The following is a 72089-nucleotide window of genomic DNA, read 5'->3' as shown; positions in this document are numbered from 1 at the left end:
TCTAACCTGACTACAGTTTAATATAACATAGTAACTATCTAACCTGACTACAGGTGAATATAATATAGTAACTATCCAACCTGACCACAGGTGAATATAATATAGTAACTATCTAACCTGACTACAGGTGAATATTATATAGTAACTATCTAACCTGACTACAGGTGAATATAATATAGTAACTATTTAACATTGACTACAGGTGAATATAATAGAGTAACTATCTAACCTGACTACAGTTGAATATAATATAGTAACTATCTAACCTGACTACAGGTGAATATAATACAGTAACTATCTAACCTGACTACAGGTGAATATAATATAGTAACTATCTTACCTGACTACAGGTGAATATAATCGACTATCTAACCTGACTACAGGTGAATATAATAGACTATCTAACCTGACTACAGGTCAATATAATATAGTAACTTTCTAACCTGACTACAGGTGAATATAATAGACTATCTAACCTGACTACAGGTGAATATAATATAGTAACTATCTAACCTGACTACAGGTGAATATTATATAGTAACTATCTAACCTGACTACAGGTGAATATAATAGACTATCTAACCTGACTAAAGGTGAATATAATAGACTATCTAACCTGACTACAGGTGAATATAATATAGTAACTATCTAACCTGACTACAGGTGAATATAATACAGTAACTATCTAACCTGACTACAGGTGAATATAATATAGTAACTATCTAACCTGACTACAGGTGAATATAATACAGTAAATATCTAACCTGACTACAGGTGAATATAATATAGGAACTATCTAACCTGACTACAGGTGAATATAATCGACTATCTAACCTGACTACAGGTGAATATAATACAGTAACTATCTACCCTGACTACAGGTGAATATAATATAGTAACTATCTTACCTGACAACAGGTGAATATAATCGACTATCTAACCTGACTACAGGTGAATATAATATAGTAACTATCTAACCTGACTACAGGTGAATATAATAGACTATCTAACCTGACTACAGGTGAATATAATAGACTATCTAACCTGACTACAGGTGAATATAATAGACTATCTAACCTGACTACAGGTCAATATAATATAGTAACTATCTAACCTGACTACAGGTGAATATAATAGACTATCTAACCTGACTACAGGTGAATATAATATAGTAACTATTTAACATTGACTACAGGTGAATATAATACAGTAACTATCTAACCTGACTACAGGTGAATATAATATAGTAACTATCTAACCTGACTACAGGTGAATATAATAGACTATCTAACCTGACTACAGGTGAATATAATAGACTATCTAACCTGACTACAGGTGAATATAATACAGTAACTATCTAACCTGACTACAGGTGAATATAATATAGTAACTATCTAACCTGAATATAATACAGTAACTATCTAACCTGACTACAGGTGAATATAATATAGTAACTATCTAACCTGACTACAGGTGAATATAATAGACTATCTAACCTGACTACAGGTGAATATAATACAGTAACTATCTAACCTGACTACAGGTGAATATAATATAGTAACTATCTAACCTAACTACAGGTGAATATAATATAGTAACTATCTAACCTGACTACAGGTGAATATAATAGACTATCTAACCTGACTACAGGTGAATATAATACAGTAAATATCTAACCTGACTACAGGTGAATATAATATAGGAACTATCTAACCTGACTACAGGTGAATATAATCGACTATCTAACCTGACTACAGGTGAATATAATACAGTAACTATCTACCCTGACTACAGGTGAATATAATATAGTAACTATCTTACCTGACAACAGGTGAATATAATCGACTATCTAACCTGACTACAGGTGAATATAATATAGTAACTATCTAACCTGACTACAGGTGAATATAATAGACTATCTAACCTGACTACAGGTGAATATAATATAGTAACTATCTAACCTGACTACAGGTGAATATAATAGACTATCTAACCTGACTACACGTGAATATAATACAGTAACTATCTAACCTGACTACAGGTGAATATAATATAGTAACTATCTAACCTGACTACAGGTGAATATAATACAGTAACTATCTAACCTGACTACAGGTGAATATAATATAGTAACTATCTAACCTGACTACAGGTGAATATAATACAGTAACTATCTAACCTGACTACAGGTGAATATAATACAGTAACTATCTAACCTGACTACAGGTGAATATAATATAGTAACTATCTAACCTGACTACAGGTGAATATAATAGACTATCTAACCTGACTACAGGTGAATATAATATAATAACTATCTAACCTGACTACTGGTGAATATAATAGACTATCTAACCTGACTACAGGTGAATATAATATAGTAACTATCTAACCTGACAACAGGTGAATATAATACAGTAACTATCTAACCTGACTACAGGTGAATATAATATAGTAACTATTTAACATTGACTACAGGTGAATATAATACAGTAACTATTTAACCTGACTACAGGTGAATATAATATAGTAACTATCTAACCTGACTACAGGTGAATATAATAGACTATCTAACCTGACTACAGGTGAATATAATAGACTATCTAACCTGACTACAGGTGAATATAATACAGTAACTATCTAACCTGACTACAGGTGAATATAATATAGTAACTATCTAACCTAACTACAGGTGAATATAATATAGTAACTATCTAACCTGACTACAGGTGAATATAATAGACTATCTAACCTGACTACAGGTGAATATAATACAGTAAATATCTAACCTGACTACAGGTGAATATAATATAGGAACTATCTAACCTGACTACAGGTGAATATAATCGACTATCTAACCTGACTACAGGTGAATATAATACAGTAACTATCTACCCTGACTACAGGTGAATATAATATAGTAACTATCTTACCTGACAACAGGTGAATATAATCGACTATCTAACCTGACTACAGGTGAATATAATATAGTAACTATCTAACCTGACTACAGGTGAATATAATAGACTATCTAACCTGACTACAGGTGAATATAATATAGTAACTATCTAACCTGACTACAGGTGAATATAATAGACTATCTAACCTGACTACAGGTGAATATAATACAGTAACTATCTAACCTGACTACAGGTGAATATAATATAGTAACTATCTAACCTGACTACAGGTGAATATAATACAGTAACTATCTAACCTGACTACAGGTGAATATAATATAGTAACTATCTAACCTGACTACAGGTGAATATAATACAGTAACTATCTAACCTGACTACAGGTGAATATAATACAGTAACTATCTAACCTGACTACAGGTGAATATAATCGACTATCTAACCTGACTACAGGTGAATATAATATAGTAACTATCTAACCTGACTACAGGTGAATATAATACAGTAACTATCTAACCTGACTACAGGTGAATATAATACAGTAACTATCTAACCTGACTACAGGTGAATATAATATAGTAACTATCTAACCTGACTACAGGTGAATATAATAGACTATCTAACCTGACTACAGGTGAATATAATATAATAACTATCTAACCTGACTACTGGTGAATATAATAGACTATCTAACCTGACTACAGGTGAATATAATATAGTAACTATCTAACCTGACAACAGGTGAATATAATACAGTAACTATCTAACCTGACTACAGGTGAATATAATATAGTAACTATCTAACCTGACTACAGGTGAATATAATAGACTATCTAACCTGACTACAGGTGAATATAATACAGTAAATATCTAACCTGACTACAGGTGAATATAACATAGTAACTATCTAACCTGACTACAGTTTAATATAATATAGTAACTATCTAACCTGACTACAGGTGAATATAATATAGTAACTATCTAACCTAACTACAGGTGAATATAATATAGTAACTATCTAACCTGACTACAGGTGAATATAATAGACTATCTAACCTGACTACAGGTGAATATAATATAGTAACTATCTAACCTGACTACAGGTGAATATAATATAGTAACTATCTAACCTAACTACAGGTGAATATAATATAGTAGCTATCTAACCTGACTACAGGTGAATATAATATAGTAACTATCTAACCTAACTACAGGTGAATATAATATAGTAGCTATCTAACCTGACTACAGGTGAATATAACATAGTAACTATCTAACCTGACTACAGGTGAATATAACATAGTAACTATCTAACCTGACTACAGGTGAATATAATACAGTAACTATCTAACCTGACTACAGGTGAATATAATATAGTAACTATCTAACCTGACTACAGGTGAATATAATCGATTATTGAACCTGACTACAGGTGAATATAATATAGTAACTATCTAACCTGACTACAGGTGAATATAATATAGTAACTATCTAACCTGACTACAGGTGAATATAATATAGTAACTATCTAACCTGACAACAGGTGAATATTATATAGTAACTATCTAACCTGACTACAGATGAATATAATATAGTAACTATCTAACCTAACTACAGGTGAATATAATAGACTATCTAACCTGACTACAGGTGAATATAATATATTAACTATCTAACCTGACTACAGGTGAATATAATATAGTAACTATCTAACCTGACTACAGGTGAATATAATATAGTAACTATCTAACCTGACTACAGGTGAATATAATATAGTAACTATCTAACCTAACTACAGGTGAATATAATATAGTAACTATCTAACCTAACTACAGGTGAATATAATATAGTAACTATCTAACCTGACTACAGGTGAATATAATATAGTAACTATCTAACCTGACTACAGGTGAGTATAATAGACTATCTAACCTGACTACAGGTGAATATAATACAGTAAATATCTAACCTGACTACAGGTGAATATAATATAGGAACTATCTAACCTGACTACAGGTGAATATAATCGACTATCTAACCTGACTACAGGTGAATATAATACAGTAACTATCTACCCTGACTACAGGTGAATATAATATAGTAACTATCTAACCTGACTACAGGTGAATATAATATAGTAACTATCTAACCTGACTACAGGTGAATATAATAGACTATCTAACCTGACTACAGGTGAATATAATAGACTATCTAACCTGACTACAGGTGAATATAATAGACTATCTAACCTGACTACAGGTCAATATAATATAGTAACTATCTAACCTGACTACAGGTGAATATAATAGACTATCTAACCTGACTACAGGTGAATATAATATAGTAACTATTTAACATTGACTACAGGTGAATATAATACAGTAACTATCTAACCTGACTACAGGTGAATATAATATAGTAACTATCTAACCTGACTACAGGTGAATATAATAGACTATCTAACCTGACTACAGGTGAATATAATAGACTATCTAACCTGACTACAGGTGAATATAATACAGTAACTATCTAACCTGACTACAGGTGAATATAATATAGTAACTATCTAACCTGACTACAGGTGAATATAATACAGTAACTATCTAACCTGACTACAGGTGAATATAATATAGTAACTATCTTACCTGACTACAGGTGAATATAATAGACTATCTAACCTGACTACAGGTGAATATAATACAGTAACTATCTAACCTGACTACAGGTGAATATAATATAGTAACTATCTAACCTGACAACAGGTGAATATTATATAGTAACTATCTAACCTGACTACAGATGAATATAATATAGTAACTATCTAACCTAACTACAGGTGAATATAATAGACTATCTAACCTGACTACAGGTGAATATAATATATTAACTATCTAACCTGACTACAGGTGAATATAATATAGTAACTATCTAACCTGACTACAGGTGAATATAATATAGTAACTATCTAACCTGACTACAGGTGAATATAATATAGTAACTATCTAACCTAACTACAGGTGAATATAATATAGTAACTATCTAACCTAACTACAGGTGAATATAATATAGTAACTATCTAACCTGACTACAGGTGAATATAATATAATAACTATCTAACCTGACTACTGGTGAATATAATAGACTATCTAACCTGACTACAGGTGAATATAATATAGTAACTATCTAACCTGACTACAGGTGAATATAATATAGTAACTATCTAACCTGACTACAGGTGAATATAATCGACTATCTAACCTGACTACAGGTGAATATAATAGACTATCTAACCTGACTACAGGTCAATATAATATAGTAACTATCTAACCTGACTACAGGTGAATATAATAGACTATCTAACCTGACTACAGGTGAATATAATATAGTAACTATCTAACCTGACTACAGGTGAATATAATCGACTATCTAACCTGACTACAGGTGAATATAATACAGTAAATATCTAACCTGACTACAGGTGAATATAATATAGGAACTATCTAACCTGACTACAGGTGAATATAATCGACTATCTAACCTGACTACAGGTGAATATAATACAGTAACTATCTACCCTGACTACAGGTGAATATAATATAGTAACTATCTTACCTGACAACAGGTGAATATAATCGACTATCTAACCTGACTACAGGTGAATATAATATAGTAACTATCTAACCTGACTACAGGTGAATATAATCGACTATCTAACCTGACTACAGGTGAATATAATAGACTATCTAACCTGACTACAGGTCAATATAATATAGTAACTATCTAACCTGACTACAGGTGAATATAATAGACTATCTAACCTGACTACAGGTGAATATAATATAGTAACTATCTAACCTGACTACAGGTGAATATAATCGACTATCTAACCTGACTACAGGTGAATATAATACAGTAACTATCTACCCTGACTACAGGTGAATATAATATAGTAACTATCTTACCTGACAACAGGTGAATATAATCGACTATCTAACCTGACTACAGGTGAATATAATATAGTAACTATCTAACCTGACTACAGGTGAATATAATCGACTATCTAACCTGACTACAGGTGAATATAATAGACTATCTAACCTGACTACAGGTCAATATAATATAGTAACTATCTAACCTGACTACAATCGACTATCTAACCTGACTACAGGTGAATATAATAGACTCTAACCTGACTACAGGTCAATATAATATAGTAACTATCTAACCTGACTACAGGTGAATATAATAGACTATCTAACCTGACTACAGGTGAATATAATATAGTAACTATCTAACCTGACTACAGGTGAATATAATAGACTATCTAACCTGACTACAGGTGAATATAATAGACTATCTAACCTGACTACAGGTGAATATAATAGACTATCTAACCTGACTACAGGTGAATATAATAGACTATCTAACCTGACTACAGGTGAATATAATATAATAGACTATCTAACCTGACTACAGGTGAATATAATATAGTAACTATCTAACCTGACTACAGGTGAATATAATACAGTAACTATCTAACCTGACTACAGGTGAATATAATATAGTAACTATCTAACCTGACTACAGGTGAATATAATAGACTATCTAACCTGACTACAGGTGAATATAATACAGTAACTATCTAACCTGACTACAGGTGAATATAATATAGTAACTATCTAACCTAACTACAGGTGAATATAATATAGTAACTATCTAACCTGACTACAGGTGAATATAATAGACTATCTAACCTGACTACAGGTGAATATAATACAGTAAATATCTAACCTGACTACAGGTGAATATAATATAGGAACTATCTAACCTGACTACAGGTGAATATAATCGACTATCTAACCTGACTACAGGTGAATATAATACAGTAACTATCTACCCTGACTACAGGTGAATATAATATAGTAACTATCTTACCTGACAACAGGTGAATATAATCGACTATCTAACCTGACTACAGGTGAATATAATATAGTAACTATCTAACCTGACTACAGGTGAATATAATAGACTATCTAACCTGACTACAGGTGAATATAATATAGTAACTATTTAACATTGACTACAGGTGAATATAATACAGTAACTATCTAACCTGACTACAGGTGAATATAATATAGTAACTATCTAACCTGACTACAGGTGAATATAATAGACTATCTAACCTGACTACAGGTGAATATAATACAGTAACTATCTAACCTGACTACAGGTGAATATAATATAGTAACTATCTAACCTAACTACAGGTGAATATAATATAGTAACTATCTAACCTGACTACAGGTGAATATAATAGACTATCTAACCTGACTACAGGTGAATATAATACAGTAAATATCTAACCTGACTACAGGTGAATATAATATAGGAACTATCTAACCTGACTACAGGTGAATATAATCGACTATCTCACCTGACTACAGGTGAATATAATACAGTAACTATCTACCCTGACTACAGGTGAATATAATATAGTAACTATCTTACCTGACAACAGGTGAATATAATCGACTATCTAACCTGACTACAGGTGAATATAATATAGTAACTATCTAACCTGACTACAGGTGAATATAATATAGTAACTATCTAACCTAACTACAGGTGAATATAATATAGTAACTATCTAACCTAACTACAGGTGAATATAATATAGTAACTATCTAACCTGACTACAGGTGAATATAATACAGTAAATATCTAACCTGACTACAGGTGAATATAATATAGGAACTATCTAACCTGACTACAGGTGAATATAATCGACTATCTAACCTGACTACAGGTGAATATAATACAGTAACTATCTACCCTGACTACAGGTGAATATAATATAGTAACTATCTTACCTGACAACAGGTGAATATAATCGACTATCTAACCTGACTACAGGTGAATATAATATAGTAACTATCTAACCTGACTACAGGTGAATATAATAGACTATCTAACCTGACTACAGGTGAATATAATATAGTAACTATCTAACCTGACTACAGGTGAATATAATATAGTAACTATCTAACCTAACTACAGGTGAATATAATATAGTAACTATCTAACCTGACTACAGGTGAATATAATATAGTAACTATCTAACCTGACTACAGGTGAATATAATATAGTAACTATCTAACCTGACTACAGGTGAATATAATAGACTATCTAACCTGACTACAGGTGAATGTAATATAATAACTATCTAACCTGACTACAGGTGAATATAATAGACTATCTAACCTGACTACAGGTGAATATATTACAGTAACTATCTAACCTGACTACAGGTGAATATAATATAGTAACTATCTAACCTGACTACAGGTGAATATAATAGACTATCTAACCTGCCTACAGGTGAATATAATACAGTAACTATCTAACCTGACTACAGGTGAATATAATACAGTAACTATCTAACCTGACTACAGGTGAATATAATATAGTAACTATCTAACCTGACTACAGGTGAATATAATAGACTATCTAACCTGACTACAGGTGAATATAATACAGTAACTATCTAACCTGACTACAGGTGAATATAATATAGTAACTATCTAACCTGACTACAGGTGAATATAATAGACTATCTAACCTGACTACAGGTGAATATAATATAATAACTATCTAACCTGACTACTGGTGAATATAATAGACTATCTAACCTGACTACAGGTGAATATAATACAGTAACTATCTAACCTGACTACAGGTGAATATAATATAGTAACTATCTAACCTGACTACAGGTGAATATATTACAGTAACTATCTAACCTGACTACAGGTGAATATAATATAGTAACTATCTAACCTGACTACAGGTGAATATAATAGACTATCTAACCTGACTACAGGTGAATATAATACAGTAACTATCTAACCTGACTACAGGTGAATATAATATAGTAACTATCTAACCTGACTACAGGTGAATATATTACAGTAACTATCTAACCTGACTACAGGTGAATATAATATAGTAACTATCTAACCTGACTACAGGTGAATATAATAGACTATCTAACCTGACTACAGGTGAATATAATACAGTAACTATCTAACCTGACTACAATATAGTAACTATCTAACCTGACTACAGGTGAATATAATATAATAACTATCTAACCTGACTACTGGTGAATATAATAGACTATCTAACCTGACTACAGGTGAATATAATACAGTAACTATCTAACCTGACTACAGGTGAATATAATATAGTAACTATCTAACCTGACTACAGGTGAATATATTACAGTAACTATCTAACCTGACTACAGGTGAATATAATATAGTAACTATCTAACCTGACTACAGGTGAATATAATAGTACTATCTAACCTGACTACAGGTGAATATATTACAGTAACTATCTAACCTGACTACAGGTGAATATAATATAGTAACTATCTAACCTGACTACAGGTGAATATAATAGACTATCTAACCTGACTACAGGTGAATATAATACAGTAACTATCTAACCTGACTACAGGTGAATATAATATAGTAACTATCTAACCTGACTACAGGTGAATATATTACAGTAACTATCTAACCTGACTACAGGTGAATATAATATAGTAACTATCTAACCTGACTACAGGTGAATATAATAGACTATCTAACCTGACTACAGGTGAATATAATACAGTAACTATCTAACCTGACTACAGGTGAATATAATATAGTAACTATCTAACCTGACTACAGGTGAATATAATACAGTAACTATCTAACCTGACTACAGGTGAATATAATATAGTAACTATCTAACCTGACTACAGGTGAATATAATAGACTATCTAACCTGACTACAGGTGAATATAATACAGTAACTATCTAACCTGACTACAGGTGAATATAATATAGTAACTATCTAACCTGACTACAGGTGAATATAATAGACTATCTAACCTGACTACAGGTGAATATAATATAATAACTATCTAACCTGACTACTGGTGAATATAATAGACTATCTAACCTGACTACAGGTGAATATAATACAGTAACTATCTAACCTGACTACAGGTGAATATAATATAGTAACTATCTAACCTGACTACAGGTGAATATATTACAGTAACTATCTAACCTGACTACAGGTGAATATAATATAGTAACTATCTAACCTGACTACAGGTGAATATAATAGACTATCTAACCTGACTACAGGTGAATATAATACAGTAACTATCTAACCTGACTACAGGTGAATATAATATAGTAACTATCTAACCTGACTACAGGTGAATATATTACAGTAACTATCTAACCTGACTACAGGTGAATATAATATAGTAACTATCTAACCTGACTACAGGTGAATATAATAGACTATCTAACCTGACTACAGGTGAATATAATATAATAACTATCTAACCTGACTACTGGTGAATATAATAGACTATCTAACCTGACTACAGGTGAATATAATACAGTAACTATCTAACCTGACTACAGGTGAATATAATACAGTAACTATCTAACCTGACTACAGGTGAATATAATATAGTAACTATCTAACCTGACTACAGGTGAATATATTACAGTAACTATCTAACCTGACTACAGGTGAATATAATATAGTAACTATCTAACCTGACTACAGGTGAATATAATAGACTATCTAACCTGACTACAGGTGAATATAATACAGTAACTATCTAACCTGACTACAGGTGAATATAATATAGTAACTATCTAACCTGACTACAGGTGAATATAATATAGTAACTATCTAACCTGACTACAGGTGAATATAATAGACTATCTAACCTGACTACAGGTGAATATAATACAGTAACTATCTAACCTGACTACAGGTGAATATAATATAGTAACTATCTAACCTGACTACAGGTGAATATAATAGACTATCTAACCTGACTACAGGTGAATATAATATAATAACTATCTAACCTGACTACAGGTGAATATAATATAGTAACTATCTAACCTGACTACAGGTGAATATAATATAGTAGCTATCTAACCTGACTACAGGTGAATATAATATAGTAACTATCTAACCTGACTACAGGTGAATATAATATAGTAACTATTTAACATTGACTACAGGTGAATATAATAGAGTAACTATCTAACCTGACTACAGGTGAATATAATATAGTAACTATCTAACCTGACTACAGGTGAATATAATACAGTAACTATCTAACCTGACTACAGGTGAATATAATATAGTAACTATCTAACCTGACTACAGGTGAATATAATAGACTATCTAACCTGACTACAGGTCAATATAATATAGTAACTTTCTAACCTGACTACAGGTCAATATAATATAGTAACTATCTAACCTGACTACAGGTGAATATAATAGACTATCTAACCTGACTACAGGTGAATATAATATAGTAACTATCTAACCTGACTACAGGTGAATATTATATAGTAACTATCTAACTTGACTACAGGTGAATATAATAGACTATCTAACCTGACTAAAGGTGAATATAATAGACTATCTAACCTGACTACAGGTGAATATAATATAGTAACTATCTAACCTGACTACAGGTGAATATAATACAGTAACTATCTAACCTGACTACAGGTGAATATAATATAGTAACTATCTAACCTGACTACAGGTGAATATAATACAGTAAATATCTAACCTGACTACAGGTGAATATAATATAGGAACTATCTAACCTGACTACAGGTGAATATAATCGACTATCTAACCTGACTACAGGTGAATATAATACAGTAACTATCTAACCTGACTACAGGTGAATATAATATAGTAACTATCTTACCTGACTACAGGTGAATATAATCGACTATCTAACCTGACTACAGGTGAATATAATAGACTATCTAACCTGACTACAGGTGAATATAATATAGTAACTATCTAACCTGACTACAGGTCAATATAATATAGTAACTATCTAACCTGACTACAGGTGAATATAATAGACTATCTAACCTGACTACAGGTGAATATAATATAGTAACTATTTAACATTGACTACAGGTGAATATAATACAGTAACTATCTAACCTGACTACAGGTGAATATAATATAGTAACTATTTAACATTGACTACAGGTGAATATAATACAGTAACTATCTAACCTGACTACAGGTGAATATAATATAGTAACTATCTAACCTGACTACAGGTGAATATAATAGACTATCTAACCTGACTACAGGTGAATATAATTTTGTAACTATTTAACATTGACTACAGGTGAATATAATACAGTAACTATCTAACCTGACTACAGGTGAATATAATATATCTAACCTGACTACAGGTGAATATAATATAGTAACTATCTAACCTGACTACAGGTGAATATAATATAGTAACTATCTAACCTGACTACAGGTGAATATAATATAGTAACTATTTAACCTGACTACAGGTGAATATAATACAGTAACTATCTAACCTGACTACAGGTGAATATAATATAGTAACTATCTAACCTGACTACAGGTGAATATAATAGACTATCTAACCTGACTACAGGTGAATATAATATAGTAACTATCTAACCTGACTACAGGTGAATATAATAGACTATCTAACCTGACTACAGGTGAATGTAATATAATAACTATCTAACCTGACTACAGGTGAATATAATAGACTATCTAACCTGACTACAGGTGAATATATTACAGTAACTATCTAACCTGACTACAGGTGAATATAATATAGTAACTATCTAACCTGACTACAGGTGAATATAATAGACTATCTAACCTGACTACAGGTGAATATAATACAGTAACTATCTAACCTGACTACAGGTGAATATAATATAGTAACTATCTAACCTGACTACAGGTGAATATAATACAGTAACTATCTAACCTGACTACAGGTGAATATAATATAGTAACTATCTAACCTGACTACAGGTGAATATAATAGACTATCTAACCTGACTACAGGTGAATATAATACAGTAACTATCTAACCTGACTACAGGTGAATATAATATAGTAACTATCTAACCTGACTACAGGTGAATATAATATAGTAACTATCTAACCTGACTACAGGTGAATATAATATAGTAACTATCTAACCTGACTACAGGTGAATATAATAGACTATCTAACCTGACTACAGGTGAATATAATATAGTAACTATCTAACCTGACTACAGGTGAATATAATATAGTAACTATCTAACCTGACTACAGGTGAATATAATATAGTAACTATCTAACCTAACTACAGGTGAATATAATATAGTAACTATCTAACCTGACTACAGGTGAATATAATAGACTATCTAACCTGACTACAGGTGAATATAATATAATAACTATCTAACCTGACTACTGATGAATATAATAGACTATCTAACCTGACTACAGGTGAATATAATATAGTAACTATCTAACCTGACTACAGGTGAATATAATAGACTATCTAACCTGACTACAGGTGAATATAATACAGTAACTATCTACCCTGACTACAGGTGAATATAATATAGTAACTATCTTACCTGACAACAGGTGAATATAATCGACTATCTAACCTGACTACAGGTGAATATAATATAGTAACTATCTAACCTGACTACAGGTGAATATAATATAGTAACTATCTAACCTGACTACAGGTGAATATAATAGACTATCTAACCTGACTACAGGTGAATATAATAGACTATCTAACCTGACTACAGGTCAATATAATATAGTAACTATCTAACCTGACTACAGGTGAATAAAATATATTAACTATTTAACATTGACTACAGGTGAATATAATACAGTAACTATCTAACCTGACTACAGGTGAATATAATATAGTAACTATCTAACCTGACTACAGGTGAATATAATATAGTAACTATCTAACCTGACTACAGGTGAATATAATATAGTAACTATCTAACCTGACTACAGGTGAATATAATTTTGTAACTATTTAACATTGACTACAGGTGAATATAATACAGTAACTATCTAACCTGACTACAGGTGAATATAATATAGTAACTATCTAACCTGACTACAGGTGAATATAATATAGTAACTATCTAACCTGACTACAGGTGAATATAATATAGTAACTATTTAACCTGACTACAGGTGAATATAATACAGTAACTATCTAACCTGACTACAGGTGAATATAATATAGTAACTATCTAACCTGACTACAGGTGAATATAATATAGTAACTATCTAACCTGACTACAGGTGAATATAATAGACTATCTAACCTGACTACAGGTGAATGTAATATAATAACTATCTAACCTGACTACAGGTGAATATAATAGACTATCTAACCTGACTACAGGTGAATATAATACAGTAACTATCTAACCTGACTACAGGTGAATATAATATAGTAACTATCTAACCTGACTACAGGTGAATATAATATAGTAACTATCTAACCTGACTACAGGTGAATATAATAGACTATCTAACCTGACTACAGGTGAATATAATACAGTAACTATCTAACCTGACTACAGGTGAATATAATATAGTAACTATCTAACCTGACTACAGGTGAATATAATATAGTAACTATCTAACCTGACTACAGGTGAATATAATATAGTAACTATCTAACCTGACTACAGGTGAATATAATATAGTAACTATCTAACCTGACTACAGGTGAATATAATATAGTAACTATCTAACCTGACTACAGGTGAATATAATACAGTAACTATCTAACCTGACTACAGGTGAATATAATATAGTAACTATCTAACCTGACTACAGGTGAATATAATAGACTATCTAACCTGACTACAGGTGAATATAATACAGTAACTATCTAACCTGACTACAGGTGAATATAATATAGTAACTATCTAACCTGACTACAGGTGAATATAATCGATTATCGAACCTGACTACAGGTGAATATAATACAGTAACTATCTAACCTGACTACAGGTGAATATAATATAGTAACTATCTAACCTGACTACAGGTGAATATAATAGACTATCTAACCTGACTACAGGTGAATATAATACAGTAACTATCTAACCTGACTACAGGTGAATATAATATAGTAACTATCTAACCTGACTACAGGTGAATATAATCGATTATCGAACCTGACTACAGGTGAATATAATATAGTAACTATCTAACCTGACTACAGGTGAATATAATATAGTAACTATCTAACCTGACAACAGGTGAATATTATATAGTAACTATCTAACCTGACTACAGATGAATATAATAGACTATCTAACCTGACTACAGGTGAATATAATATATTAACTATCTAACCTGACTACAGGTGAATATAATATAGTAACTATCTAACCTGACTACAGGTGAATATAATATAGTAACTATCTAACCTGACTACAGGTGAATATAATATAGTAACTATCTAACCTAACTACAGGTGAATATAATATAGTAACTATCTAACCTGACTACAGGTGAATATAATAGACTATCTAACCTGACTACAGGTGAATATAATATAATAACTATCTAACCTGACTACAGGTGAATATAATATAGTAACTATCTAACCTGACTACAGGTGAATATAATATAGTAACTATCTAACCTGACTACAGGTGAATATAATATAGTAACTATCTAACCTGACTACAGGTGAATATAATTTTGTAACTATTTAACATTGACTACAGGTGAATATAATACAGTAACTATCTAACCTGACTACAGGTGAATATAATATAGTAACTATCTAACCTGACTACAGGTGAATATAATATAGTAACTATCTAACCTGACTACAGGTGAAAATAATATAGTAACTATCTAACCTGACTACAGGTGAATATAATAGACTATCTAACCTGACTACAGGTGAATATATTACAGTAACTATCTAACCTGACTACAGGTGAATATAATATAGTAACTATCTAACCTGACTACAGGTGAATATAATAGACTATCTAACCTGACTACAGGTGAATATAATATAGTAACTATCTAACCTGACTACAGGTGAATATAATACAGTAACTATCTAACCTGACTACAGGTGAATATAATATAGTAACTATCTAACCTGACTACAGGTGAATATAATAGACTATCTAACCTGACTACAGGTGAATATAATACAGTAAATATCTAACCTGACTACAGGTGAATATAATATAGGAACTATCTAACCTGACTACAGGTGAATATAATCGACTATCTAACCTGACTACAGGTGAATATAATACAGTAACTATCTACCCTGACTACAGGTGAATATAATATAGTAACTATCTAACCTGACTACAGGTGAATATAATATAGTAACTATCTAACCTGACTACAGGTGAATATAATAGACTATCTAACCTGACTACAGGTGAATATAATACAGTAACTATCTAACCTGACTACAGGTGAATATAATATAGTAACTATCTAACCTGACTACAGGTGAATATAATAGACTATCTAACCTGACTACAGGTGAATATAATATAATAACTATCTAACCTGACTACAGGTGAATATAATATAGTAACTATCTAACCTGACTACAGGTGAATATAATATAGTAGCTATCTAACCTGACTACAGGTGAATATAATATAGTAACTATCTAACCTGACTACAGGTGAATATAATATAGTAACTATTTAACATTGACTACAGGTGAATATAATAGAGTAACTATCTAACCTGACTACAGGTGAATATAATACAGTAACTATCTAACCTGACTACAGGTGAATATAATATAGTAACTATCTAACCTGACTACAGGTGAATATAATAGACTATCTAACCTGACTACAGGTCAATATAATATAGTAACTTTCTAACCTGACTACAGGTCAATATAATATAGTAACTATCTAACCTGACTACAGGTGAATATAATAGACTATCTAACCTGACTACAGGTGAATATAATATAGTAACTATCTAACCTGACTACAGGTGAATATTATATAGTAACTATCTAACTTGACTACAGGTGAATATAATAGACTATCTAACCTGACTAAAGGTGAATATAATAGACTATCTAACCTGACTACAGGTGAATATAATATAGTAACTATCTAACCTGACTACAGGTGAATATAATACAGTAACTATCTAACCTGACTACAGGTGAATATAATATAGTAACTATCTAACCTGACTACAGGTGAATATAATACAGTAAATATCTAACCTGACTACAGGTGAATATAATATAGGAACTATCTAACCTGACTACAGGTGAATATAATCGACTATCTAACCTGACTACAGGTGAATATAATACAGTAACTATCTAACCTGACTACAGGTGAATATAATATAGTAACTATCTTACCTGACTACAGGTGAATATAATCGACTATCTAACCTGACTACAGGTGAATATAATAGACTATCTAACCTGACTACAGGTGAATATAATATAGTAACTATCTAACCTGACTACAGGTCAATATAATATAGTAACTATCTAACCTGACTACAGGTGAATATAATAGACTATCTAACCTGACTACAGGTGAATATAATATAGTAACTATTTAACATTGACTACAGGTGAATATAATACAGTAACTATCTAACCTGACTACAGGTGAATATAATATAGTAACTATTTAACATTGACTACAGGTGAATATAATACAGTAACTATCTAACCTGACTACGGGTGAATATAATATAGTAACTATCTAACCTGACTACAGGTGAATATAATAGACTATCTAACCTGACTACAGGTGAATATAATTTTGTAACTATTTAACATTGACTACAGGTGAATATAATACAGTAACTATCTAACCTGACTACAGGTGAATATAATATATCTAACCTGACTACAGGTGAATATAATATAGTAACTATCTAACCTGACTACAGGTGAATATAATATAGTAACTATCTAACCTGACTACAGGTGAATATAATATAGTAACTATTTAACCTGACTACAGGTGAATATAATACAGTAACTATCTAACCTGACTACAGGTGAATATAATATAGTAACTATCTAACCTGACTACAGGTGAATATAATAGACTATCTAACCTGACTACAGGTGAATATAATATAGTAACTATCTAACCTGACTACAGGTGAATATAATAGACTATCTAACCTGACTACAGGTGAATGTAATATAATAACTATCTAACCTGACTACAGGTGAATATAATAGACTATCTAACCTGACTACAGGTGAATATATTACAGTAACTATCTAACCTGACTACAGGTGAATATAATATAGTAACTATCTAACCTGACTACAGGTGAATATAATAGACTATCTAACCTGACTACAGGTGAATATAATACAGTAACTATCTAACCTGACTACAGGTGAATATAATATAGTAACTATCTAACCTGACTACAGGTGAATATAATACAGTAACTATCTAACCTGACTACAGGTGAATATAATATAGTAACTATCTAACCTGACTACAGGTGAATATAATAGACTATCTAACCTGACTACAGGTGAATATAATACAGTAACTATCTAACCTGACTACAGGTGAATATAATATAGTAACTATCTAACCTGACTACAGGTGAATATAATATAGTAACTATCTAACCTGACTACAGGTGAATATAATATAGTAACTATCTAACCTGACTACAGGTGAATATAATAGACTATCTAACCTGACTACAGGTGAATATAATATAGTAACTATCTAACCTGACTACAGGTGAATATAATATAGTAACTATCTAACCTGACTACAGGTGAATATAATATAGTAACTATCTAACCTAACTACAGGTGAATATAATATAGTAACTATCTAACCTGACTACAGGTGAATATAATAGACTATCTAACCTGACTACAGGTGAATATAATATAATAACTATCTAACCTGACTACTGATGAATATAATAGACTATCTAACCTGACTACAGGTGAATATAATATAGTAACTATCTAACCTGACTACAGGTGAATATAATAGACTATCTAACCTGACTACAGGTGAATATAATACAGTAACTATCTACCCTGACTACAGGTGAATATAATATAGTAACTATCTTACCTGACAACAGGTGAATATAATCGACTATCTAACCTGACTACAGGTGAATATAATATAGTAACTATCTAACCTGACTACAGGTGAATATAATATAGTAACTATCTAACCTGACTACAGGTGAATATAATAGACTATCTAACCTGACTACAGGTGAATATAATAGACTATCTAACCTGACTACAGGTCAATATAATATAGTAACTATCTAACCTGACTACAGGTGAATAAAATATATTAACTATTTAACATTGACTACAGGTGAATATAATACAGTAACTATCTAACCTGACTACAGGTGAATATAATATAGTAACTATCTAACCTGACTACAGGTGAATATAATATAGTAACTATCTAACCTGACTACAGGTGAATATAATATAGTAACTATCTAACCTGACTACAGGTGAATATAATTTTGTAACTATTTAACATTGACTACAGGTGAATATAATACAGTAACTATCTAACCTGACTACAGGTGAATATAATATAGTAACTATCTAACCTGACTACAGGTGAATATAATATAGTAACTATCTAACCTGACTACAGGTGAATATAATATAGTAACTATTTAACCTGACTACAGGTGAATATAATACAGTAACTATCTAACCTGACTACAGGTGAATATAATATAGTAACTATCTAACCTGACTACAGGTGAATATAATATAGTAACTATCTAACCTGACTACAGGTGAATATAATAGACTATCTAACCTGACTACAGGTGAATGTAATATAATAACTATCTAACCTGACTACAGGTGAATATAATAGACTATCTAACCTGACTACAGGTGAATATAATACAGTAACTATCTAACCTGACTACAGGTGAATATAATATAGTAACTATCTAACCTGACTACAGGTGAATATAATATAGTAACTATCTAACCTGACTACAGGTGAATATAATAGACTATCTAACCTGACTACAGGTGAATATAATACAGTAACTATCTAACCTGACTACAGGTGAATATAATATAGTAACTATCTAACCTGACTACAGGTGAATATAATATAGTAACTATCTAACCTGACTACAGGTGAATATAATATAGTAACTATCTAACCTGACTACAGGTGAATATAATATAGTAACTATCTAACCTGACTACAGGTGAATATAATATAGTAACTATCTAACCTGACTACAGGTGAATATAATACAGTAACTATCTAACCTGACTACAGGTGAATATAATATAGTAACTATCTAACCTGACTACAGGTGAATATAATATAGTAACTATCTAACCTGACTACAGGTGAATATAATAGACTATCTAACCTGACTACAGGTGAATATAATACAGTAACTATCTAACCTGACTACAGGTGAATATAATATAGTAACTATCTAACCTGACTACAGGTGAATATAATCGATTATCGAACCTGACTACAGGTGAATATAATACAGTAACTATCTAACCTGACTACAGGTGAATATAATATAGTAACTATCTAACCTGACTACAGGTGAATATAATAGACTATCTAACCTGACTACAGGTGAATATAATATAGTAACTATCTAACCTGACTACAGGTGAATATAATCGATTATCGAACCTGACTACAGGTGAATATAATATAGTAACTATCTAACCTGACTACAGGTGAATATAATATAGTAACTATCTAACCTGACAACAGGTGAATATTATATAGTAACTATCTAACCTGACTACAGATGAATATAATATAGTAACTATTTAACCTGACTATAGGTGAATATAATACAGTAACTATCTAACCTAACTACAGGTGAATATAATAGACTATCTAACCTGACTACAGGTGAATATAATATATTAACTATCTAACCTGACTACAGGTGAATATAATATAGTAACTATCTAACCTAACTACAGGTGAATATAATAGACTATCTAACCTGACTACAGGTGAATATAATATATTAACTATCTAACCTGACTATAGGTGAATATAATATAGTAACTATCTAACCTGACTACAGTTTAATATAATATAGTAACTATCTAACCTGACTACAGGTGAATATAATATAGTAACTATCTAACCTAACTACAGGTGAATATAATATAGTAACTATCTAACCTGACTACAGGTGAATATAATATAGTAACTATCTAACCTGACTACAGGTGAATATAATAGACTATCTAACCTGACTACAGGTGAATATAATACAGTAAATATCTAACCTGACTACAGGTGAATATAATATAGGAACTATCTAACCTGACTACAGGTGAATATAATCGACTATCTAACCTGACTACAGGTGAATATAATACAGTAACTATCTACCCTGACTACAGGTGAATATAATATAGTAACTATCTAACCTAACTACAGGTGAATATAATATAGTAACTATCTAACCTGACTACAGGTGAATATAATAGACTATCTAACCTGACTACAGGTGAATATAATATAATAACTATCTAACCTGACTACAGGTGAATATAATATAGTAACTATCTAACCTGACTACAGGTGAAAATAATATAGTAACTATCTAACCTGACTACAGGTGAATATAATAGACTATCTAACCTGACTACAGGTGAATATATTACAGTAACTATCTAACCTGACTACAGGTGAATATAATATAGTAACTATCTAACCTGACTACAGGTGAATATAATAGACTATCTAACCTGACTACAGGTGAATATAATATAGTAACTATCTAACCTGACTACAGGTGAATATAATACAGTAACTATCTAACCTGACTACAGGTGAATATAATATAGTAACTATCTAACCTGACTACAGGTGAATATAATAGACTATCTAACCTGACTACAGGTGAATATAATACAGTAAATATCTAACCTGACTACAGGTGAATATAATATAGGAACTATCTAACCTGACTACAGGTGAATATAATCGACTATCTAACCTGACTACAGGTGAATATAATACAGTAACTATCTACCCTGACTACAGGTGAATATAATATAGTAACTATCTTACCTGACAACAGGTGAATATAATCGACTATCTAACCTGACTACAGGTGAATATAATATAGTAACTATCTAACCTGACTACAGGTGAATATAATAGACTATCTAACCTGACTACAGGTGAATATAATATAATAACTATCTAACCTGACTACTGGTGAATATAATAGACTATCTAACCTGACTACAGGTGAATATAATACAGTAACTATCTAACCTGACTACAGGTGAATATAATATAGTAACTATCTAACCTGACTACAGGTGAATATATTACAGTAACTATCTAACCTGACTACAGGTGAATATAATAGACTATCTAACCTGACTACAGGTGAATATAATACAGTAAATATCTAACCTGACTACAGATGAATATAACATAATAACTATCTAACCTGACCACAGGTGAATATAATATAGTAGCTATCTAACCTGACTACAGGTGAATATAATAGTGTAACTATCTAACCTAACTACAGGTGAATATAATAGACTATCTAACCTGACTACAGGTGAATATAATATATTAACTATCTAACCTGACTATAGGTGAATATAATATAGTAACTATCTAACCTGACTACAGTTTAATATAATATAGTAACTATCTAACCTGACTACAGGTGAATATAATATAGTAACTATCTAACCTAACTACAGGTGAATATAATATAGTAACTATCTAACCTGACTACAGGTGAATATAATAGACTATCTAACCTGACTACAGGTGAATATAATATAGTAACTATCTAACCTGACTACAGGTGAATATAATAGACTATCTAACCTGACTACAGGTGAATATAATATAGTAACTATCTAACCTGACTACAGGTGAATATAATATAGTAACTATCTAACCTGACTACAGGTGAATATAATATAGTAACTATCTAACCTGACTACAGGTGAATATAATATAGTAGCTATCTAACCTGACTACAGGTGAATATAACATAGTAACTATCTAACCTGACTACAGGTGAATATAACATAGTAACTATCTAACCTGACTACAGGTGAATATAATATAGTAACTATCTAACCTGACCACAGGTGAATATAATATAGTAACTATCTTACCTGACTACAGGTGAATATAATATAGTAACTATCTTACCTGACTACAGGTGAATATAATCGACTATCTAACCTGACTACAGGTGAATATAATAGACTATCTAACCTGACTACAGGTCAATATAATATAGTAACTTTCTAACCTGACTACAGGTCAATATAATATAGTAACTATCTAACCTGACTACAGGTGAATATAATAGACTATCTAACCTGACTACAGGTGAATATAATATAGAAACTATCTAACCTGACTACAGGTGAATATTATATAGTAACTATCTAACCTGACTACAGGTGAATATAATAGACTATCTAACCTGACTAAAGGTGAATATAATAGACTATCTAACCTGACTACAGGTGAATATAATATAGTAACTATTTAACCTGACTACAGGTGAATATAATACAGTAACTATCTAACCTGACTACAGGTGAATATAATATAGTAACTATCTAACCTGACTACAGGTGAATGTAATATAATAACTATCTAACCTGACTACAGGTGAATATAATAGACTATCTAACCTGACTACAGGTGAATATATTACAGTAACTATCTAACCTGACTACAGGTGAATATAATATAGTAACTATCTAACCTGACTACAGGTGAATATAATAGACTATCTAACCTGACTACAGGTGAATATAATACAGTAAGTATCTAACCTGACTACAGGTGAATATAATATAGTAACTATCTAACCTGACTACAGGTGAATATAATACAGTAACTATCTAACCTGACTACAGGTGAATATAATATAGTAACTATCTAACCTGACTACAGGTGAATATAATAGACTATCTAACCTGACTACAGGTGAATATAATACAGTAACTATCTAACCTGACTACAGGTGAATATAATATAGTAACTATCTAACCTGACTACAGGTGAATATAATCGACTATCGAACCTGACTACAGGTGAATATAATCGACTATCGAACCTGACTACAGGTGAATATAATATAGTAACTATCTAACCTGACTACAGGTGAATATAATAGACTATCGAACCTGACTACAGGTGAATATAATACAGTAACTATCTAACCTGACTACAGGTGAATATAATATAGTAACTATCTAACCTGACTACAGGTGAATATAATATAGTAGCTATCTAACCTGACTACAGGTGAATATAATATAGTAACTATCTAACCTGACTACAGGTGAATATAATAGAGTAACTATCTAACCTAACTACAGGTGAATATAATAGACTATCTAACCTGACTACAGGTGAATATAATATATTAACTATCTAACCTGACTATAGGTGAATATAATATAGTAACTATCTAACCTGACTACAGTTTAATATAATATAGTAACTATCTAACCTGACTACAGGTGAATATAATATAGTAACTATCTAACCTAACTACAGGTGAATATAATATAGTAACTATCTAACCTGACTACAGGTGAATATAATAGACTATCTAACCTGACTACAGGTGAATATAATATAGTAACTATCTAACCTGACTACAGGTGAATATAATAGACTATCTAACCTGACTACAGGTGAATATAATATAGTAACTATCTAACCTGACTACAGGTGAATATAATATAGTAACTATCTAACCTGACTACAGGTGAATATAATATAGTAACTATCTAACCTAACTACAGGTGAATATAATATAGTAGCTATCTAACCTGACTACAGGTGAATATAACATAGTAACTATCTAACCTGACTACAGGTGAATATAACATAGTAACTATCTAACCTGACTACAGGTGAATATAATATAGTAACTATCTAACCTGACCACAGGTGAATATAATATAGTAACTATCTAACCTGACTACAGGTGAATATTATATAGTAACTATCTAACCTGACTACAGGTGAATATAATATAGTAACTATTTAACATTGACTACAGGTGAATATAATAGAGTAACTATCTAACCTGACTACAGGTGAATATAATATAGTAACTATCTAACCTGACTACAGGTGAATATAATACAGTAACTATCTAACCTGACTACAGGTGAATATAATATAGTAACTATCTTACCTGACTACAGGTGAATATAATCGACTATCTAACCTGACTACAGGTGAATATAATAGACTATCTAACCTGACTACAGGTCAATATAATATAGTAACTTTCTAACCTGACTACAGGTCAATATAATATAGTAACTATCTAACCTGACTACAGGTGAATATAATAGACTATCTAACCTGACTACAGGTGAATATAATATAGTAACTATCTAACCTGACTACAGGTGAATATTATATAGTAACTATCTAACCTGACTACAGGTGAATATAATAGACTATCTAACCTGACTAAAGGTGAATATAATAGACTATCTAACCTGACTACAGGTGAATATAATATAGTAACTATCTAACCTGACTACAGGTGAATATAATACAGTAACTATCTAACCTGACTACAGGTGAATATAATATAGTAACTATCTAACCTGACTACAGGTGAATATAATACAGTAAATATCTAACCTGACTACAGGTGAATATAATATAGGAACTATCTAACCTGACTACAGGTGAATATAATACAGTAACTATCTAACCTGACTACAGGTGAATATAATATAGTAACTATCTTACCTGACTACAGGTGAATATAATCGACTATCTAACCTGACTACAGGTGAATATAATAGACTATCTAACCTGACTACAGGTGAATATAATATAGTAACTATCTAACCTGACTACAGGTGAATATAATATAGTAACTATTTAACATTGACTACAGGTGAATATAATACAGTAACTATCTAACCTGACTACAGGTGAATATAATATAGTAACTATCTAACCTGACTACAGGTGAATATAATAGACTATCTAACCTGACTACAGGTGAATATAATTTTGTAACTATTTAACATTGACTACAGGTGAATATAATACAGTAACTATCTAACCTGACTACAGGTGAATATAATATAGTAACTATCTAACCTGACTACAGGTGAATATAATAGACTATCTAACCTGACTACAGGTGAATATAATTTTGTAACTATTTAACATTGACTACAGGTGAATATAATACAGTAACTATCTAACCTGACTACAGGTGAATATAATATAGTAACTATCTAACCTGACTACAGGTGAATATAATATAGTAACTATCTAACCTGACTACAGGTGAATATAATATAGTAACTATTTAACCTGACTACAGGTGAATATAATACAGTAACTATCTAACCTGACTACAGGTGAATATAATATAGTAACTATCTAACCTGACTACAGGTGAATATAATAGACTATCTAACCTGACTACAGGTGAATGTAATATAATAACTATCTAACCTGACTACAGGTGAATATAATAGACTATCTAACCTGACTACAGGTGAATATATTACAGTAACTATCTAACCTGACTACAGGTGAATATAATATAGTAACTATCTAACCTGACTACAGGTGAATATAATAGACTATCTAACCTGACTACAGGTGAATATAATACAGTAACTATCTAACCTGACTACAGGTGAATATAATATAGTAACTATCTAACCTGACTACAGGTGAATATAATACAGTAACTATCTAACCTGACTACAGGTGAATATAATATAGTAACTATCTAACCTGACTACAGGTGAATATAATAGACTATCTAACCTGACTACAGGTGAATATAATACAGTAACTATCTAACCTGACTACAGGTGAATATAATATAGTAACTATCTAACCTGACTACAGGTGAATATAATCGACTATCGAACCTGACTACAGGTGAATATAATATAGTAACTATCTAACCTGACTACAGGTGAATATAATATAGTAACTATCTAACCTGACTACAGGTGAATATAATATAGTAACTATCTAACCTGACTACAGGTGAATATAATATAGTAACTATCTAACCTAACTACAGGTGAATATAATATAGTAACTATCTAACCTGAATACAGGTGAATATAATAGACTATCTAACCTGACTACAGGTGAATATAATATAATAACTATCTAACCTGACTACTGATGAATATAATAGACTATCTAACCTGACTACAGGTGAATATAATATAGTAACTATCTAACCTGACTACAGGTGAATATAATAGACTATCTAACCTGACTACAGGTGAATATAATACAGTAACTATCTACCCTGACTACAGGTGAATATAATATAGTAACTATCTTACCTGACAACAGGTGAATATAATCGACTATCTAACCTGACTACAGGTGAATATAATATAGTAACTATCTAACCTGACTACAGGTGAATATAATAGACTATCTAACCTGACTACAGGTGAATATAATAGACTATCTAACCTGACTACAGGTCAATATAATAGACTATCTAACCTGACTACAGGTCAATATAATATAGTAACTATCTAACCTGACTACAGGTGAATATAATAGACTATCTAACCTGACTACAGGTGAATATAATATAGTAACTATTTAACCTGACTACAGGTGAATATAATACAGTAACTATCTAACCTGACTACAGGTGAATATAATATAGTAACTATCTAACCTGACTACAGGTGAATATAATAGACTATCTAACCTGACTACAGGTGAATGTAATATAATAACTATCTAACCTGACTACAGGTGAATATAATAGACTATCTAACCTGACTACAGGTGAATATAATACAGTAACTATCTAACCTGACTACAGGTGAATATAATATAGTAACTATCTAACCTGACTACAGGTGAATATAATATAGTAACTATCTAACCTGACTACAGGTGAATATAATATAGTAACTATCTAACCTGACTACAGGTGAATGTAATATAATAACTATCTAACCTGACTACAGGTGAATATAATAGACTATCTAACCTGACTACAGGTGAATATATTACAGTAACTATCTAACCTGACTACAGGTGAATATAATATAGTAACTATCTAACCTGACTACAGGTGAATATAATAGACTATCTAACCTGACTACAGGTGAATATAATACAGTAACTATCTAACCTGACTACAGGTGAATATAATATAGTAACTATCTAACCTGAATACAGGTGAATATAATACGACTATCTAACCTGACTACAGGTGAATATAATATAGTAACTATCTAACCTGACTACTGGTGAATATAATAGACTATCTAACCTGACTACAGGTGAATATAATATAGTAACTATCTAACCTGACTACAGGTGAATATAATAGACTATCTAACCTGACTACAGGTGAATATAATACAGTAACTATCTACCCTGACTACAGGTGAATATAATATAGTAACTATCTTACCTGACAACAGGTGAATATAATCGACTATCTAACCTGACTACAGGTGAATATAATATAGTAACTATCTAACCTGACTACAGGTGAATATAATAGACTATCTAACCTGACTACAGGTGAATATAATAGACTATCTAACCTGACTACAGGTCAATATAATAGACTATCTAACCTGACTACAGGTCAATATAATATAGTAACTATCTAACCTGACTACAGGTGAATATAATAGACTATCTAACCTGACTACAGGTGAATATAATATAGTAACTATCTAACCTGACTACAGGTGAATATAATACAGTAACTATCTAACCTGACTACAGGTGAATATAATATAGTAACTATCTAACCTGAATACAGGTGAATATAATAGACTATCTAACCTGACTACAGGTGAATGTAATATAATAACTATCTAACCTGACTACTGGTGAATATAATAGACTATCTAACCTGACTACAGGTGAATATAATATAGTAACTATCTAACCTGACTACAGGTGAATATAATAGACTATCTAACCTGACTACAGGTGAATATAATACAGTAACTATCTACCCTGACTACAGGTGAATATAATATAGTAACTATCTTACCTGACAACAGGTGAATATAATCGACTATCTAACCTGACTACAGGTGAATATAATATAGTAACTATCTAACCTGACTACAGGTGAATATAATAGACTATCTAACCTGACTACAGGTGAATATAATAGACTATCTAACCTGACTACAGGTCAATATAATAGACTATCTAACCTGACTACAGGTCAATATAATATAGTAACTATCTAACCTGACTACAGGTGAATATAATAGACTATCTAACCTGACTACAGGTCAATATAATAGACTATCTAACCTGACTACAGGTCAATATAATATAGTAACTATCTAACCTGACTACAGGTGAATATAATAGACTATCTAACCTGACTACAGGTGAATATAATATAGTAACTATCTAACCTGACTACAGGTGAATATAATACAGTAACTATCTAACCTGACTACAGGTGAATGTAATATAATAACTATCTAACCTGACTACAGGTGAATATAATAGACTATCTAACCTGACTACAGGTGAATATAATACAGTAACTATCTAACCTGACTACAGGTGAATATAATAGACTATCTAACCTGACTACAGGTGAATATAATACAGTAACTATCTACCCTGACTACAGGTGAATATAATATAGTAACTATCTTACCTGACAACAGGTGAATATAATCGACTATCTAACCTGACTACAGGTGAATATAATATAGTAACTATCTAACCTGACTACAGGTGAATATAATAGACTATCTAACCTGACTACAGGTGAATATAATAGACTATCTAACCTGACTACAGGTCAATATAATAGACTATCTAACCTGACTACAGGTCAATATAATATAGTAACTATCTAACCTGACTACAGGTGAATATAATAGACTATCTAACCTGACTACAGGTCAATATAATAGACTATCTAACCTGACTACAGGTGAATATAATATAGTAACTATCTAACCTGACTACAGGTGAATATAATAGACTATCTAACCTGACTACAGGTGAATATAATATAGTAACTATTTAACCTGACTACAGGTGAATATAATACAGTAACTATCTAACCTGACTACAGGTGAATATAATATAGTAACTATCTAACCTGACTACAGGTGAATATAATAGACTATCTAACCTGACTACAGGTGAATGTAATATAATAACTATCTAACCTGACTACAGGTGAATATAATAGACTATCTAACCTGACTACAGGTGAATATAATACAGTAACTATCTAACCTGACTACAGGTGAATATAATATAGTAACTATCTAACCTGACTACAGGTGAATATAATATAGTAACTATCTAACCTGACTACAGGTGAATATAATATAGTAACTATCTAACCTGACTACAGGTGAATATAATATAGTAACTATCTAACCTGACTACAGGTGAATATAATATAGTAACTATCTAACCTGACTACAGGTGAATATAATATAGTAACTATCTAACCTGACTACAGGTGAATATAATATAGTAACTATCTAACCTGACTACAGGTGAATATAATTTTGTAACTATTTAACATTGACTACAGGTGAATATAATACAGTAACTATCTAACCTGACTACAGGTGAATATAATATAGTAACTATCTAACCTGACTACAGGTGAATATAATATAGTAACTATCTAACCTGACTACAGGTGAATATAATATAGTAACTATTTAACCTGACTACAGGTGAATATAATACAGTAACTATCTAACCTGACTACAGGTGAATATAATATAGTAACTATCTAACCTGACTACAGGTGAATATAATAGACTATCTAACCTGACTACAGGTGAATGTAATATAATAACTATCTAACCTGACTACAGGTGAATATAATAGACTATCTAACCTGACTACAGGTGAATATAATACAGTAACTATCTAACCTGACTACAGGTGAATATAATAGACTATCTAACCTGACTACAGGTGAATGTAATATAATAACTATCTAACCTGACTACAGGTGAATATAATAGACTATCTAACCTGACTACAGGTGAATATAATACAGTAACTATCTAACCTGACTACAGGTGAATATAATATAGTAACTATCTAACCTGACTACAGGTGAATATAATATAGTAACTATCTAACCTGACTACAGGTGAATATAATATAGTAACTATCTAACCTGACTACAGGTGAATATAATATAGTAACTATCTAACCTGACTACAGGTGAATATAATATAGTAACTATCTAACCTGACTACAGGTGAATATAATATAGTAACTATCTAACCTGACTACAGGTGAATATAATATAGTAACTATCTAACCTGACTACAGGTGAATATAATTTTGTAACTATTTAACATTGACTACAGGTGAATATAATACAGTAACTATCTAACCTGACTACAGGTGAATATAATATAGTAACTATCTAACCTGACTACAGGTGAATATAATATAGTAACTATCTAACCTGACTACAGGTGAATATAATATAGTAACTATTTAACCTGACTACAGGTGAATATAATACAGTAACTATCTAACCTGACTACAGGTGAATATAATATAGTAACTATCTAACCTGACTACAGGTGAATATAATAGACTATCTAACCTGACTACAGGTGAATGTAATATAATAACTATCTAACCTGACTACAGGTGAATATAATAGACTATCTAACCTGACTACAGGTGAATATAATACAGTAACTATCTAACCTGACTACAGGTGAATATAATATAGTAACTATCTAACCTGACTACAGGTGAATATAATATAGTAACTATCTAACCTGACTACAGGTGAATATAATAGACTATCTAACCTGACTACAGGTGAATATAATACAGTAACTATCTAACCTGACTACAGGTGAATATAATATAGTAACTATCTAACCTGACTACAGGTGAATATAATATAGTAACTATCTAACCTGACTACAGGTGAATATAATATAGTAACTATCTAACCTGACTACAGGTGAATATAATATAGTAACTATCTAACCTGACTACAGGTGAATATAATATAGTAACTATCTAACCTGACTACAGGTGAATATAATACAGTAACTATCTAACCTGACTACAGGTGAATATAATATAGTAACTATCTAACCTGACTACAGGTGAATATAATAGACTATCTAACCTGACTACAGGTGAATATAATACAGTAACTATCTAACCTGACTACAGGTGAATATAATATAGTAACTATCTAACCTGACTACAGGTGAATATAATCGATTATCGAACCTGACTACAGGTGAATATAATACAGTAACTATCTAACCTGACTACAGGTGAATATAATATAGTAACTATCTAACCTGACTATAGGTGAATATAATAGACTATCTAACCTGACTACAGGTGAATATAATACAGTAACTATCTAACCTGACTACAGGTGAATATAATATAGTAACTATTTAACCTGACTATAGGTGAATATAATACAGTAACTATCTAACCTAACTACAGGTGAATATAATAGACTATCTAACCTGACTACAGGTGAATATAATATATTAACTATCTAACCTGACTACAGGTGAATATAATATAGTAACTATCTAACCTGACTACAGGTGAATATAATATAGTAACTATCTAACCTGACTACAGGTGAATATAATATAGTAACTATCTAACCTAACTACAGGTGAATATAATATAGTAACTATCTAACCTGACTACAGGTGAATATAATAGACTATCTAACCTGACTACAGGTGAATATAATACAGTAACTATCTAACCTGACTACAGGTGAATATAATATAGTAACTATCTAACCTGACTACAGGTGAATATAATAGACTATCTAACCTGACTACAGGTGAATATAATACAGTAAATATCTAACCTGACTACAGGTGAATATAACATAGTAACTATCTAACCTGACCACAGGTGAATATAATATAGTAGCTATCTAACCTGACTACAGGTGAATATAATAGTGTAACTATCTAACCTGACTATAGGTGAATATAATAGACTATCTAACCTGACTACAGGTGAATATAATACAGTAACTATCTAACCTGACTACAGGTGAATATAATATAGTAACTATCTAACCTGACTACAGGTGAATATAATATAGTAACTATCTAACCTAACTACAGGTGAATATAATATGTAACTATCTAACCTGACTACAGGTGAATATAATAGACTATCTAACCTGACTACAGGTGAATATAATACAGTAACTATCTAACCTGACTACAGGTGAATATAATATAGTAACTATCTAACCTGACTACAGGTGAATATAATAGACTATCTAACCTGACTACAGGTGAATATAATACAGTAAATATCTAACCTGACTACAGGTGAATATAACATAGTAACTATCTAACCTGACCACAGGTGAATATAATATAGTAGCTATCTAACCTGACTACAGGTGAATATAATAGTGTAACTATCTAACCTGACTACAGGTGAATATAATAGACTATCTAACCTGACTACAGGTGAATATAATACAGTAACTATCTAACCTGACTACAGGTGAATATAATATAGTAACTATCTAACCTGACTACAGGTGAATATAATACAGTAACTATCTAACCTAACTACAGGTGAATATAATAGACTATCTAACCTGACTACAGGTGAATATAATATAGTAACTATCTAACCTGACTACAGGTGAATATAATATAGTAACTATCTAACCTGACTACAGGTGAATATAATATAGTAACTATCTAACCTAACTACAGGTGAATATAATATAGTAACTATCTAACCTGACTACAGGTGAATATAATAGACTATCTAACCTGACTACAGGTGAATATAATATAATAACTATCTAACCTGACTACAGGTGAATATAATATAGTAACTATCTAACCTAACTACAGGTGAATATAATATAGTAACTATCTAACCTGACTACAGGTGAATATAATAGACTATCTAACCTGACTACAGGTGAATGTAATATAATAACTATCTAACCTGACTACAGGTGAATATAATAGACTATCTAACCTGACTACAGGTGAATATATTACAGTAACTATCTAACCTGACTACAGGTGAATATATTACAGTAACTATCTAACCTGACTACAGGTGAATATAATATAGTAACTATCTAACCTGACTACAGGTGAATATAATAGACTATCTAACCTGACTACAGGTGAATATAATACAGTAACTATCTAACCTGACTACAGGTGAATATAATATAGTAACTATCTAACCTGACTACAGGTGAATATAATACAGTAAATATCTAACCTGACTACAGGTGAATATAATATAGGAACTATCTAACCTGACTACAGGTGAATATAATCGACTATCTAACCTGACTACAGGTGAATATAATACAGTAACTATCTACCCTGACTACAGGTGAATATAATATAGTAACTATCTTACCTGACTACAGGTGAATATAATATAGTAACTATCTAACCTGACTACAGGTGAATATAATAGACTATCTAACCTGACTACAGGTGAATATAATATAGTAACTATCTAACCTGACTACAGGTGAATATAATATAGTAACTATCTAACCTAACTACAGGTGAATATAATATAGTAACTATCTAACCTGACTACAGGTGAATATAATACAGTAAATATCTAACCTGACTACAGGTGAATATAATATAGGAACTATCTAACCTGACTACAGGTGAATATAATCGACTATCTAACCTGACTACAGGTGAATATAATACAGTAACTATCTACCCTGACTACAGGTGAATATAATAGACTATCTAACCTGACTACAGGTGAATATAATAGACTATCTAACCTGACTACAGGTGAATATATTACAGTAACTATCTAACCTGACTACAGGTGAATATAATATAGTAACTATCTAACCTGACTACAGGTGAATATAATAGACTATCTAACCTGACTACAGGTGAATATAATACAGTAACTATCTAACCTGACTACAGGTGAATATAATATAGTAACTATCTAACCTGACTACAGGTGAATATAATACAGTAACTATCTAACCTGACTACAGGTGAATATAATATAGTAACTATCTAACCTGACTACAGGTGAATATAATAGACTATCTAACCTGACTACAGGTGAATATAATATAATAACTATCTAACCTGACTACTGGTGAATATAATAGACTATCTAACCTGACTACAGGTGAATATAATACAGTAACTATCTAACCTGACTACAGGTGAATATAATATAGTAACTATCTAACCTGACTACAGGTGAATATATTACAGTAACTATCTAACCTGACTACAGGTGAATATAATAGACTATCTAACCTGACTACAGGTGAATATAATACAGTAAATATCTAACCTGACTACAGGTGAATATAACATAGTAACTATCTAACCTGACCACAGGTGAATATAATATAGTAGCTATCTAACCTGACTACAATAGTGTAACTATCTAACCTGACTACAGGTGAATATAATATAGTAACTATCTAACCTGACTACAGGTGAATATAATATAGTAACTATCTAACCTAACTACAGGTGAATATAATATAGTAGCTATCTAACCTGACTACAGGTGAATATAACATAGTAACTATCTAACCTGACTACAGGTGAATATAACATAGTAACTATCTAACCTGACTACAGGTGAATATAATATAGTAACTATCTAACCTGACCACAGGTGAATATAATATAGTAACTATCTAACCTGACTACAGGTGAATATAATATAGTAACTATCTTACCTGACTACAGGTGAATATAATCGACTATCTAACCTGACTACAGGTGAATATAATAGACTATCTAACCTGACTACAGGTCAATATAATATAGTAACTTTCTAACCTGACTACAGGTCAATATAATATAGTAACTATCTAACCTGACTACAGGTGAATATAATAGACTATCTAACCTGACTACAGGTGAATATAATATAGTAACTATCTAACCTGACTACAGGTGAATATTATATAGTAACTATCTAACCTGACTACAGGTGAATATAATAGACTATCTAACCTGACTAAAGGTGAATATAATAGACTATTTAACCTGACTACAGGTGAATATAATACAGTAACTATCTAACCTGACTACAGGTGAATATAATATAGTAACTATCTAACCTGACTACAGGTGAATATAATAGACTATCTAACCTGACTACAGGTGAATGTAATATAATAACTATCTAACCTGACTACAGGTGAATATAATAGACTATCTAACCTGACTACAGGTGAATATATTACAGTAACTATCTAACCTGACTACAGGTGAATATAATATAGTAACTATCTAACCTGACTACAGGTGAATATAATAGACTATCTAACCTGACTACAGGTGAATATAATACAGTAACTATCTAACCTGACTACAGGTGAATATAATATAGTAACTATCTAACCTGACTACAGGTGAATATAATACAGTAACTATCTAACCTGACTACAGGTGAATATAATATAGTAACTATCTAACCTGACTACAGGTGAATATAATAGACTATCTAACCTGACTACAGGTGAATATAATACAGTAACTATCTAACCTGACTACAGGTGAATATAATATAGTAACTATCTAACCTGACTACATGTGAATATAATCGACTATCGAACCTGACTACAGGTGAATATAATATAGTAACTATCTAACCTGACTACAGGTGAATATAATAGACTATCGAACCTGACTACAGGTGAATATAATACAGTAACTATCTAACCTGACTACAGGTGAATATAATATAGTAACTATCTAACCTGACTACAGGTGAATATAATATAGTAACTATCTAACCTGACAACAGGTGAATATTATATAGTAACTATCTAACCTGACTACAGATGAATATAATATAGTAACTATTTAACCTGACTATAGGTGAATATAATACAGTAACTATCTAACCTAACTACAGGTGAATATAATAGACTATCTAACCTGACTACAGGTGAATATAATATATTAACTATCTAACCTGACTACAGGTGAATATAATATATTAACTATCTAACCTGACTACAGGTGAATATAATATAGTAACTATCTAACCTGACTACAGGTGAATATAATATAGTAACTATCTAACCTGACTTCAGGTGAATATAATAAAGTAACTATCTAACCTAACTACAGGTGAATATAATATAGTAACTATCTAACCTGACTACAGGTGAATATAATATAGTAACTATCTAACCTGACTACAGGTGAATATAATAGACTATCTAACCTGACTACAATATAATAACTATCTAACCTGACTACTGGTGAATATAATATAGTAACTATCTAACCTGACTACAGGTGAATATAATATAATAACTATCTAACCTGACTACTGGTGAATATAATATAGTAACTATCTAACCTGACTACAGGTGAATATAATATAGTAACTATCTAACCTGACTACAGGTGAATATAATAGACTATCTAACCTGACTACAGGTGAATATAATACAGTAAATATCTAACCTGACTACAGGTGAATATAATATAGGAACTATCTAACCTGACTACAGGTGAATATAATCGACTATCTAACCTGACTACAGGTGAATATAATACAGTAACTATCTACCCTGACTACAGGTGAATATAATATAGTAACTATCTTACCTGACAACAGGTGAATATAATCGACTATCTAACCTGACTACAGGTGAATATAATATAGTAACTATCTAACCTGACTACAGGTGAATATAATAGACTATCTAACCTGACTACAGGTGAATATAATAGACTATCTAACCTGACTACAGGTGAATATAATACAGTAAATATCTAACCTGACTACAGGTGAATATAATATAGGAACTATCTAACCTGACTACAGGTGAATATAATCGACTATCTAACCTGACTACAGGTGAATATAATACAGTAACTATCTACCCTGACTACAGGTGAATATAATATAGTAACTATCTTACCTGACAACAGGTGAATATAATCGACTATCTAACCTGACTACAGGTGAATATAATCGACTATCTAACCTGACTACAGGTGAATATAATACAGTAACTATCTACCCTGACTACAGGTGAATATAATATAGTAACTATCTTACCTGACAACAGGTGAATATAATCGACTATCTAACCTGACTACAGGTGAATATAATATAGTAACTATCTAACCTGACTACAGGTGAATATAATAGACTATCTAACCTGACTACAGGTGAATATAATACAGTAACTATCTAACCTGACTACAGGTGAATATAATATAGTAACTATCTAACCTGACTACAGGTGAATATAATACAGTAACTATCTAACCTGACTACAGGTGAATATAATATAGTAACTATCTAACCTGACTACAGGTGAATATAATAGACTATCTAACCTGACTACAGGTGAATATAATACAGTAACTATCTAACCTGACTACAGGTGAATATAATATAGTAACTATCTAACCTGACTACAGGTGAATATAATACAGTAACTATCTAACCTGACTACAGGTGAATATAATATAGTAACTATCTAACCTGACTACAGGTGAATATAATATAGTAACTATCTAACCTGACTACAGGTGAATATAATAGACTATCTAACCTGACTACAGGTGAATATAATATAGTAACTATCTAACCTGACTACAGGTGAATATAATATAGTAACTATCTAACCTAACTACAGGTGAATATAATATAGTAACTATCTAACCTGACTACAGGTGAATATAATATAGTAACTATCTAACCTGACTACAGGTGAATATATTACAGTAACTATCTAACCTGACTACAGGTGAATATAATAGACTATCTAACCTGACTACAGGTGAATATAATACAGTAAATATCTAACCTGACTACAGGTGAATATAACATAGTAACTATCTAACCTGACCACAGGTGAATATAATATAGTAGCTATCTAACCTGACTACAATAGTGTAACTATCTAACCTGACTACAGGTGAATATAATATAGTAACTATCTAACCTGACTACAGGTGAATATAATATAGTAACTATCTAACCTAACTACAGGTGAATATAATATAGTAGCTATCTAACCTGACTACAGGTGAATATAACATAGTAACTATCTAACCTGACTACAGGTGAATATAACATAGTAACTATCTAACCTGACTACAGGTGAATATAATATAGTAACTATCTAACCTGACCACAGGTGAATATAATATAGTAACTATCTAACCTGACTACAGGTGAATATAATATAGTAACTATCTTACCTGACTACAGGTGAATATAATCGACTATCTAACCTGACTACAGGTGAATATAATAGACTATCTAACCTGACTACAGGTCAATATAATATAGTAACTTTCTAACCTGACTACAGGTCAATATAATATAGTAACTATCTAACCTGACTACAGGTGAATATAATAGACTATCTAACCTGACTACAGGTGAATATAATATAGTAACTATCTAACCTGACTACAGGTGAATATTATATAGTAACTATCTAACCTGACTACAGGTGAATATAATAGACTATCTAACCTGACTAAAGGTGAATATAATAGACTATTTAACCTGACTACAGGTGAATATAATACAGTAACTATCTAACCTGACTACAGGTGAATATAATATAGTAACTATCTAACCTGACTACAGGTGAATATAATAGACTATCTAACCTGACTACAGGTGAATGTAATATAATAACTATCTAACCTGACTACAGGTGAATATAATAGACTATCTAACCTGACTACAGGTGAATATATTACAGTAACTATCTAACCTGACTACAGGTGAATATAATATAGTAACTATCTAACCTGACTACAGGTGAATATAATAGACTATCTAACCTGACTACAGGTGAATATAATACAGTAACTATCTAACCTGACTACAGGTGAATATAATATAGTAACTATCTAACCTGACTACAGGTGAATATAATACAGTAACTATCTAACCTGACTACAGGTGAATATAATATAGTAACTATCTAACCTGACTACAGGTGAATATAATAGACTATCTAACCTGACTACAGGTGAATATAATACAGTAACTATCTAACCTGACTACAGGTGAATATAATATAGTAACTATCTAACCTGACTACATGTGAATATAATCGACTATCGAACCTGACTACAGGTGAATATAATATAGTAACTATCTAACCTGACTACAGGTGAATATAATAGACTATCGAACCTGACTACAGGTGAATATAATACAGTAACTATCTAACCTGACTACAGGTGAATATAATATAGTAACTATCTAACCTGACTACAGGTGAATATAATATAGTAACTATCTAACCTGACAACAGGTGAATATTATATAGTAACTATCTAACCTGACTACAGATGAATATAATATAGTAACTATTTAACCTGACTATAGGTGAATATAATACAGTAACTATCTAACCTAACTACAGGTGAATATAATAGACTATCTAACCTGACTACAGGTGAATATAATATATTAACTATCTAACCTGACTACAGGTGAATATAATATATTAACTATCTAACCTGACTACAGGTGAATATAATATAGTAACTATCTAACCTGACTACAGGTGAATATAATATAGTAACTATCTAACCTGACTTCAGGTGAATATAATAAAGTAACTATCTAACCTAACTACAGGTGAATATAATATAGTAACTATCTAACCTGACTACAGGTGAATATAATATAGTAACTATCTAACCTGACTACAGGTGAATATAATAGACTATCTAACCTGACTACAGGTGAATATAATATAATAACTATCTAACCTGACTACTGGTGAATATAATATAGTAACTATCTAACCTGACTACAGGTGAATATAATATAATAACTATCTAACCTGACTACTGGTGAATATAATATAGTAACTATCTAACCTGACTACAGGTGAATATAATATAGTAACTATCTAACCTGACTACAGGTGAATATAATAGACTATCTAACCTGACTACAGGTGAATATAATACAGTAAATATCTAACCTGACTACAGGTGAATATAATATAGGAACTATCTAACCTGACTACAGGTGAATATAATCGACTATCTAACCTGACTACAGGTGAATATAATACAGTAACTATCTACCCTGACTACAGGTGAATATAATATAGTAACTATCTTACCTGACAACAGGTGAATATAATCGACTATCTAACCTGACTACAGGTGAATATAATATAGTAACTATCTAACCTGACTACAGGTGAATATAATAGACTATCTAACCTGACTACAGGTGAATATAATAGACTATCTAACCTGACTACAGGTGAATATAATACAGTAAATATCTAACCTGACTACAGGTGAATATAATATAGGAACTATCTAACCTGACTACAGGTGAATATAATATAGGAACTATCTAACCTGACTACAGGTGAATATAATACAGTAACTATCTACCCTGACTACAGGTGAATATAATATAGTAACTATCTTACCTGACAACAGGTGAATATAATCGACTATCTAACCTGACTACAGGTGAATATAATCGACTATCTAACCTGACTACAGGTGAATATAATACAGTAACTATCTACCCTGACTACAGGTGAATATAATATAGTAACTATCTTACCTGACAACAGGTGAATATAATCGACTATCTAACCTGACTACAGGTGAATATAATATAGTAACTATCTAACCTGACTACAGGTGAATATAATAGACTATCTAACCTGACTACAGGTGAATATAATACAGTAACTATCTAACCTGACTACAGGTGAATATAATATAGTAACTATCTAACCTGACTACAGGTGAATATAATACAGTAACTATCTAACCTGACTACAGGTGAATATAATATAGTAACTATCTAACCTGACTACAGGTGAATATAATAGACTATCTAACCTGACTACAGGTGAATATAATACAGTAACTATCTAACCTGACTACAGGTGAATATAATATAGTAACTATCTAACCTGACTACAGGTGAATATAATACAGTAACTATCTAACCTGACTACAGGTGAATATAATATAGTAACTATCTAACCTGACTACAGGTGAATATAATATAGTAACTATCTAACCTGACTACAGGTGAATATAATAGACTATCTAACCTGACTACAGGTGAATATAATATAGTAACTATCTAACCTGACTACAGGTGAATATAATATAGTAACTATCTAACCTAACTACAGGTGAATATAATATAGTAACTATCTAACCTGACTACAGGTGAATATAATATAGTAACTATCTAACCTGACTACAGGTGAATATAATATAGTAACTATCTAACCTGACTACAGGTGAATATAATAGACTATCTAACCTGACTACAGGTGAATGTAATATAATAACTATCTAACCTGACTACAGGTGAATATAATAGACTATCTAACCTGACTACAGGTGAATATATTACAGTAACTATCTAACCTGACTACAGGTGAATATAATATAGTAACTATCTAACCTGACTACAGGTGAATATAATATAGTAACTATCTAACCTGACTACAGGTGAATATAATAGACTATCTAACCTGACTACAGGTGAATATAATACAGTAACTATCTAACCTGACTACAGGTGAATATAATATAGTAACTATCTAACCTGACTACAGGTGAATATAATACAGTAACTATCTAACCTGACTACAGGTGAATATAATATAGTAACTATCTAACCTGACTACAGGTGAATATAATAGACTATCTAACCTGACTACAGGTGAATATAATACAGTAACTATCTAACCTGACTACAGGTGAATATAATATAGTAACTATCTAACCTGACTACAGGTGAATATAATCGACTATCGAACCTGACTACAGATGAATATAATATAGTAACTATTTAACCTGACTATAGGTGAATATAATACAGTAACTATCTAACCTAACTACAGGTGAATATAATAGACTATCTAACCTGACTACAGGTGAATATAATATATTAACTATCTAACCTGACTACAGGTGAATATAATAGACTATCTAACCTGACTACAGGTGAATATAATACAGTAAATATCTAACCTGACTACAGGTGAATATAATATAGGAACTATCTAACCTGACTACAGGTGAATATAATCGACTATCTAACCTGACTACAGGTGAATATAATACAGTAACTATCTACCCTGACTACAGGTGAATATAATATAGTAACTATCTTACCTGACAACAGGTGAATATAATCGACTATCTAACCTGACTACAGGTGAATATAATATAGTAACTATCTAACCTGACTACAGGTGAATATAATAGACTATCTAACCTGACTACAGGTGAATATAATAGACTATCTAACCTGACTACAGGTGAATATAATACATTAAATATCTAACCTGACTACAGGTGAATATAATATAGGAACTATCTAACCTGACTACAGGTGAATATAATCGACTATCTAACCTGACTACAGGTGAATATAATACAGTAACTATCTACCCTGACTACAGGTGAATATAATATAGTAACTATCTTACCTGACAACATGTGAATATAATCGACTATCTAACCTGACTACAGGTGAATATAATATAGTAACTATCTAACCTGACTACAGGTGAATATAATATAGTAACTATCTAACCTGACTACAGGTGAATATAATAGACTATCTAACCTGACTACAGGTGAATGTAATATAATAACTATCTAACCTGACTACAGGTGAATATAATAGACTATCTAACCTGACTACAGGTGAATATATTACAGTAACTATCTAACCTGACTACAGGTGAATATAATATAGTAACTATCTAACCTGACTACAGGTGAATATAATAGACTATCTAACCTGACTACAGATGAATATAATACAGTAACTATCTAACCTGACTACAGGTGAATATAATATAGTAACTATCTAACCTGACTACAGGTGAATATAATACAGTAACTATCTAACCTGACTACAGGTGAATATAATATAGTAACTATCTAACCTGACTACAGGTGAATATAATAGACTATCTAACCTGACTACAGGTGAATATAATACAGTAACTATCTAACCTGACTACAGGTGAATATAATATAGTAACTATCTAACCTGACTACAGGTGAATATAATCGACTATCGAACCTGACTACAGATGAATATAATATAGTAACTATTTAACCTGACTATAGGTGAATATAATACAGTAACTATCTAACCTAACTACAGGTGAATATAATAGACTATCTAACCTGACTACAGGTGAATATAATATATTAACTATCTAACCTGACTACAGGTGAATATAATATAGTAACTATCTAACCTGACTACAGGTGAATATAATATAGTAACTATCTAACCTGACTACAGGTGAATATAATATAGTAACTATCTAACCTAACTACAGGTGAATATAATATAGTAACTATCTAACCTGACTACAGGTGAATATAATAGACTATCTAACCTGACTACAGGTGAATATAATATAATAACTATCTAACCTGACTACTGGTGAATATAATAGACTATCTAACCTGACTACAGGTGAATATAATATAGTAACTATCTAACCTGACTACAGGTGAATATAATATAGTAACTATCTAATCTGACTACAGATGAATATAATAGACTATCTAACCTGACTACAGGTGAATATAATACAGTAAATATCTAACCTGACTACAGGTGAATATAATATAGGAACTATCTAACCTGACTACAGGTGAATATAATATAGTAACTATCTAACCTGACTACAGGTGAATATAATAGACTATCTAACCTGACTACAGGTGAATATAATATAGTAACTATCTAACCTGACAACAGGTGAATATAATACAGTAACTATCTAACCTGACTACAGGTGAATATAATATAGTAACTATCTAACCTGACTACAGGTGAATATAATAGACTATCTAACCTGACTACAGGTGAATATAATACAGTAAATATCTAACCTGACTACAGGTGAATATAATATAGGAACTATCTAACCTGACTACAGGTGAATATAATCGACTATCTAACCTGACTACAGGTGAATATAATACAGTAACTATCTACCCTGACTACAGGTGAATATAATATAGTAACTATCTTACCTGACAACAGGTGAATATAATAGACTATCTAACCTGACTACAGGTGAATATAATATAATAACTATCTAACCTGACTACAGGTGAATATAATAGATTATCTAACCTGACTACAGGTGAATATAATATAGTAACTATCTAACCTGACTACAGGTGAATATAATAGACTATCTAACCTGACTACAGGTGAATATAATATAGTAACTATCTAACCTGACTACAGGTGAATATAATAGACTATCTAACCTGACTACAGGTGAATATAATATAGTAACTATCTAACCTGACTACAGGTGAATATAATATAGTAACTATCTAACCTGACTACAGGTGAATATAATATAGTAACTATCTAACCTAACTACAGGTGAATATAATATAGTAGCTATCTAACCTGACTACAGGTGAATATAACATAGTAACTATCTAACCTGACTACAGGTGAATATAACATAGTAACTATCTAACCTGACTACAGGTGAATATAATATAGTAACTATCTAACCTGACCACAGGTGAATATAATATAGTAGCTATCTAACCTGACTACAGGTGAATATAATATAGTAACTATCTAACCTGACTACAGGTGAATATAATAGAGTAACTATCTAACCTAACTACAGGTGAATATAATAGACTATCTAACCTGACTACAGGTGAATATAATATATTAACTATCTAACCTGACTATAGGTGAATATAATATAGTAACTATCTAACCTGACTACAGTTTAATATAATATAGTAACTATCTAACCTGACTACAGGTGAATATAATATAGTAACTATCTAACCTAACTACAGGTGAATATAATATAGTAACTATCTAACCTGACTACAGGTGAATATAATAGACTATCTAACCTGACTACAGGTGAATATAATAGACTATCTAACCTGACTACAGGTGAATATAATATAATAACTATCTAACCTGACTACAGGTGAATATAATAGACTATCTAACCTGACTACAGGTGAATATAATATAGTAACTATCTAACCTGACTACAGGTGAATATAATATAGTAACTATCTAACCTGACTACAGGTGAATATAATATAGTAACTATCTAACCTAACTACAGGTGAATATAATATAGTAACTATCTAACCTGACCACAGGTGAATATAATATAGTAACTATCTAACCTGACTACAGGTGAATATTATATAGTAACTATCTAACCTGACTACAGGTGAATATAATATAGTAACTATTTAACATTGACTACAGGTGAATATAATAGAGTAACTATCTAACCTGACTACAGGTGAATATAATATAGTAACTATCTAACCTGACTACAGGTGAATATAATATAGTAACTATCTAACCTGACCACAGGTGAATATAATATAGTAACTATCTAACCTAACTACAGGTGAATATAATATAGTAGCTATCTAACCTGACTACAGGTGAATATAACATAGTAACTATCTAACCTGACTACAGGTGAATATAATATAGTAACTATCTAACCTGACCACAGGTGAATATAATAGAGTAACTATCTAACCTAACTACAGGTGGATATAATAGACTATCTAACCTGACTACAGGTGAATATAATATATTAACTATCTAACCTGACTATAGGTGAATATAATATAGTAACTATCTAACCTGACTACAGTTTAATATAATATAGTAACTATCTAACCTGACTACAGGTGAATATAATATAGTAACTATCTAACCTGACTACAGGTGAATATAATATAGTAACTATCTAACCTAACTACAGGTGAATATAATATAGTAACTATCTAACCTGACTACAGGTGAATATAATAGACTATCTAACCTGACTACAGGTGAATATAATATAATACCCCGACTACGGTGGCTACACCTGACTACAGGTGAATATAATATAGTAACTATCTAACCTGACTACAGGTGAATATAATATAGTAACTATCTAACCTAACTACAGGTGAATATAATATAGTAACTATCTAACCTGACTACAGTTTAATATAATATAGTAACTATCTAACCTGACTACAGGTGAATATAATATAGTAACTATCTAACCTAACTACAGGTGAATATAATATAGTAACTATCTAACCTGACTACAGGTGAATATAATAGACTATCTAACCTGACTACAGGTGAATATAATATAATAACTATCTAACCTGACTACAGGTGAATATAATAGACTATCTAACCTGACTACAGGTGAATATTATATAGTAACTATCTAACCTGACTACAGGTGAATATAATATAGTAACTATTTAACATATACTACAGGTGAATATAATAGAGTAACTATCTAACCTGACTACAGGTGAATATAATATAGTAACTATCTAACCTGACTACAGGTGAATATAATATAGTAACTATCTTACCTGACTACAGGTGAATATAATCGACTATCTAACCTGACTACAGGTCAATATAATATAGTAACTTTCTAACCTGACTACAGGTCAATATAATATAGTAACTATCTAACCTGACTAAAGGTGAATATAATAGACTATCTAACCTGACTACAGGTGAATATAATATAGTAACTATCTAACCTGACTACAGGTGAATATTATATAGTAACTATCTAACCTGACTACAGGTGAATATAATAGACTATCTAACCTGACTATAATATAGTAACTATCTAACCTAACTACAGGTGAATATAATATAGTAGATATCTAACCTGACATAGTAACTATCTAACCTGACTACAGGTGAATATAATATAGTAACTATCTAACCTGACCACAGGTGAATATAATATAGTAACTATCTAACCTGACTACAGGTGAATATTATATAGTAACTATCTAACCTGACTACAGGTGAATTTAATATAGTAACTATTTAACATTGACTACAGGTGAATATAATAGAGTAACTATCTTACCTGACTACAGGTGAATATAATCGACTATCTAACCTGACTACAGGTGAATATAATAGACTATCTAACCTGACTACAGGTGAATATAATAGACTATCTAACCTGACTACAGGTCAATATAATATAGTAACTTTCTAACCTGACTACAGGTCAATATAATATAGTAACTATCTAACCTGACTACAGGTGAATATAATAGACTATCTAACCTGACTACAGGTGAATATAATATAGTAACTATCTAACCTGACTACAGATGAATATTATATAGTAACTATCTAACCTGACTACAGGTGAATATAATGGACTATCTAACCTGACTAAAGGTGAATATAATATAGTAACTATCTAACCTAACTACAGGTGAATATAATATAGTAGATATCTAACCTGACTACAGGTGAATATAACAGTAACTATCTAACCTGACTACAGGTGAATATAATATAGTAACTATCTAACCTGACCACAGGTGAATATAATATAGAAACTATCTAACCTGACTACAGGTGAATATAATACAGTAACTATCTAACCTAACTACAGGTGAATATAATAGACTATCTAACCTGACTACAGGTGAATATAATATATTAACTATCTAACCTGACTATAGGTGAATATAATATAGTAACTATCTAACCTGACTACAGTTTAATATAATATAGTAACTATCTAACCTGACTACAGGTGAATATAATATAGTAACTATCTAACCTAACTACAGGTGAATATAATATAGTAACTATCTAACCTGACTACAGGTGAATATAATATAGTAACTATCTAACCTAACTACAGGTGAATATAATATAGTAACTATCTAACCTAACTACAGGTGAATATAATATAGTAACTATCTAACCTGACTACAGGTGAATATAATACAGTAACTATCTAACCTGACTACAGGTGAATATAATATAGTAACTATCTTACCTGACTACAGGTGAATATAATCGACTATCTAACCTGACTACAGGTGAATATAATAGACTATCTAACCTGACTACAGGTGAATATAATAGACTATCTAACCTGACTACAGGTGAATATAATAGACTATCTAACCTGACTACAGGTGAATATAACATAGTAACTATCTAACCTGACTACAGGTGAATATAATATAGTAACTATCTAACCTGACCACAGGTGAATATAATATAGTAACTATCTAACCTGACCACAGGTGAATATAATATAGTAACTATCTAACCTGACTACAGGTGAATATTATATAGTAACTATCTAACCTGACTACAGGTGAATATAATATAGTAACTATTTAACATTGACTACAGGTGAATATAATAGAGTAACTATCTAACCTGACTACAGGTGAATATAATATAGTAACTATCTAACCTGACTACAGGTGAATATAATACAGTAACTATCTAACCTGACTACAGGTGAATATAATATAGTAACTATCTTACCTGACTACAGGTGAATATAATCGACTATCTAACCTGACTACAGGTGAATATAATATAGTAACTATCTAACCTGACTACAGGTGAATATAATATAGTAACTATCTAACCTGACTACAGGTGAATATAATATAGTAACTATCTAACCTGACTACAGGTGAATATAATTGACTATCTAACCTGACTACAGGTGAATATAATACAGTAAATATCTAACCTGACTACAGGTGAATATAATATAGGAACTATCTAACCTGACTACAGGTGAATATAATCGACTATCTAACCTGACTACAGGTGAATATAATACAGTAACTATCTAACCTGACTACAGGTGAATATAATATAGTAACTATCTTACCTGACTACAGGTGAATATAATCGACTATCTAACCTGACTACAGGTGAATATAATAGACTATCTAACCTGACTACAGGTCAATATAATATAGTAACTTTCTAACCTGACTACAGGTCAATATAATATAGTAACTTTCTAACCTGACTACAGGTCAATATAATATAGTAACTATCTAACCTGACTACAGGTGAATATAATAGACTATCTAACCTGACTACAGGTGAATATAATATAGTAACTATCTAACCTGACTACAGATGAATATTATATAGTAACTATCTAACCTGAATACAGGTGAATATAATGGACTATCTAACCTGACTAAAGGTGAATATAATATAGTAACTATCTAACCTGACCACAGGTGAATATAATATAGTAACTATCTAACCTGACTACAGGTGAATATAATATAGTAACTATCTAACCTGACAACAGGTGAATATTATATAGTAACTATCTAACCTGACTACAGATGAATATAATATAGTAACTATTTAACCTGACTATAGGTGAATATAATACAGTAACTATCTAACCTAACTACAGGTGAATATAATAGACTATCTAACCTGACTACAGGTGAATATAATATAATAACTATCTAACCTGACTACAGGTGAATATAATAGACTATCTAACCTGACTACAGGTGAATATAATATAGTAACTATCTAACCTGACTACAGGTGAATATAATACAGTAACTATCTAACCTGACTACAGGTGAATATAATATAGTAACTATCTAACCTGACTACAGGTGAATATAATTGACTATCTAACCTGACTACAGGTGAATATAATACAGTAAATATCTAACCTGACTACAGGTGAATATAATATAGGAACTATCTAACCTGACTACAGGTGAATATAATAGACTATCTAACCTGACTACAGGTGAATATAATACAGTAACTATCTAACCTGACTACAGGTGAATATAATATAGTAACTATCTTACCTGACTACAGGTGAATATAATATAGTAACTATCTTACCTGACTACAGGTGAATATAATCGACTATCTAACCTGACTACAGGTGAATATAATAGACTATCTAACCTGACTACAGGTGAATATAATAGACTATCTAACCTGACTACAGGTCAATATAATATAGTAACTTTCTAACCTGACTACAGGTCAATATAATATAGTAACTATCTAACCTGACTACAGGTGAATATAATAGACTATCTAACCTGACTACAGGTGAATATAATATAGTAACTATCTAACCTGACTACAGATGAATATTATATAGTAACTATCTAACCTGACTACAGGTGAATATAATGGACTATCTAACCTGACTAAAGGTGAATATAATATAGTAACTATCTAACCTGACTACAGGTGAATATAATATAGTAACTATCTAACCTGACTACAGGTGAATATAATATAGTAACTATCTAACCTGACTACAGGTGTATATAATATAGTAACTATCTAACCTGACTACAGGTGAATATAATATAGAAACTATCTAACCTGACTACAGGTGAATATAATATAGTAACTATCTAACCTGACTACAGGTGAATATAATATAGTAACTATCTAACCTGACAACAGGTGAATATTATATAGTAACTATCTAACCTGACTACAGATGAATATAATATAGTAACTATTTAACCTGACTATAGGTGAATATAATACAGTAACTATCTAACCTAACTACAGGTGAATATAATAGACTATCTAACCTGACTACAGGTGAATATAATATATTAACTATCTAACCTGACTACAGGTGAATATAATATAGTAACTATCTAACCTGACTACAGGTGAATATAATATAGTAACTATCTAACCTGACTACAGGTGTATATAATATAGTAACTATCTAACCTAACTACAGGTGAATATAATATAGTAACTATCTAACCTGACTACAGGTGAATATAATAGACTATCTAACCTGACTACAGGTGAATATAATAGACTATCTAACCTGACTACAGGTGAATATAATAAAGTAAATATCTAACCTGACTACAGGTGAATATAATATAGGAACTATCTAACCTGACTACAGGTGAATATAATCGACTATCTAACCTGACTACAGGTGAATATAATACAGTAACTATCTTACCTGACTACAGGTGAATATAATCGACTATCTAACCTGACTACAGGTGAATATAATATAGTAACTATCTAACCTAACTACAGGTGAATATAATATAGTAGATATCTAACCTGACTACAGGTGAATATAACATAGTAACTATCTAACCTGACTACAGGTGAATATAATATAGTAACTATCTAACCTGACCACAGGTGAATATAATATAGTAACTATCTAACCTGACTACAGGTGAATATAATACAGTAACTATCTAACCTGACTACAGGTGAATATAATATAGTAACTATCTTACCTGACTACAGGTGAATATAATCGACTATCTAACCTGACTACAGGTGAATATAATAGACTATCTAACCTGACTACAGGTGAATATAATATAGTAACTATCTAACCTGACTACAGGTGAATATTATATAGTAACTATCTAACCTGACTACAGGTGAATATAATAGACTATCTAACCTGACTAAAGGTGAATATAATAGACTATCTAACCTGACTACAGGTGAATATAATATAGTAACTATCTAACCTGACTACAGGTGAATATAATACAGTAACTATCTAACCTGACTACAGGTGAATATAATATAGTAACTATCTAACCTGACTACAGGTGAATATAATTGACTATCTAACCTGACTACAGGTGAATATAATACAGTAAATATCTAACCTGACTACAGGTGAATATAATATAGGAACTATCTAACCTGACTACAGGTGAATATAATCGACTATCTAACCTGACTACAGGTGAATATAATACAGTAACTATCTAACCTGACTACAGGTGAATATAATATAGTAACTATCTTACCTGACTACAGGTGAATATAATAGACTATCTAACCTGACTACAGGTGAATATAATATAGTAACTATCTAACCTGACTACAGATGAATATAATATAGTAACTATCTAACCTGACCACAGGTGAATATAATATAGTAACTATCTAACCTGACTACAGGTGAATATAATACAGTAACTATCTAACCTGACTACAGGTGAATATAATATAGTAACTATCTTACCTGACTACAGGTGAATATAATCGACTATCTAACCTGACTACAGGTGAATATAATAGACTATCTAACCTGACTACAGGTGAATATAATATAGTAACTATCTAACCTGACTACAGGTGAATATTATATAGTAACTATCTAACCTGACTACAGGTGAATATAATAGACTATCTAACCTGACTAAAGGTGAATATAATAGACTATCTAACCTGACTACAGGTGAATATAATATAGTAACTATCTAACCTGACTACAGGTGAATATAATACAGTAACTATCTAACCTGACTACAGGTGAATATAATATAGTAACTATCTAACCTGACTACAGGTGAATATAATTGACTATCTAACCTGACTACAGGTGAATATAATACAGTAAATATCTAACCTGACTACAGGTGAATATAATATAGGAACTATCTAACCTGACTACAGGTGAATATAATCGACTATCTAACCTGACTACAGGTGAATATAATACAGTAACTATCTAACCTGACTACAGGTGAATATAATATAGTAACTATCTTACCTGACTACAGGTGAATATAATAGACTATCTAACCTGACTACAGGTGAATATAATATAGTAACTATCTAACCTGACTACAGATGAATATAATATAGTAACTATCTAACCTGACTACAGGTGAATATAATGGACTATCTAACCTGACTACAGGTGAATATAACATAGTAACTATCTAACCTGACTACAGGTGAATATAATATAGTAACTATCTAACCTGACCACAGGTGAATATAATATAGTAACTATCTAACCTGACTACAGGTGAATATAATATAGTAACTATCTAACCTAACTACAGGTGAATATAATATAGTAGATATCTAACCTGACTACAGGTGAATATAACATAGTAACTATCTAACCTGACTACAGGTGAATATAATATAGTAACTATCTAACCTGACCACAGGTGAATATAATATAGTAACTATCTAACCTGACTACAGGTGAATATAATATAGTAACTATCTAACCTGACAACAGGTGAATATTATATAGTAACTATCTAACCTGACTACAGATGAATATAATATAGTAACTATTTAACCTGACTATAGGTGAATATAATACAGTAACTATCTAACCTAACTACAGGTGAATATAATAGACTATCTAACCTGACTACAGGTGAATATAATATATTAACTATCTAACCTGACTATAGGTGAATATAATATAGTAACTATCTAACCTGACTACAGTTTAATATAATATAGTAACTATCTAACCTGACTACAGGTGAATATAATATAGTAACTATCTTACCTGACTACAGGTGAATATAATCGACTATCTAACCTGACTACAGGTGAATATAATAGACTATCTAACCTGACTACAGGTGAATATAATAGACTATCTAACCTGACTACAGGTCAATATAATATAGTAACTTTCTAACCTGACTACAGGTCAATATAATATAGTAACTATCTAACCTGACTACAGGTGAATATAATAGACTATCTAACCTGACTACAGGTGAATATAATATAGTAACTATCTAACCTGACTACAGATGAATATTATATAGTAACTATCTAACCTGACTACAGGTGAATATAATGGACTATCTAACCTGACTAAAGGTGAATATAATATAGTAACTATCTAACCTGACTACAGGTGAATATAATATAGTAACTATCTAACCTGACTACAGGTGAATATAATATAGTAACTATCTAACCTGACTACAGGTGTATATAATATAGTAACTATCTAACCTGACTACAGGTGAATATAATATAGAAACTATCTAACCTGACTACAGGTGAATATAATATAGTAACTATCTAACCTGACTACAGGTGAATATAATATAGTAACTATCTAACCTGACAACAGGTGAATATTATATAGTAACTATCTAACCTGACTACAGATGAATATAATATAGTAACTATTTAACCTGACTATAGGTGAATATAATACAGTAACTATCTAACCTAACTACAGGTGAATATAATAGACTATCTAACCTGACTACAGGTGAATATAATATATTAACTATCTAACCTGACTACAGGTGAATATAATATAGTAACTATCTAACCTGACTACAGGTGAATATAATATAGTAACTATCTAACCTGACTACAGGTGTATATAATATAGTAACTATCTAACCTAACTACAGGTGAATATAATATAGTAACTATCTAACCTGACTACAGGTGAATATAATAGACTATCTAACCTGACTACAGGTGAATATAATAGACTATCTAACCTGACTACAGGTGAATATAATAAAGTAAATATCTAACCTGACTACAGGTGAATATAATATAGGAACTATCTAACCTGACTACAGGTGAATATAATCGACTATCTAACCTGACTACAGGTGAATATAATACAGTAACTATCTTACCTGACTACAGGTGAATATAATCGACTATCTAACCTGACTACAGGTGAATATAATATAGTAACTATCTAACCTAACTACAGGTGAATATAATATAGTAGATATCTAACCTGACTACAGGTGAATATAACATAGTAACTATCTAACCTGACTACAGGTGAATATAATATAGTAACTATCTAACCTGACCACAGGTGAATATAATATAGTAACTATCTAACCTGACTACAGGTGAATATAATACAGTAACTATCTAACCTGACTACAGGTGAATATAATATAGTAACTATCTTACCTGACTACAGGTGAATATAATCGACTATCTAACCTGACTACAGGTGAATATAATAGACTATCTAACCTGACTACAGGTGAATATAATATAGTAACTATCTAACCTGACTACAGGTGAATATTATATAGTAACTATCTAACCTGACTACAGGTGAATATAATAGACTATCTAACCTGACTAAAGGTGAATATAATAGACTATCTAACCTGACTACAGGTGAATATAATATAGTAACTATCTAACCTGACTACAGGTGAATATAATACAGTAACTATCTAACCTGACTACAGGTGAATATAATATAGTAACTATCTAACCTGACTACAGGTGAATATAATTGACTATCTAACCTGACTACAGGTGAATATAATACAGTAAATATCTAACCTGACTACAGGTGAATATAATATAGGAACTATCTAACCTGACTACAGGTGAATATAATCGACTATCTAACCTGACTACAGGTGAATATAATACAGTAACTATCTAACCTGACTACAGGTGAATATAATATAGTAACTATCTTACCTGACTACAGGTGAATATAATAGACTATCTAACCTGACTACAGGTGAATATAATATAGTAACTATCTAACCTGACTACAGATGAATATAATATAGTAACTATCTAACCTGACTACAGGTGAATATAATGGACTATCTAACCTGACTACAGGTGAATATAACATAGTAACTATCTAACCTGACTACAGGTGAATATAATATAGTAACTATCTAACCTGACCACAGGTGAATATAATATAGTAACTATCTAACCTGACTACAGGTGAATATAATATAGTAACTATCTAACCTAACTACAGGTGAATATAATATAGTAGATATCTAACCTGACTACAGGTGAATATAACATAGTAACTATCTAACCTGACTACAGGTGAATATAATATAGTAACTATCTAACCTGACCACAGGTGAATATAATATAGTAACTATCTAACCTGACTACAGGTGAATATAATATAGTAACTATCTAACCTGACAACAGGTGAATATTATATAGTAACTATCTAACCTGACTACAGATGAATATAATATAGTAACTATTTAACCTGACTATAGGTGAATATAATACAGTAACTATCTAACCTAACTACAGGTGAATATAATAGACTATCTAACCTGACTACAGGTGAATATAATATATTAACTATCTAACCTGACTATAGGTGAATATAATATAGTAACTATCTAACCTGACTACAGTTTAATATAATATAGTAACTATCTAACCTGACTACAGGTGAATATAATATAGTAACTATCTAACCTGACTACAGGTGAATATAATAGACTATCTAACCTGACTACAGGTGAATATAATATAATAACTATCTAACCTGACTACAGGTGAATATAATAGACTATCTAACCTGACTACAGGTGAATATAATATAGTAACTATCTAACCTGACTACAGGTGAATATAATACAGTAACTATCTAACCTGACTACAGGTGAATATAATATAGTAACTATCTAACCTGACTACAGGTGAATATAATTGACTATCTATCCTGACTACAGGTGAATATAATACAGTAAATATCTAACCTGACTACAGGTGAATATAATATAGGAACTATCTAACCTGACTACAGGTGAATATAATCGACTATCTAACCTGACTACAGGTGAATATAATACAGTAACTATCTAACCTGACTACAGGTGAATATAATATAGTAACTATCTTACCTGACTACAGGTGAATATAATCGACTATCTAACCTGACTACAGGTGAATATAATAGACTATCTAACCTGACTACAGGTGACTATAATAGACTATCTAACCTGACTACAGGTCAATATAATATAGTAACTATCTAACCTGACTACAGGTGAATATAATAGACTATCTAACCTGACTACAGGTGAATATAATATAGTAACTATCTAACCTGACTACAGGTGAATATAATGGACTATCTAACCTGACTAAAGGTGAATATAATATAGTAACTATCTAACCTGACAACAGGTGAATATTATATAGTAACTATCTAACCTGACTACAGATGAATGTAATATAGTAACTATTTAACCTGACTATAGGTGAATATAATACAGTAACTATCTAACCTAACTACAGGTGAATATAATATATTAACTATCTAACCTGACTACAGGTGAATATAATATAGTAACTATCTAACCTGACTACAGGTGAATACAATATAGTAACTATCTAACCTGACTACAGGTGAATATAATACACTATCTAACCTGACTACAGGTGAATATAATATAGTAACTATCTAACCTGACTACAGGTGAATACAATATAGTAACTATCTAACCTGACTACAGGTGAATATAATACACTATCTAACCTGACTACAGGTGAATATAATATATTAACTATCTAACCTGACTACAGGTGAATATAATATAGTAACTATCTAACCTGACTACAGGTGAATATATTATAGTAACTATCTAACCTGACTACAGGTGAATATAATATAGTAACTATCTAACCTGACTACAGGTGAATATTATATAGTAACTATCTAACCTGACTACAGGTGAATATAATAGACTATCTAACCTGACTAAAGGTGAATATAATAGACTATCTAACCTGACTACAGGTGAATATAATATAGTAACTTTCTAACCTGACTACAGGTCAATATAATATAGTAACTATCTAACCTAACTACAGGTGAATATAATATAGTAGATATCTAACCTGACTACAGGTGAATATAACATAGTAACTATCTAACCTGACTACAGGTGAATATAATATAGTAACTATCTAACCTGACTACAGTTTAATATAATATAGTAACTATCTAACCTGACTACAGGTGAATATAATATAGTAACTATCTAACCTGACTACAGGTGAATATAATAGACTATCTAACCTGACTACAGGTGAATATAATATAATAACTATCTAACCTGACTACAGGTGAATATAATAGACTATCTAACCTGACTACAGGTGAATATAATATAGTAACTATCTAACCTGACTACAGGTGAATATAATACAGTAACTATCTAACCTGACTACAGGTGAATATAATATAGTAACTATCTAACCTGACTACAGGTGAATATAATTGACTATCTAACCTGACTACAGGTGAATATAATACAGTAAATATCTAACCTGACTACAGGTGAATATAATATAGGAACTATCTAACCTGACTACAGGTGAATATAATCGACTATCTAACCTGACTACAGGTGAATATAATACAGTAACTATCTAACCTGACTACAGGTGAATATAATATAGTAACTATCTTACCTGACTACAGGTGAATATAATCGACTATCTAACCTGACTACAGGTGAATATAATAGACTATCTAAACTGACTACAGGTGACTATAATAGACTATCTAACCTGACTACAGGTCAATATAATATAGTAACTATCTAACCTGACTACAGGTGAATATAATAGACTATCTAACCTGACTACAGGTGAATATAATATAGTAACTATCTAACCTGACTACAGATGAATATTATATAGTAACTATCTAACCTGACTACAGGTGAATATAATGGACTATCTAACCTGACTAAAGGTGAATATAATATAGTAACTATCTAACCTGACAACAGGTGAATATTATATAGTAACTATCTAACCTGACTACAGATGAATGTAATATAGTAACTATTTAACCTGACTATAGGTGAATATAATACAGTAACTATCTAACCTAACTACAGGTGAATATAATATATTAACTATCTAACCTGACTACAGGTGAATATAATATAGTAACTATCTAACCTGACTACAGGTGAATATAATATAGTAACTATCTAACCTGACTACAGGTGTATATAATATAGTAACTATCTAACCTAACTACAGGTGAATATAATAGACTATCTAACCTGACTACAGGTGAATATAATATTGTAACTATCTAACCTGACTACAGGTGAATATAATAAAGTAAATATCTAACCTGACTACAGGTGAATATAATATAGGAACTATCTAACCTGACTACAGGTGAATATAATCGACTATCTAACCTGACTACAGGTGAATATAATACAGTAACTATCTAACCTGACTACAGGTGAATATAATATAGTAACTATCTTACCTGACTACAGGTGAATATAATCGACTATCTAACCTGACTACAGGTGAATATAATATAGTAACTATCTAACCTGACTACAGGTGAATATAATAGACTATCTAACCTGACTACAGGTGAATATAATATAGTAACTATCTAACCTGACTACAGGTCAATATAATATAGTAACTATCTAACCTGACTACAGGTGAATATAATATAGTAACTATCTAACCTGACAACAGGTGAATATTATATAGTAACTATCTAACCTGACTACAGATGAATATAATATAGTAACTATTTAACCTGACTATAGGTGAATATAATACAGTAACTATCTAACCTAACTACATGTGAATATAATAGACTATCTAACCTGACTACAGGTGAATATAATATATTAACTATCTAACCTGACTACAGGTGAATACAATATAGTAACTATCTAACCTGACTACAGGTGAATATAATACACTATCTAACCTGACTACAGGTGAATATAATATATTAACTATCTAACCTGACTACAGGTGAATATAATATAGTAACTTTCTAACCTGACTACAGGTGAATATAATATAGTAACTATCTAACCTGACTACTGGTGAATATAATAGACTATCTAACCTGACTACAGGTGAATATAATATAGTAACTATCTAACCTGACTACAGGTGAATATAATATAGTAACTATCTAACCTGACAACAGGTGAATATTATATAGTAACTATCTAACCTGACTACAGATGAATATAATATAGTAACTATTTAACCTGACTATAGGTGAATATAATACAGTAACTATCTAACCTAACTACATGTGAATATAATAGACTATCTAACCTGACTACAGGTGAATATAATATATTAACTATCTAACCTGACTACAGGTGAATACAATATAGTAACTATCTAACCTGACTACAGGTGAATATAATACACTATCTAACCTGACTACAGGTGAATATAATATATTAACTATCTAACCTGACTACAGGTGAATATAATATAGTAACTTTCTAACCTGACTACAGGTGAATATAATATAATAACTATCTAACCTGACTACTGGTGAATATAATAGACTATCTAACCTGACTACAGGTGAATATAATATAGTAACTATCTAACCTTACTACAGGTGAATATAATACAGTAACTATCTAACATGACTACAGGTGAATATAATACAGTAACTATCTAACCTGACTACAGGTGAATATAATACAGTAAATATCTAACCTGACTACAGGTGAATATAATATAGTAACTATCTAACCTGACTACAGGTGAATACAATATAGTAACTATCTAACCTGACTACAGGTGAATATAATACACTATCTAACCTGACTACAGGTGAATATAATATATTAACTATCTAACCTGACTACAGGTGAATATAATATAGTAACTTTCTAACCTGACTACAGGTGAATATAATATAGTAACTATCTAACCTGACTACAGGTGAATATAATATAGTAACTATCTAACCTGACTACAGGTGAATATAATATAGTAACTATCTAACCTGACCACAGGTGAATATAACATAGTAACTATCTAACCTGACTACAGGTGAATATAATATAGTAACTATCTAACCTGACCACAGGTGAATATAACATAGGAACTATCTTACCTGACCACAGGTGAATATAATGTAGTAACTATCTAACCTGACTACAGGTGAATATAATAGACTATCTAACCTGTCTACAGGTGAATATAATACAGTAACTATCTAACCTGACTACAGGTGAATATAATATAGTAACTATCTAACCTGACTACAGGTGAATATAATTGACTATCTAACCTGACTACAGGTGAATATAATACAGTAAATATCTAACCTGACTACAGGTGAATATAATATAGGAACTATCTAACCTGACTACAGGTGAATATAATCGACTATCTAACCTGACTACAGGTGAATATAATACAGTAACTATCTAACCTGACTACAGGTGAATATAATATAGTAACTATCTTACCTGACTACAGGTGAATATAATCGACTATCTAACCTGACTACAGGTGAATATAATAGACTATCTAACCTGACTACAGGTGAATATAATAGACTATCTAACCTGACTACAGGTCAATATAATATAGTAACTTTCTAACCTGACTACAGGTCAATATAATATAGTAACTATCTAACCTGACTACAGGTGAATATAATAGACTATCTAACCTGACTACAGGTGAATATAATATAGTAACTATCTAACCTGACTACAGATGAATATTATATAGTAACTATCTAACCTGACTACAAGTGAATATAATATAGTAACTATCTAACCTGACTACAGGTGAATATAATATAGTAACTATCTAACCTAACTACAGGTGAATATAATATAGTAACTATCTAACCTGACTACAGGTGAATATAATATAGTAACTATCTAACCTGACTACAGGTGAATATAATATAGTAACTATCTAACCTGACTACAGGTGAATATAATAGACTATCTAACCTGACTACAGGTGAATATAATACAGTAAATATCTAACCTGACTACAGGTGAATATAATATAGGAACTATCTAACCTGACTACAGGTGAATATAATCGACTATCTAACCTGACTACAGGTGAATATAATACAGTAACTATCTACCCTGACTACAGGTGAATATAATATAGTAACTATCTTACCTGACAACAGGTGAATATAATCGACTATCTAACCTGACTACAGGTGAATATAATATAGTAACTATCTAACCTGACTACAGGTGAATATAATAGACTATCTAACCTGACTACAGGTGAATATAATAGACTATCTAACCTGACTACAGGTGAATATAATACAGTAAATATCTAACCTGACTACAGGTGAATATAATATAGGAACTATCTAACCTGATTACAGGTGAATATAATCGACTATCTAACCTGACTACAGGTGAATATAATACAGTAACTATCTACCCTGACTACAGGTGAATATAATATAGTAACTATCTTACCTGACAACAGGTGAATATAATCGACTATCTAACCTGACTACAGGTGAATATAATATAGTAACTATCTAACCTGACTACAGGTGAATATAATAGACTATCTAACCTGACTACAGGTGAATATAATAGACTATCTAACCTGACTACAGGTGAATATATTACAGTAACTATCTAACCTGACTACAGGTGAATATAATATAGTAACTATCTAACCTGACTACAGGTGAATATAATAGACTATCTAACCTGACTACAGGTGAATATAATACAGTAACTATCTAACCTGACTACAGGTGAATATAATATAGTAACTATCTAACCTGACTACAGGTGAATATAATACAGTAACTATCTAACCTGACTACAGGTGAATATAATATAGTAACTATCTAACCTGACTACAATATAGTAACTATCTAACCTGACTACAGGTGAATATAATAGACTATCTAACCTGACTACAGGTGAATATAATATAGTAACTATCTAACCTGACTACAGGTGAATATAATATAGTAACTATCTAACCTAACTACAGGTGAATATAATATAGTAACTATCTAACCTGACTACAGGTGAATATAATATAGTAACTATCTAACCTGACTACAGGTGAATATAATATAGTAACTATCTAACCTGACTACAGGTGAATATAATAGACTATCTAACCTGACTACAGGTGAATGTAATATAATAACTATCTAACCTGACTACAGGTGAATATAATAGACTATCTAACCTGACTACAGGTGAATATAATAGACTATCTAACCTGACTACAGGTGAATGTAATATAATAACTATCTAACCTGACTACAGGTGAATATAATAGACTATCTAACCTGACTACAGGTGAATATATTACAGTAACTATCTAACCTGACTACAGGTGAATATAATATAGTAACTATCTAACCTGACTACAGGTGAATATAATAGACTATCTAACCTGACTACAGGTGAATATAATACAGTAACTATCTAACCTGACTACAGGTGAATATAATATAGTAACTATCTAACCTGACTACAGGTGAATATAATACAGTAACTATCTAACCTGACTACAGGTGAATATAATATAGTAACTATCTAACCTGACTACAGGTGAATATAATAGACTATCTAACCTGACTACAGGTGAATATAATAGAGTAACTATCTAACCTGACTACAGGTGAATATAATATAGTAACTATCTAACCTGACTACAGGTGAATATAATATAGTAACTATCTAACCTGACCACAGGTGAATATAACATAGTAACTATCTAACCTGACTACAGGTGAATATAATATAGTAACTATCTAACCTGACCACAGGTGAATATAACATAGGAACTATCTTACCTGACCACAGGTGAATATAATGTAGTAACTATCTAACCTGACTACAGGTGAATATAATAGACTATCTAACCTGTCTACAGGTGAATATAATACAGTAACTATCTAACCTGACTACAGGTGAATATAATATAGTAACTATCTTACCTGACTACAGGTGAATATAATCGACTATCTAACCTGACTACAGGTGAATATAATAGACTATCTAACCTGACTACAGGTGAATATAATAGACTATCTAACCTGACTACAGGTCAATATAATATAGTAACTTTCTAACCTGACTACAGGTCAATATAATATAGTAACTATCTAACCTGACTACAGGTGAATATAATAGACTATCTAACCTGACTACAGGTGAATATAATATAGTAACTATCTAACCTGACTACAGATGAATATTATATAGTAACTATCTAACCTGACTACAGGTGAATATAATATAGTAACTATCTAACCTGACTACAGGTGAATATAATATAGTAACTATCTAACCTAACTACAGGTGAATATAATATAGTAACTATCTAACCTGACTACAGGTGAATATAATATAGTAACTATCTAACCTGACTACAGGTGAATATAATATAGTAACTATCTAACCTGACTACAGGTGAATATAATAGACTATCTAACCTGACTACAGGTGAATATAATACAGTAAATATCTAACCTGACTACAGGTGAATATAATATAGGAACTATCTAACCTGACTACAGGTGAATATAATCGACTATCTAACCTGACTACAGGTGAATATAATACAGTAACTATCTACCCTGACTACAGGTGAATATAATATAGTAACTATCTTACCTGACAACAGGTGAATATAATCGACTATCTAACCTGACTACAGGTGAATATAATATAGTAACTATCTAACCTGACTACAGGTGAATATAATAGACTATCTAACCTGACTACAGGTGAATATAATAGACTATCTAACCTGACTACAGGTGAATATAATACAGTAAATATCTAACCTGACTACAGGTGAATATAATATAGGAACTATCTAACCTGACTACAGGTGAATATAATCGACTATCTAACCTGACTACAGGTGAATATAATACAGTAACTATCTACCCTGACTACAGGTGAATATAATATAGTAACTATCTTACCTGACAACAGGTGAATATAATCGACTATCTAACCTGACTACAGGTGAATATAATATAGTAACTATCTAACCTGACTACAGGTGAATATAATAGACTATCTAACCTGACTACAGGTGAATATAATAGACTATCTAACCTGACTACAGGTGAATATATTACAGTAACTATCTAACCTGACTACAGGTGAATATAATATAGTAACTATCTAACCTGACTACAGGTGAATATAATAGACTATCTAACCTGACTACAGGTGAATATAATACAGTAACTATCTAACCTGACTACAGGTGAATATAATATAGTAACTATCTAACCTGACTACAGGTGAATATAATACAGTAACTATCTAACCTGACTACAGGTGAATATAATATAGTAACTATCTAACCTGACTACAATATAGTAACTATCTAACCTGACTACAGGTGAATATAATAGACTATCTAACCTGACTACAGGTGAATATAATATAGTAACTATCTAACCTGACTACAGGTGAATATAATATAGTAACTATCTAACCTAACTACAGGTGAATATAATATAGTAACTATCTAACCTGACTACAGGTGAATATAATATAGTAACTATCTAACCTGACTACAGGTGAATATAATATAGTAACTATCTAACCTGACTACAGGTGAATATAATAGACTATCTAACCTGACTACAGGTGAATGTAATATAATAACTATCTAACCTGACTACAGGTGAATATAATAGACTATCTAACCTGACTACAGGTGAATATAATAGACTATCTAACCTGACTACAGGTGAATGTAATATAATAACTATCTAACCTGACTACAGGTGAATATAATAGACTATCTAACCTGACTACAGGTGAATATATTACAGTAACTATCTAACCTGACTACAGGTGAATATAATATAGTAACTATCTAACCTGACTACAGGTGAATATAATAGACTATCTAACCTGACTACAGGTGAATATAATACAGTAACTATCTAACCTGACTACAGGTGAATATAATACAGTAACTATCTAACCTGACTACAGGTGAATATAATACAGTAACTATCTAACCTGACTACAGGTGAATATAATATAGTAACTATCTAACCTGACTACAGGTGAATATAATAGACTATCTAACCTGACTACAGGTGAATATAATACAGTAACTATCTAACCTGACTACAGGTGAATATAATATAGTAACTATCTAACCTGACTACAGGTGAATATAATCGACTATCGAACCTGACTACAGATGAATATAATATAGTAACTATTTAACCTGACTATAGGTGAATATAATACAGTAACTATCTAACCTAACTACAGGTGAATATAATAGACTATCTAACCTGACTACAGGTGAATATAATATATTAACTATCTAACCTGACTACAGGTGAATATAATAGACTATCTAACCTGACTACAGGTGAATATAATACAGTAAATATCTAACCTGACTACAGGTGAATATAATATAGGAACTATCTAACCTGACTACAGGTGAATATAATCGACTATCTAACCTGACTACAGGTGAATATAATACAGTAACTATCTACCCTGACTACAGGTGAATATAATATAGTAACTATCTTACCTGACAACAGGTGAATATAATCGACTATCTAACCTGACTACAGGTGAATATAATATAGTAACTATCTAACCTGACTACAGGTGAATATAATAGACTATCTAACCTGACTACAGGTGAATATAATAGACTATCTAACCTGACTACAGGTGAATATAATACATTAAATATCTAACCTGACTACAGGTGAATATAATATAGGAACTATCTAACCTGACTACAGGTGAATATAATCGACTATCTAACCTGACTACAGGTGAATATAATACAGTAACTATCTACCCTGACTACAGGTGAATATAATATAGTAACTATCTTACCTGACAACATGTGAATATAATCGACTATCTAACCTGACTACAGGTGAATATAATATAGTAACTATCTAACCTGACTACAGGTGAATATAATATAGTAACTATCTAACCTGACTACAGGTGAATATAATAGACTATCTAACCTGACTACAGGTGAATGTAATATAATAACTATCTAACCTGACTACAGGTGAATATAATAGACTATCTAACCTGACTACAGGTGAATATATTACAGTAACTATCTAACCTGACTACAGGTGAATATAATATAGTAACTATCTAACCTGACTACAGGTGAATATAATAGACTATCTAACCTGACTACAGATGAATATAATACAGTAACTATCTAACCTGACTACAGGTGAATATAATATAGTAACTATCTAACCTGACTACAGGTGAATATAATACAGTAACTATCTAACCTGACTACAGGTGAATATAATATAGTAACTATCTAACCTGACTACAGGTGAATATAATAGACTATCTAACCTGACTACAGGTGAATATAATACAGTAACTATCTAACCTGACTACAGGTGAATATAATATAGTAACTATCTAACCTGACTACAGGTGAATATAATCGACTATCGAACCTGACTACAGATGAATATAATATAGTAACTATTTAACCTGACTATAGGTGAATATAATACAGTAACTATCTAACCTAACTACAGGTGAATATAATAGACTATCTAACCTGACTACAGGTGAATATAATATATTAACTATCTAACCTGACTACAGGTGAATATAATATAGTAACTATCTAACCTGACTACAGGTGAATATAATATAGTAACTATCTAACCTGACTACAGGTGAATATAATATAGTAACTATCTAACCTAACTACAGGTGAATATAATATAGTAACTATCTAACCTGACTACAGGTGAATATAATAGACTATCTAACCTGACTACAGGTGAATATAATATAATAACTATCTAACCTGACTACTGGTGAATATAATAGACTATCTAACCTGACTACAGGTGAATATAATATAGTAACTATCTAACCTGACTACAGGTGAATATAATATAGTAACTATCTAACCTGACTACAGGTGAATATAATAGACTATCTAACCTGACTACAGGTGAATATAATACAGTAAATATCTAACCTGACTACAGGTGAATATAATATAGGAACTATCTAACCTGACTACAGGTGAATATAATATAGTAACTATCTAACCTGACTACAGGTGAATATAATAGACTATCTAACCTGACTACAGGTGAATATAATATAGTAACTATCTAACCTGACAACAGGTGAATATAATACAGTAACTATCTAACCTGACTACAGGTGAATATAATATAGTAACTATCTAACCTGACTACAGGTGAATATAATAGACTATCTAACCTGACTACAGGTGAATATAATACAGTAAATATCTAACCTGACTACAGGTGAATATAATATAGGAACTATCTAACCTGACTACAGGTGAATATAATCGACTATCTAACCTGACTACAGGTGAATATAATACAGTAACTATCTACCCTGACTACAGGTGAATATAATATAGTAACTATCTTACCTGACAACAGGTGAATATAATAGACTATCTAACCTGACTACAGGTGAATATAATATAATAACTATCTAACCTGACTACAGGTGAATATAATAGACTATCTAACCTGACTACAGGTGAATATAATATAGTAACTATCTAACCTGACTACAGGTGAATATAATAGACTATCTAACCTGACTACAGGTGAATATAATATAGTAACTATCTAACCTGACTACAGGTGAATATAATAGACTATCTAACCTGACTACAGGTGAATATAATATAGTAACTATCTAACCTGACTACAGGTGAATATAATAGACTATCTAACCTGACTACAGGTGAATATAATATAGTAACTATCTAACCTGACTACAGGTGAATATAATATAGTAACTATCTAACCTAACTACAGGTGAATATAATATAGTAGCTATCTAACCTGACTACAGGTGAATATAACATAGTAACTATCTAACCTGACTACAGGTGAATATAACATAGTAACTATCTAACCTGACTACAGGTGAATATAATATAGTAACTATCTAACCTGACCACAGGTGAATATAATATAGTAGCTATCTAACCTGACTACAGGTGAATATAATATAGTAACTATCTAACCTGACTACAGGTGAATATAATAGAGTAACTATCTAACCTAACTACAGGTGAATATAATAGACTATCTAACCTGACTACAGGTGAATATAATATATTAACTATCTAACCTGACTATAGGTGAATATAATATAGTAACTATCTAACCTGACTACAGTTTAATATAATATAGTAACTATCTAACCTGACTACAGGTGAATATAATATAGTAACTATCTAACCTAACTACAGGTGAATATAATATAGTAACTATCTAACCTGACTACAGGTGAATATAATAGACTATCTAACCTGACTACAGGTGAATATAATATAATAACTATCTAACCTGACTACAGGTGAATATAATAGACTATCTAACCTGACTACAGGTGAATATAATATAGTAACTATCTAACCTGACTACAGGTGAATATAATATAGTAACTATCTAACCTGACTACAGGTGAATATAATATAGTAACTATCTAACCTAACTACAGGTGAATATAATATAGTAACTATCTAACCTGACCACAGGTGAATATAATATAGTAACTATCTAACCTGACTACAGGTGAATATTATATAGTAACTATCTAACCTGACTACAGGTGAATATAATATAGTAACTATTTAACATTGACTACAGGTGAATATAATAGAGTAACTATCTAACCTGACTACAGGTGAATATAATATAGTAACTATCTAACCTGACTACAGGTGAATATAATATAGTAACTATCTAACCTGACCACAGGTGAATATAATAGAGTAACTATCTAACCTAACTACAGGTGGATATAATAGACTATCTAACCTGACTACAGGTGAATATAATATATTAACTATCTAACCTGACTATAGGTGAATATAATATAGTAACTATCTAACCTGACTACAGTTTAATATAATATAGTAACTATCTAACCTGACTACAGGTGAATATAATATAGTAACTATCTAACCTGACTACAGGTGAATATAATATAGTAACTATCTAACCTAACTACAGGTGAATATAATATAGTAACTATCTAACCTGACTACAGGTGAATATAATAGACTATCTAACCTGACTACAGGTGAATATAATATAGTAACTATCTAACCTGACTACAGGTGAATATAATATAGTAACTATCTAACCTAACTACAGGTGAATATAATATAGTAACTATCTAACCTGACTACAGTTTAATATAATATAGTAACTATCTAACCTGACTACAGGTGAATATAATATAGTAACTATCTAACCTAACTACAGGTGAATATAATATAGTAACTATCTAACCTGACTACAGGTGAATATAATAGACTATCTAACCTGACTACAGGTGAATATAATATAATAACTATCTAACCTGACTACAGGTGAATATAATAGACTATCTAACCTGACTACAGGTGAATATTATATAGTAACTATCTAACCTGACTACAGGTGAATATAATATAGTAACTATTTAACATTGACTACAGGTGAATATAATAGAGTAACTATCTAACCTGACTACAGGTGAATATAATATAGTAACTATCTAACCTGACTACAGGTGAATATAATATAGTAACTATCTTACCTGACTACAGGTGAATATAATCGACTATCTAACCTGACTACAGGTCAATATAATATAGTAACTTTCTAACCTGACTACAGGTCAATATAATATAGTAACTATCTAACCTGACTAAAGGTGAATATAATAGACTATCTAACCTGACTACAGGTGAATATAATATAGTAACTATCTAACCTGACTACAGGTGAATATTATATAGTAACTATCTAACCTGACTACAGGTGAATATAATAGACTATCTAACCTGACTATAATATAGTAACTATCTAACCTAA

The sequence above is a fragment of the Salmo salar genome, chromosome 18 (genome assembly GCF_965601325.2).
Source record: "Salmo salar chromosome 18, fSalSal1, whole genome shotgun sequence".
Taxonomy (NCBI): Eukaryota; Metazoa; Chordata; class Actinopteri; order Salmoniformes; family Salmonidae; genus Salmo; species Salmo salar.
Note: the sequence above shows the minus strand (reverse complement) of the source record.